General features: G+C 32.9%; 2 protein-coding genes and 1 long non-coding RNA gene across 7 annotated transcripts; 1 reads left to right on the forward strand and 2 right to left on the reverse strand.

Moving 5' to 3' along the window:
* Positions 1 to 1,159: 1,159 nt before the first annotated feature.
* LOC148600196 (uncharacterized) lies at positions 1,160 to 48,171 on the reverse strand. 4 transcript variants are annotated; one of them, XM_088559239.1, is made up of 34 exons: positions 48,041 to 48,171; positions 42,048 to 42,271; positions 41,710 to 41,787; positions 40,770 to 40,917; positions 39,575 to 39,686; positions 38,762 to 38,855; positions 38,033 to 38,110; positions 37,583 to 37,734; positions 35,594 to 35,628; positions 34,460 to 34,565; positions 33,811 to 33,978; positions 33,201 to 33,339; positions 30,038 to 30,151; positions 29,264 to 29,315; positions 28,535 to 28,923; positions 27,883 to 27,999; positions 27,323 to 27,374; positions 22,790 to 25,858; positions 21,304 to 21,425; positions 19,918 to 20,223; positions 17,128 to 17,335; positions 16,184 to 16,446; positions 13,505 to 13,715; positions 11,718 to 11,957; positions 10,515 to 10,652; positions 9,010 to 9,207; positions 8,241 to 8,498; positions 7,604 to 7,811; positions 7,017 to 7,183; positions 6,551 to 6,712; positions 6,178 to 6,234; positions 5,743 to 5,872; positions 4,679 to 4,788; positions 1,160 to 3,463 (listed from the first exon to the last, which is right to left on the reverse strand). In XM_088559239.1, the coding sequence occupies exons 1-34, from the start codon at positions 48,144 to 48,146 to the stop codon at positions 3,423 to 3,425; spliced, it is 8,052 nt and encodes a 2,683-aa protein (XP_088415365.1). In that variant the 5' UTR covers positions 48,147 to 48,171; the 3' UTR covers positions 1,160 to 3,422. The 4 variants fall into 4 exon arrangements, with proteins under 4 accessions (XP_088415365.1, XP_088415364.1, XP_088415366.1 ...); XM_088559238.1 differs by having other exon boundaries at positions 1,161 to 3,463; positions 39,575 to 39,689; XM_088559240.1 differs by lacking the exon at positions 42,048 to 42,271 and having other exon boundaries at positions 1,161 to 3,463; positions 39,575 to 39,689; positions 48,041 to 48,169.
* Positions 48,172 to 51,452: 3,281 nt separating this feature from the next.
* On the reverse strand, positions 51,453 to 55,348 carry LOC148600197 (uncharacterized). 2 transcript variants are annotated; one of them, XM_088559145.1, is made up of 3 exons: positions 55,269 to 55,348; positions 54,593 to 54,732; positions 51,453 to 53,532 (listed from the first exon to the last, which is right to left on the reverse strand). In XM_088559145.1, the coding sequence occupies exons 2-3, from the start codon at positions 54,659 to 54,661 to the stop codon at positions 51,916 to 51,918; spliced, it is 1,686 nt and encodes a 561-aa protein (XP_088415271.1). In that variant the 5' UTR covers positions 54,662 to 54,732; positions 55,269 to 55,348; the 3' UTR covers positions 51,453 to 51,915. The 2 variants fall into 2 exon arrangements, with proteins under 2 accessions (XP_088415271.1, XP_088415272.1); XM_088559146.1 differs by lacking the exon at positions 54,593 to 54,732 and having other exon boundaries at positions 55,269 to 55,337.
* Positions 55,349 to 58,131: 2,783 nt separating this feature from the next.
* Positions 58,132 to 59,009, forward strand: LOC148600198 (uncharacterized). Its single transcript, XR_015918150.1, has 2 exons — positions 58,132 to 58,290; positions 58,788 to 59,009. It is a non-coding gene; the product is annotated as an uncharacterized LOC148600198 (long non-coding RNA).
* The last annotated feature ends 13,080 nt before the right edge of the window (positions 59,010 to 72,089 follow it).

Raw genomic sequence — 72,089 nt, forward strand, 5'->3', positions numbered from 1 at the left:
TAGCAATAGTAGCAGTAAAAAGACTTATACTGCTAATACACTGTACAAAGACAGGATTGTTGAAAACCGTAAATCCGCTCCATCCTAGCTTTACAAAAGGCAATGATCGAGATTGTGCGTTCATGTTTTTAACCTCAAACCTCCACAATAACCCATAGCACCGCTTTATAGCTGGATCCGAAAAATGTTTTAACAAACCTTTTTGGCAATTATAAATGTTCATACTTACAGCTGTCACTGTCTTACCTCATTTGTTAGTCCTGTTGTGCTATCACTTCCAAGAGAATACTTGTAAATTCAAATGAACGCTGATTTTTCAACTCTTCTACATTTCCCATTCTCAGATGAAATCCAGACTCAATAACATTATACACCGTTGTCACTGTCACAGTGGAATACTTAGATACAAATACTTAGTACACGGTAGAGATTATAGATACTGTGTAGAAAAAAAAATCAAATCTTCTAAAAATACCTAACAAGATCATATCAAAATGCTGGAATTAATTATCTTTTACATATTCATCCAGTGTGTTATTCAACAGGCAGTCGCTATTCCAATACCTAACCAAATCCTTCATTCCTATGAGGCTGATTTTCAGGTGATATTCAAAGCAAGAAAATCGATTAGCCATATCCTTTGAAAATCCTAGTTTCCGCTATAATATGACGTTTTGTCGTTATTTAATGCAAGATTGCAAGATAATGACGTTTTATTCATTGCATTTACCATTTTAGAACTTGATATAAAGGACACTACAGACATTACTAAGTCATCCTGATATCTTGGCCTTATTTCAGTGACCGATGGAAAGGTAAAACTCGATACAATTTCGATGCATTTCCATTCCGTATCGTAAATTTTCCTTTCATTTGAGACATTCAGCACATCTGTGTAGAGTTGTCATATCACAACTGTTTGCAAGAGTTTATCGAAACTACGCGGACATAGTTTTACCGTGCTAGACGTCTTACAATTAGGCTTTGGGAAAAGACTAGAGTTATGTTGTTACAAGATGAAAGTCGTCACTATAGAAGATTTATGGTATTCGTCATCATTAACTCTTGGACCGTTACGGTGTATCCATCCGCCACATGAAAACTGATTTGTTCAACGTGTCATAATTTTCCTTTCCTCTTTCACCTACCCTGGGCATGACTTTCTATGAGCAACTCGGCAGGTGTTTCTAGAAAAGCAGAGGACGCTTACCCTACCTGGTCCATGCTCCCAGTTTTAAGTGGAGTCCGAGAAGCTCATTTACTTTTGTTACTTTATATGTATTATCTTAGTTATTTTATTTTATTTTTTTTTGTGTGTGTGTCTGTTTTCTATGTCTGTTTTCCATGTCTGGTCTTTGTCCTTGCATTACATTCTTTTGATTTCCGCTGGAATCTTGATTACTCTTTAAAGCTCTAAAATAATATCCATCAAACCATTTTACTTGATACAGTCAGTATTAAGTGTTAGTTCCTAGAACAATCAGGCAACGGGAAAAATTTGGAACTATGGAATATTAATAATCACTCGTATTATTTAACTATCTACAGCAATCAACACCATAAAAAACGATTTATTCACCTTGACATACTTAAAAGCTCGTAGAACCACTGTCATGGTAAAAACGTGATAAACACATGCAACACATAGGCTGCGTCTACTCAAGTATATGAAGAAAGTAATCCCGGAAACAGCATTGTTGTAACACGTGCTGGTCATTTATGTCATTATTCATTCCCGAGCGATACAATGGGACATAAAAATAGCAAGCCCGTGGTAAAACAATGACAAAATGGAGATTCCTTGATTTATTTCTTAACTACCCTTTCGAATACCTCTTCTCTTGATTTACCTTACAAAAATAGTATATACAACTACATTATTTAGTGTAATGTTACAGCAAACCTTTTGCTTCCGCGTTGTTGTATGTGAACCAGAAATCTAAGACTTAATTACAAGGAAAAGGACACAACATAAAATGAGAAATTATCAAAATAACACGTACAAAGAAATGAAAGTAATTGAGCAACAAGGACTGAATTATCAAATCTTTGATTTAAAACCAAAAAGCTGTGTTATTGACGATTTATACATAAAACATCATTTAAACACAAACAAACTTATAAATTCAAGAACAAAATTTGAATTCTGTTCATATGGCGTTGTTTAGAGGGATAACTACATATTCCTTTCGTCGTTTGTCTACCCCGGAGTTGACTTTTTATGAGCAACTCGGTGGGTGTTTCTAGAAAAGCAGAAGACACTTACCCTACCGATGTACCTGATCCATGCTCCCAGTTTTTAGTGGAGTCCGAGTTGCTCATTTGCTTTTGTTACTTCGTATGTATGATTTTAGTTTTACTTTATGTTCTTTGTTGTGTATGTCTGTTTTCCATGTCTGGTCTTTATCCCTGAATTGCATTATTTTGATTACCGCTATAACCTTGGTTCCCTTGCTTACTCTTTTACAGCAAAAATGTTTTCAAAGAAAGAGGAAAAGAAAAGGATCACGTTGAACAGATCAGTTTTCATGGCGCAGATGGATACACCGTAACGATCCACGAGTTCATGATGACGACCATAAAACTTCTGCAGTGACGACTTCATTTTTGTAGCAATATAACCCTGTTCCAGAGCCTATTTGTTAGAATTGTAGGGCAATACAAAAGTCTGCTTAGTTCCGGCAAGCTCTGGCATAATGTATGAGTTGTGATATGAACACTTCATAAGCAGGTGCTGAAGGCATGTTGCCACAGATGAAAGGAAAATTGACAATTCTGAATGAAAAGTCATCACCTTTGTTATCAAGTTTGGTCAATAGTTTTCATTTACCATCGATTTCTAAGTGTAGGTCAATATATGAGGCTGACTTCACAGTATGTGTAGTATCCTTTATCTGAAGTTCTTTGGGGGCAGATGTGATGTATCAAATCCTCAAAATTAGGATTATTTAAAAATAATACCTCATCTATATAGCGGAAACTGAGATCTGGCTAAATGATATTAAGGAATAGGTCAGCAAGTAGAGGAGCACAGTTTGTTCCCATTGAAATGCCAACCGTTTGCTGAAAAACGCGTCCACCACACTGGACAAATATGTTGTGGAATAAAACTTCAAACATTTTGTAAACATCTTCTCCTGTATATTTGGAAGATGATTCGAAATTATTTCTTACAAAGTATGAGGAATCTCTGCCAATTAATGAATTCAATTTTTTTTCTAGAAATTTATTAACCTGACATTTGTTTGAAGAATGTGACACTTCTTTTTAAATGCCATCTATGACATGATTTGTGTTAAGTTTTACTCAATGTGACACAAGCATTTAATTTAACACAAAAGTTATATGTCTTAATTGTCGTATTTTTAAGAACCACAGAGCTACAAGAAAGTCGGTTGTGTCCGTGGTCTTCATTTTCTTTTTTATGTCCATGAAATATCTCTTTCTGGTCTTTTAGGATAACCTAAAAATTATAACAACATATACACGTAGGCTTGATTTGAGTATGAATTAAAAGTATCAAATTTCATGATGTGACTACATACTGCATATATACGGCATAGCGTGTAATTTTGGCGTATTTTAGTGGTCTGTCTAGAAACGCCAAAATGAATTCCGCAAAATAATTACTCTGAGCTATGATACTTATTATGCCCTGAAATCGCCAAATTTTAATTTTTCTCCCACAAAAATAATCCGCTATCACATATATATATATATACATATATATTATCTGGATTTGAATCAATTCAGATATATATAAGTATGTGAACCTAAATATTGATGACGAATAATTAATATTTGCGTGATTGAGCACACCCAAATATTTAAATCATGGTCAAACAGGGTTATATGTTTGCTTAAAAAAATCATGAACTTTATTGTGACATGTTTATTATATTCTTAAACTTCAAAATATGTCTCTCTGATCCCAAAGAGTGGATGGTTTTGAATTAAGACGGGAAACATATGTTAAAGAAATAAAAAAAAAAAAAAACGCCGATCTAGTCAAATACGCCAAAAAGAGACACAGTAGCTCTAACTCTAAACTGCAGACGTTTATTGGAAAGACTATTATTTTCATATTTTCTATCTTTGTGGTGCTACCTGTTAAACCACCTTTTTTAATTGCAAATAATGAGAGATTCATAATCAAATCGAAGAGTTGTCATTGTCATGGTGAAAACAAACTTTCGGAAATATTCTTTGGTTACTGCCGATGTGTCATGGTCAGATCACGCGCATTTTGACACCGTTTTTTTTCAGAACGTGCAGGCAACTTAAAAAAATATACCAAATGAGAAACCTGATAAACAAAAACTATTGGATTTTACAGCATATTAGCAGTAAAAAATGACTCTTAACTGCAGCAACTACAGTAACTACATACAAACATTTAATTTAGCGAGTTTTTATTTGTTTCTCATACGAACAACTTTGAAAATTGTATTTTCTTAACTATGATGCACATGGTCGAACATGGTCCAAAAGTTACCTATGTGTCCAGTAGGTCAGGTGTAATAATAGAAAATGATGCATATGTTTTAAGAATGTATATGCATGGTACATTTGTAAAAATCCTTTTTATAATCTAATTACAGTAACGGATAATTTATTTACACAAAAATGAAACAGACATATTACAACACTACGACCACTACAAAATATTACTACTTACCTTTAGGCCATGGTGTGTTTGAAAGGTATTGACGTGATGGATCCTTTCTATCCAAACTGTTAAACAGGAAAATACTGTCATTCGCAAACATAGATCCTTGAGGTCTGTCACTGATATAAAATGGATGTGAAATAAGTTGATTTTCATTTTACAATCTTCATTCATAACAAATGATGCAAAACGTTTTAATGTGCAAATAAACCTAGAGAAAAAAACCTTAAATCTTACTTAAATTTTGACTTTTCTTTATACAATATTGCAGGTTTGCCCCCGTGCTGTAGAACAAGTTGTCCAAGTCAATTACGTTAATATCCGCATTTTTACTTTTTATGCTGACTAATAATTGGGAAAAGACAGTAACATGTGAAATTATTCTTAATTGACATAATACAATCAATTAAAATGTTTATAAAAGTTGTCTTTTAATAACAAAATTCCAACTAAAACATTGAGACAATTATTTAACAACAAAATAAGAATAGGAGGATACTTCAGGCGGAAATCAACATGTATTGAGATTTTGTACTATCAATTTAACACGTTGTGATAGTTACAATGTAATACTGGCAGACGTCATGTATCTGACCACGGTCATGAAATGTTGGCCATTCATGAGAATTTGTGTCGTTGTATTACTTTTCAGTTTAATTTTGTCATTCACCTATTAATGTGGATTTATTACTTTTGTTGTCGGGGGCTTTTCAGAGCTTACTTCAAACTGTGTTTTGACTTGTTGAAATTTTTTGTGATCTCTGAAGTATTTGTTATTTTATATTTATGTTATACGCTGGTGCATTTTTCACCATGTTCATATGGTCGTCCTGTTTGAATTTATATCGTAATAACTTACAACATCATAGTTAAGTTTTCAAGGGTTAAAAGAAAAAAAAACATTGATTTATTATGTTGTGGTATTCAAATTTTGCAGCTGGTCACATAAACCGATTTCAAATATTTGGTGGCAGTTAGCGTAGTTTTTTTATCGATTAATGTGAGAAGATGCATTTTCTAATCGTTTAACTCAACCTATTTTTGGTGAATGCTTAAATTGCATTAAAACATACCTTAGATCAGCTTCAGAGCTTAGCGGTGTAACTTTTTTTGGTTTCTTTATTAACAAACAAATACTAAGTACAACGACGGTAAGTAGTATTGGAAGTCCAATAGAAAGACCAAGTATCAGGAAAAAAATATCTAAAAGGTGAACTTTTAATTAGTTTTAAGAACAAAGAAAACAAATAGTTCACCAATATTTTATAAAACTTTAAGATATCCATATGAATTATTTTAAAAGCATGTGTTATCACTATAATTATTTCAAAAGATGTTACATCTTTATATCATTGTAACAGTTACATAAAGTAACATTGATATCAGAAACATTTTGTTATAATGTTCAATACTATCTGAAGTAAAAACAAATAGCTGAAAACAATTTAATTCAAAATGCAAATTGATATTTTAAGGTGAATGTTTTATGGCATTAGCAATGCAAGTACCTTTAGACAGTGTATCTTCAGTTCGTTGAGTAGTTATTTGGACGCCTGTTGTATTATCTATTGATGAAAATTTCAATCTTTGATTACTAGTATTTCAAAAGGATAACATTTTCACATTTACGTTGGAAAATTACATGATAATCATTTTTTACTGTATCGAGGAAATTTCATAGACAATCACTTTATATTTTTGTTTTTTCGTCTTTCTATCTTTCATATCCTTTGTCACAATCTTTTAAAAAATCCTAAATGTAATTGTCATTTCATGCTATCTATACGCAGTATATTTCTTCATGCATCAAACAGCTATGGCTTTTTTCAGGTTTGTATACTTTGTTAAAATATGATAATAAAGAACTCATGACATATTTACCTTGACACGTTTTATTTACTAGGACATATCCGTTATTACAACCTCCGCATCTATAACCCTGACCCTCTGTTATTGTTAAGGAAGGTGAAAGGCCAGTGCAGTACCGATGATTTCCACAGGGATAATCGTCGCATTCATTTACACTCTCTTCACAGTCGTCGCCTGTGACAACATGGTTGAGGAAAATGAAAGTGTATTTTATCATCTTGATTTTATTATTAAAACTTACTTAACTGGATTTAAATGATAATGATGAAAATAAATGTATGTTCAAACATGCTACGTGCTAAGAACGAAAAAAAAACATCAATTTCAAAACGCATTTCTAAAAAAATGATACTGAATTATTTAGAAAAAAAAAGATTCTGTATTTGAATGAGTGAGGCATCATCAATTATTCAATGACATTCGACGTCACAGCGTATGTTGTATTTGAATTAAAAATCCATATTGGAAGTAAGCATACCAGTGAAACCAATATTGCAGTTGCATGCAGCTATTTTGAAATATTCGTATGTCTGGTTCCGAATAGTGTTGTAATCACATGTTCCCTGGTTAGTACACCCACTGCACAACACAACATGTACTTCTATAGGTTCAGCTGTTAGATTGTGTTCATCTACCACGGTCACGCTATCAAAATAAAATTCGTGATATTTATTCTTGTGTGCTTTTTTCATGTAAGTGAATACATATTCTTTCCGGTATCGCCATTCTGACGTCAGAAAAATCAAAAGAGAGTTACTTCCCATAGCAAAAAAATATCCCTCAAAATGCCTTAATACCCTTGCGAATACATATTCCGTACTGGTAATAAACAAACAACAACCACAAAATAAGAAACACAAATGAATACATATACAGTAAACTCAAAAACATATCAATACTTTTAATTCCATATATTACTTACTTTTTTTTCTGTTTATTGGTCGATCAAGATATTTACAAAAGGGTTGCTTGAATATTTTTTTTTCTCATAATTTGTGAGAATATTCGGAATGAACTCATATGTAAAGACTTAAAGACCGGTCCCATCAACAATAAATTATTCACATAATTTGCTCAGGTACAAGACTTTCTGGTATCCATGTCAAAACAAACAATTCCCCATCACGCGACTTGTTCAAACCGGAGTTGGGTTCAGATATGAGGACAAACTCGACATTATCTGTTTGACTTGTCACATTGTAGGAAAGCGTCACAGGCATGTCCACTTCTGCTTGCACAGTTGTGTTTCCATTGATGATCGGTGCTTCATATCCTGTTATATTTACGATTGCATTAATTCATATGTTTATGCTGTCAGCCTTACCAATATAAATATAGCTTGGTTGTAGCCCTACGTCATAAAAATGTATACTAAAAGATATTTTTGACAACTGTCAATCTGATAATTAAAAATTTCAATACAGAATTGGAAATTATACAGGCAAGTGTCAGTGTATTTCGAGGAAACTTTAAATATAAAGTAGTATTTTTAGCATGTTAATAGATAAAACAATGAATTAAGCATCTATAACACGCTTAAATTAACTGAATGACAAGAAATTCTTCATAGGTGTTTGACTCATATGTCTTGAATAATCTCACGGCATGGTTTAATACAGGAAGCTAGGTTTGTATTTCCAATGTAAGGATTGAGTTTTGTTATATTTAAAACACACACCTCTGGCTAGGAGACACAACATACCTAGTGTAATAACGTCCTCCTGGTTCGATAGATCAGTCTGTAGTGTAGCCAAAGCAAACTGCTCATCCCCTGTTGCTATATAGTCGTACAAGCAAGGCTTATTTAATGAAGAATTACCACCACACGCAGTTATCTCTCGTTGCATAGTTGAAAGATCTATCTCATCCAAAAACACAGGAGTGAATTCAGGATCTCTGTAATCGTGTGTTGATTTTCCATTCGAGTATGTAAATAATGATGTTTCCGGAGTTACAGCCCCTGAACAATCGAAATGTTTTTGTTTATATAAATAACTGCAATTCGTACATGTTATGTTAATTCATCTTCTTACTATTTTCTATATTCTGGCGATATGTATTTTTACGATTTATCTAATAAAGAATGTGATCTTTATATGTATATCCGATCTTTAAAAGAAATAACATTTTTAACTGCTGTGCTGATCTTCCGGAAGTTTACAAACGTGATATTTCTATTATTGATAAAATGTTGATGATGAAATATTTTAACAAAATAATATGTCTCGTTACAAACATATATGGTTATGTGATAAAAGCAACCATGTCATACAAACACACATGTTTCGGTTACATAGGCAACCATGTCGTACAAAAATACATGTCTATGATACATATGCAACCATGCCATACAAAACTACATGTTTCGCTTACATGGGCAATCATGTCATAATTAAATATACATATATCTGCAATTATGTAATAATTTATTTTTTTTAATTATTGCAAGAGCTTTGCATCGTAAAACTCACATAAGTTTCCAAACGATTCATATAGGTCTCTTTCTGTTATGTTTGTGGGTATGGACGTTCTGTTTGGTAGTATCAAATCATTATTTGGATCCCCATCAAAGTTTCCCAGTAACCCTGATACCATGCCGTGGTAATCATCTGGCACCGTGATGCTGAAAATTAATTGTCTGTTTCCGACACTTATTTGTAATTCTATGTCTGTAAACAAAGAAAACAAAATGAAGGGATAAGAAAATAGCAATAGGAATATTGAAAATGCATCTATCATAAAATCATTAAAAAAACGTCGCTTCCATTGCAATTATGAAGTGTGTGTTTGTTGCTTTAGTTCATGCATGGTATAACATCAAAAAGAGTTGTTGAAGGCCTTTTCAACTATTTTACTTCGGATGCAAATTGCATGCAGGAAATGTTGGTCATTACTATTTACTATCTGTCGTTATATTACTTTTATTTTGATTTTGAAGAAATTGCATCTTTCTGTTTAATACGTTTGTTGTAATAGCCTTCTAGGGCTTACTTAAAGGTGTGATTACACTTTTTGAAGACCTGTTAGTGAGCTTTAAGGAGGTAGACTTAGAGTAAGGAACACAACCCTTGAAAATCATTGGAACGTTTGTATTCAGCATCTTACATCAATCTGATGGAAGCGTCAAAGTAACTTGGATTGATTTCATTCTGTTTCAAATGAAAGCTTAATAGGCATTGGTGGAATTAAATATGATAAAAACTTATCGCTAATTTCAAGAGGTGTGTCCCTTACCCTAGGTCTACCTCCTTAAAGTTCCACGCTGGTGTATTTGTTACGTTTCACCATATCCGTTCCATTTTCCGTAGAACTCCACAAATCACGAGTTTTCGCAAATTGAGGAGCTGATCATGACTTTATGAAAAATATTACGGACGTTTTCAATCAGAGATGTCAAAGCTTATACCAAGTTTCGGTTTATTTAAAAACCGGTTACCGTTAAAATACGCTAACACGATCGTAAGATTTGTAACAGACCGCTATGGTTCGGGTAACCAGTGAAAATTCTAATTGTTAAAACAACTGGGCTTTTTCGTGTCATCCCCGAATTGTTCATCTGTATGGAAGGTTCTGGAAATTCACCAAACTTGTAAATCTGCTACTCTTTTCAAAATTCTCTAATTATGCAAACAAGCAGTATCTTAGTGAAAATTTATATTTCACAAAAAGTTTCATCTACATTCCGACATAGATCGATTTCTTCTCTGTCTTTTAAAAGCAGTCGAAAATATCTACGTCACCAATGCTTCAGGATAAATTTAAATAGCTTTATAGTTGTTTTCTAAATGAATTTGAATATGTTTTAGGCAAACAAAAACCAAATGGAGATACATGATCAGCCACTCATTGCTTGATTCTTACACAGAATGGTACTTAATATTTGAAGTTAATATTAATATAGTCTAAGTTAACTTTCTTTCAAAATCGTAACTTCATTCTTGTCATTTTTTTGTTCAAAACGGACATACAGACATACCTGGCTCTGTAAACAAAATGGATAATGTAAGATTAGTAACCCTCCTTAAAATCAAGCTAGGAAGCATTTCCTGGAAATCGTCGGAAGTGTTATAAAATTGATCAGTGTAGTCGTCCCCGTTTGAACTGATTATCATGGCTGCAGTGGAAAATGTAATTGAATAAACTTGAAGTTCAAATCCATAAAGGAACCAGGAAGGTAATATGGTGACAGAAGTACATGTACTACATACAAATGCTTATCTTTGCTGATATACGCTTAGTGTATCTTTCAAACTACACTACATGCTGTTTTAGTGAAAAAAGATTGCTGAATCCTAAAAAGTAATATGTTTTTGTTTACAAGTTAATAAGACAAAAATATTACTTTAAATCCCAACATTATTTCTTGTATTATATGGATATGAATGCTAAATGCGTTTAAGCAACAATAAAATAGACCACAAAGATGTAAAGATTTTTCTTGATTCTCACGTGGACTAGAAACAATTATCAACATAAATGTGGTAATAATTGAAATACAATTTTATTTCCTTTCTCATTTTTACTAAGCATAGTGTTTTTTTTTTCTCTCTATAATTTGAATATTGAATACAGCTGTTAGTATCGAATTAAAATCATTCAAAATCATTTGAAACATTCAATATTTATCAAATAAATGTAATCTTTTTTGTAAGTGATTCACATTTAATATTTTTTTTTTCTCAGCCTGATTTTATTAAAGTAAACTTGAAATCTTGCAAAAATAACACTTTAAAAGTATTTCGAAATTTTAGGATCTTAAGAAGTTGTATCATGAAACACAATGTCCTTAAATTCCACTGCTAACGATTCAGTTTATTTTTTTTGCTAAAATAATGATGAATCATTTTGCTGGAGTTTCTACAAGGCGTTTTCTTGAGTCCCTGCAATGACTGTCTTATATACATTGTATAAAGTAAATATTTCGATAGAGTCCCAGTAATGAATGTCATCAATACATTTTGCCGAAGTCACTGTAGACATTCTGCTAGTTTCCCGACAATGAATGTTATGGATTCATTTTATTTGGAGTCACTGCAATGAGTGTCGTGATACATTTTCCTAGAATACCTGCAACGAGTGTCGTGTTTATAATGTTTTGTGATAGTTCCGAAACAAACATTTCAATGCAATATTATGTGTGAGGCATAAAACGAGAATTTCCGCAATAATACAAACTTACAATTATGACTGTTGGAAAGCTCAACTTGGAAAGTCGAGTTCGTGTGATCTTTTGCAACAAAAGCTGTAAAAACTGTAGCATTTCTAGGTGCATCATCAACATTCGGTCGACCCGTGCGACATTGAAGTTCAAATGTTACATTTGCATCGAAAATTCTTCCAAGTATAAACTCTCCCAATCCGTTGTATATATACCGGAAGTTGTCTAGGGTTGTAATGTGTGGGTCCCCCCACACAAAAGCTTAAACACAAAATCATTTAAAGCAATTTATTATATAGATAGCAGTGATTTACCGAATGTTCTCAGTGTCATTTTTTTTTATAATTCACACTGAACTAAATTCGGTAATTTCACTCTCGCGATTTCTTCCGCGTGACAACACGAATATCAATCCGCCGTTCACAAAACATTAAATTTATGTTGAAAATAACAATGAATAATGCAGGAAATCTATATAATAAATGGGATAATCAATTGGTTATCGTGAATAACCAAAATATGATCACTCATACCAAGAACACATTAAGATTTAACTCGTGCGCGGAACAATTCCACACACTCGTTTAATCTAGGCGTTCTTCGGCACTCATGAACATATTTTGGTCATTCACTCTTTCAATTAAATATCCTATTATTATTGTGACATGAATGTTTCTAAGAAGTTAACTAGACGAAAGAAATGTAGTGTAACAGTGTGCCCCCTTCTGGAACACGGGAACCGTTACTCAATCATGTTTAGGTGAATTTGTCTTTTATTTTATAAAATCCAATAAGTCATATCAAAAGGTTTCCAGCTTTCCAATTTTTGCCTTGATATGGCCTATTGTAATATGGGCTTTCCCTTTTGACTACTCGTTTTGATAAATATTTTTGAGTTTGTCTATCAGGTTATTAAATTTATTTATTGACACTCCAAATCATCCAGTTAAGTCATTATGACGGCCCAAGTTTTTTTTTTACGATGATTTTAAACTTTGACCCAGTAGTTTAGTTGTCAGTCCTTGATCTGTTCATAGGATATTTGCGTCATTTTCATGATATTCCAGAAAGAGCTGCAGGCATGTTGAAGTCATTGTTTTTTAATTGCAAAACTTTTGGCAATATGTGACTTCATGGATTTATAACTGCTTTGTTTTTTTTTTGTTTTTTGTTTTTGGTATTGTTTTGTTTTGTTTTTTGTGTTTTGTTTTGTTTTTTGTTTTGTTTTTGTTTTTGTTTTTGTTTTTTTTTTGCATTTATGCTTTGTTTGAACATGTTAAAGGTTACAATGGCTGCACTCTCTGAAGAATAATTTGGCGCAACAAATGTGCCAGTGTAAACTGTAAATGACTTCACCGTACATGTTAAGTGTCAGTTCCTAAAAGAATCATGGTTTGAAAAAAAAACCATCATTTATATAGAGTAATTGGACTATTTGCACTATCAGAGTCAAGGAAAACAGACAAGACTTTCCATATCAAGCTGCACCATTGAGTTACAATTTCATTGAAATGCACTGAAAATGAGCATTTCAAGGGCAGATAACTTTGTCAAAAACCATATTATTCTCAGATTCTATTGAACATTTTCTGAGTAAAGCCAGTGATGCAGATATCAAATACTGGTCCTTTCAAATAGAGAAAGCAACCTTGAGTGAAATTATATTGTTAGATAGGTTGGTTTTTGACATGCATGTTTCTGATTTTTCCCATTTTGTCTGATTCGTACAAATACTGACACTTAAAATCGATATTAGAAACACACGCAAGAGAAAATTACATAACATCATGAAAAATACTAATAATTACCTCGTCTACGACGTCTCCGGCGGGAACTAATTCCAGCTGGTCTCAGATACCTGTACAAATATGACAGTTGTGAATAAACGCAGTAAACCCTGGGTTCCATTGTGTCTCTGAGGAACTCCTGTGGCTGAAGGAACGGGTTCGCTGTTGATAGGCCGGTGACAAATGGGTAACCATTAATTATTGTCCCGAATCTTTTATGGTAGCAACAGACCTTCAAAAGTAAATAAAAGTATGATAAAAAAAATATGCAATAAACGAAATAATTTTGTTTTCAATTGCTATGTCACTTTTTTCGTTCTAAAGTAGTCTCACTTCAAAAATCATAAATAAAGGCCAAATGACGGCCTTAAAGAGCAAATTCATTTTTCAAACTTTCCAAAATATTGAGAGTGTATTAAGAGTAATCAAGGAAACCAAGGTTATAGCGGTAATCAAAAGAATGTAATCCAGGGACAAAGATCATACATGAAAAACAGCCATACACAACAAAGAACATAAACATGACTAAGTAACTAAAATCATACATATATTTTTGTACAAAATAACTAAAGCAAATGAGCAACTCAGACTCCACTAAAAACTGAGAGCATAGACCAGGTGCACTGGTAGGGTAAGCGTCCTCTGTTTTTATAGAAACGCCCTACGAGTTGATCATAAAAAGTCAAGTCCGGAGTAATCGAAAGAGGAAAGGAAAACTATGACACGTTGAACAAATCAGTTTTCATAGCGCTGATGGATACAACATAACGATCCACGAGTTTATGATGACGACCATAAAACTTCTGTAGTGATGACTTCAATTTTGTATCAATATAACCCTGTTCCCGAAGCCTATATTTTACAATTCTAGCGCGATATACAAAGTCTGAATAGTTTCGGCAAGCGCTGGCATAACGTATGAGTTGTGATTTGAACACTCCATACGCAAGTGATGAAGGGATGTTGCCACAAATGAAAGGAAAATTGACAATTCTGAATGAAATGCCATCACGTTAGTCGTAAAGTTTGGTCAATATTTTTACCGTCGAAGTGTAAGTCAAGATATGAGGCCGACTTCACAGTGTTTGTTGTATCCTTTATCTCAAGTTCTTTGGGGTAGATGGGATGCATCAAATCCCCGAAATTAGAATTGTTTAAAACAAATACGTCATCTATATAGCGGAAACTGAAATTAAAGGATCAAGCAAAACGATATTCTTTCTTTCGGATCAGATCAGCTATAAAGTCAGCCCCATAAGAATGAAAGAAAAGGTCAGCAAGTAGAGGAGCACAATTTGTTCCCTTTGGAATGCCAACCGTTTGTTGAAAAACGCGTGCAATACAATGGACAAATATGTTGTCGATTAAAAATTCCAGCATTTTGTAAACACCTTCTTCTGTATATTTGGAAGATATCTGGAATTATTAAGTATGAGGAATCTCTACCAAAAACTATGTATTTGTATCTAGGTGTACCATCTTTTTTGAAAAAACAACGATGTATAATGTTTTTAAGTCGGTATTTTAACTGAGTATGGGGAATAGAAAGCATACAGTGTTGAAAAAATCATAGGTGTTTATGCTATTATATTCTGATAATAGTCTTTCACTAATTGACTGATTTGTGCAGGCGGTGTTGCCATAGATGTCACAGTGGTACAAATTCGAGTTCCGCGAAGGAAATGACCAAACATTTGCACATGAAATTAATTTCTTACAGTTGATTTGTTGTTAATTAAAGTATTATTAGTATCTTATCAAAAATAAGGAGGACAATTCGAAAAAAAAATGTGAAGTAAACTTCTTTTAAAAATATAATGTGCGCAACCCTTTCTATGCTATTGTCGGTGAGTTAAAAATGGTGGTAATGGGAAATGTATGTACAGTAAGAAGTTTGGCAAACAGAGTTGTCACATTCTGAGACGCAAGTATAATATTGATTTGTTGTTAACTCGATCATCAATCCTACATAATGACACGTAGATGAGCTGTACCTGTCCTATCGTATATCAAGTACTACGTTACATCCCTAAATAAATCCTGCGAGTAGGAATGACCCCGTCAGCAAAAGCTATATTTTAAATATTGACTTGCTGGTCGAGTGGTCTAGGGTGCTGGGTTTTGTGCAGGCGGTGTTGCTATAGATTTTATAGCGGTACGAGTTCGAGTCCCGCGGAGGGAATTGTTCAAACCTTTCTATGCTTACATTATTTGCCCTGTTTCAATTTGATCAGATGGAACAGTGCAGCGAATAGAGTCGTCACATTCTGAGACATATATATAATATTAATTTGTTGTGTGTAGTAGTCTAGGGTGCTGGACTTTGCGCAGGCGGTGTTGCCAAAATTGTCACAGTGGTACGAGTTCGAGTCCCGCGCACAGAATGACCAAAAATTTGCATCGCAAATTTCACAGTTCTTATATGGTTGGGAATTTTCAGACCCTTCTATGTATATTTATATACATACACATCATTTTTTTTCCAGATGTTGTACGTGATCTTTTTTAATGGGTTTTACTTTCATGATTAATAAAGATTACAGCGTTCCATTATGTTTGTAAATATCTTCATTGGTGCCTACATATACATATCGAGTCTTTGGCTTAAAGAAAAATACGTTATGAAATGATGACACATTAATCTAAAAATTTTTCACTGAAAAAAATCAAAAGTTTCAAAACAGTTATGATAATACATACCCTGCTTATTCCAAATTGATAATTTGCATAGCACATCATTCTGTTGTCAAGTTCTAGACGTCTTATTCTGATAAATAATGGCCTAAATCTCAATAACGTCCTTTTATTGTATGTACATATGTGTCGCTGCAATTTTTGGGCCAAAAGGATAATTCGCCTGGTCGCTTGTTGTCTAGTAAACCAACTGAGACATTTTTGACTGAGAACATTGGTTGTTTTACAAATTGTTGCTGTTAGAGACATGAAATAAATGCCTTGGTCTCCTATAACACAAAACAAAATGAGTTAGGGGTCAGAGTATAAAATGGCGCGGTGAATAATGCAAACTGAAGGCCAGACATGTAAGTGTAAAATCTGCATTCGCTTTAAGGAATGTGCAACTTTACTTATACAAATACATTTCGTTTGTTATGTCGTCAGTAATGTAATATTTAAACTTTTTTTTATTAAATTTGACAATCCATAAATATGGCCGGAAAATTAATGTGAACAAAATGAAAAAAAGTATCTTTCATGAGATTCGGCGCCTGATATACATATTCGAATCGAGGACTGGATGACGTCATCGTTCAAAATTAGTTCAAACAGAATAATATATTTTGCCAAAAGAGAACAAACCTGCCTATAGGATAATGACAAAAAAAAACCTAATACAAAAATGATAGATTTATTTTAGCTACTGGTAGGTGTTATTTCTAGAAACCACACGCAAGGAGGTAGACTTAAGGTAAGTGACATAACTCCTGAAATCTGTGATATGTTTGTATCATATTCAATTTCAGCAAAGCCTATCAAGCTTTCATTTGAAACAGAATAAAATCAATCCAAGTTACTTTGATGACCACATTAGATTGATATAAAGGGCCTAAATGCAAACGTTCCAATGATTTGAAAGAGATGTGTCCCTTGCCGTATTGAATCAATAAAACAAACGAGGTGTTTACCGTTAAGGGTGTTCCCACGATTCCTTGCCATTCTGAAAGCATCTTTGGTAAACGAGTAGTTGCTTGATAAAAAATCGTCCTTGATTTTGTAACCAATAACAACATTTTGGTTTGACAGAGGATTAACAACATCAAAGTCCTTGTAATTAACAAAGGAGTAGGTACAACTACCATCTGTAGTTAGTACAATTTGGAAGGTGACTTCTTCCTGTGAAAAGAAAGTAATTATAAGACATTCCGCCCAATAAAATGGGCATATAACTGTTTGGATGATTCATTTACAAAGGCAAACATTTGTTAATTCAAAATTTATATGAATCAAACTTCACGTGAAATATGCTTATCATGAACTTTGTGTAAAAATTTGATTCCCATGAATTTGCACTTGCACACTTTCAAAACGTTCAGTAGCCAAATTCAGATGGGAATTATCGCAGATTCATGTCAAATTTCGAAAGAGAGCAATTGAAATTCATATGAACTGAAATGATTTCTGTGAGTTCAGTTTCATCTGACGAATACTATTCGTATATAACTTTACGTTCTGTACCAAAATCGATAAGAATTTATCCAATTGTTTTAAGGAGGTAGACCTAGGGTAAGGGACACAAATCTTACAAATCATTGGAACGCTTGTATTCAACATTTTACATCAATCTTATGTGAGCATCAAAGTAACTTGGATTGAATTTCACTCTGTTTCAAATGAAAGCTTGATAGGTTATGGTGAATTTGAATATGACAAGCATATCACTGATTTCAGGAGTTATGTCCCCTACCATAGGTCAACCTCCTTTGGTATATTGAAATTGGAATCTAATTTGCCACCTGATGTTTCAAAATTGGTATGATAACCGTTTGTGTTGTCAGTGCAAAACAAGTACATTGTTCAGAGCTTATTTTTCTGTCAAAAAATCATTTAATGTTTCAAAATAACAACATGAACAAGTTCGAGTAAGCCGTTTCAGTAGATGCGTCTACTAAATTGACAGAACACTCGACGTAAACGAAAATAGTTCGACGAAACTTGTCCTAACAGAACCTAATATGACAGAGCCTGAAGGAAGAGAGACATGATTTTTGATTATAAATCATTTATATTAACATAATATTTGTAACCTGTTTCTTAACATTAAATACATATATCATATACTGTGCAATATTTCCAATAAGCAGATTAACGCGATAGCAGGAGCGTATTAAGAAATTTTTAAGATTAAGGGAGTAGTACAGACAAATAGTAGGTCCATGCTATTATATGCTAGCTTGGTCTTTATTTTGCATAAAACAGCCATTTGAAATTTGTTCAACCAATTTGGTTCTATAATCCAAGGACACACGGGTCCGCCAATAATGGTAGTAATGGACGTTACATATTCAAAAACAGAAAATAATTAAATCTTTGCCTCTCACGTATTGCGTAGAGCGCTCGAATGATAAGGAGGAAGATTGTGTGCATGTCAAAACACTTTTTTAATCATTGATTATAAGAGTAAATTTCATATCTTGAAAAATTGTAACTAATTGGTTATGTGAAAGTATGGAATAAATCACACTATTATGAAGCAGATGATATGTTGACCCTTGTAAAGACCGCTTGCAGAATCTACATTGTCATTCAAAAGTAAAAAAAATTGTCACGTTTTAATAACAACCCAATTTTTTCAATTAAATAACAATCACAATCATACAAAAATTGTAAAATAATTTACAATTGCATTAAATTACTGTGGTAATTCAATTAACTTCTTTTTAAGTAGCACTCCAGCTAAGAATCATGCAACACGTGATACATGGTCGGAAAACCTACATATTTTTATTTTTGATATTTTGCTTAAAATGCTTTAGTAAAAAAAAAATAACATTTGGTTTTTCATATAACCTACGCTCATAGGAGATAAAAATTGTATAGAATGCACTGTAGAATTCAAACTTAAGGGAGATAACTCTGTAAATGACTCTCAAATACAGTAGAATTTATTGTATTTTCAATGTTGATTATCTCCTAAGAGCAGACATACTTGAATTAATAAGTACACATTTCATAATATAGGCCCATAAAACAACTTAATTACAAAAATAAAAATATGTAGCCTTTTTCGGGGTGTATCACTTTTTCAAATTTTTCATGATTCTTACAAAGACAGCTACTTAATTACTTTTGCTATATATTAAAAAAAATTAAAAACAAATTCAATACAACATTTATACAGACATCTGATAGTTACAATTTATAATCAGACCAATATCTAGAAAAAATTCAAATGTTATTATTACATTTGATCATCATATGTGCAAAAGTCTTTCAACAGACGTAAAAGACACTGGGTTACACAAATAACCCATTGCTAAATATCTGAAATATTCAAAGACTGACAGAAAAGTAACTTAGGTTGAACGAAATGGGGGACAATCAACAATAAAATGTTTGATCCCCTATCATAATCTCAGCGACACGTATTATTCGCAACTGAACGAAATGTAACTCGTTTTCAACCTAACGAATCAAAGGCCTATTTGAAAAGACGTCCCTTTTAATTCGATTTGATTTTTGATTATAAAGAAAATAGCTATACCCTTATGTGTGCATTATTTCTATTATAAGTCTAGTCATTACCTGTTAGCCGAACAACTAATCCCTGTCGGTACGTCCGTTCGTTTGTCAATTTAGTGGAATCTCTAGTACAACACAAAATTAATGTAGCTCAGTATCGCTTGATTCATAGGACGGACAAGAACATGAACGAAAGCTATATAGGTACTAAACATAATGCACGAATCTCTACTTACGTTGCTGTTAGTCAATCTGACTCTATACCAAGTTGCTACTAAAACCCATCTTGCTTCAAATCCAGTTTTACCGGTGAATATTTTCACTCGGTCTGAGACCTCCGCCAATACTAATCTGGATCGTGATGAATAATTATTTATATAATCCATTTGCGAATATGTATGATACCATAACCGACTCTTTCCGACGATGACAAGATCTGTCCAAAACGCTGCTATGATGTCCCGATTAGATAAGGCATTGAGTGGAATTGGATCAAAAGCCCTAAATCTGTTATCTAGACACAACAGTCCATTGGTAGAGATCTAAATATACAGTAAATTTCTAAACATTGCATATAAATGTGAAAAAGGGTAGAAAACCATAACTATGAATCATGAGTAATACATAAGGGAAAGTTCAGCCAGAAGAAAATATAGTCTTTACGCTAAATTTACATCAGAGAAACCACCAAATCACTTTTAAAACAAGGTGATCATTATGCGTCATGACAGTGATGTATCAATAAGTATTATTTTTGTTTAAAGGCATGGATTTCATGCTAGTTCCCATTATTTACGATTGAACGCTGAAAGAAATGGAATCCCAACCATAAGCTGATGTACAAAAGTGCCAATCATATGTATTGCAAATTACGATATGCTGTACACATGTTTCACGGAGTAACCTCTCATCATCAGCATCAGAATACATGTAACATATATACAAAGATCTAAATCCAAAAATTCTTTGTATACAAGAAGTACTCAAAGCTATTGGAATAGGAGACCACATCAGTCAAGCAGTTTTACCATGTGCAATATCATGATTAAAGCCTCAGTGTTTTAAGTATTTTGTAATTTATGTATCTAATACTGGAAAACTTGACAAATATGATAAATAAAATTTGATATATTTTGGGGTGATAGTCCGACTACTGAAATGGTGAATAAACTGGTTCCTGATCGCAATACTCAGTAGTTCCGGTAACCAGGATAACTGACACGTTAACTTTCTCGACATGGTTAGTTTGATTAATTAATACATCAACAAAAGCAGTAAAAATATTATACCAATAATCGATATGTCTTTAAGTAGATCAATTCTTTTACATTGATTTTCCAAAAAAAAAGGTTTTTTTTTTTCATCAACACGAAAACGTGAATCTCATTATACTTTTTCGTTGAGTATATTTGAAATTCACAAAAAATATTAACAAGTGAAATCATCGTGAAATTCAAAAGCAAATTTATCTGACCGACCCAACAAGAAAGTTCATTTTGTGTTCTGGATTTTAATGATTTGGCACACATTATAAGCTTAACTTATTTATTATAAAGTAGCCCCGCCCCCTCTTTATTCCTTTTTTTTTAAATCTAAACATAGATATAATAAACGCTGATTACAGTTATGTAGTGAAATACATATCCATCTGTAGGTAGTCCAGTGTAAACATATATACGAAGTGATGTTTTATCGTCTCCCATCAGTAAATTGTCTCCAAAGGCAAATCCGAAGTAAATAAAATCTGAAACGAATATATTTGTATCTTGAAAAATGACATAAAACATTTAGTGAGGAAGTACGTTAATCCGAGGATACCAATTTACGTGCAGTAAATAAGAAACACAAGATCGTGGATTCTTGAATTCGTGGTTTTGATGTTTTCAGTGTACATAGAGTATCAATGAAAATCTCCATTTATGTGTGAACAAAATTTGGTAGTTCGGCCTATCCACGAGAACCACAAAAATTGGTACGTAACGAACAACATGTACTTTGGCAGTATTTTTTTTTTTAAATTATACTTTAATACATAAAATGTCTAAAAAGCCTTAGATCTTTCGACCAGATTAAGCAGGTGATACACAGTATTCAAATAAGAAAATGATTTTAATTACATTCACAGATCCTAGAACAGTTCAATCATGTACTTGTTTTTACTAAACCCTCTATTGGAATTTGTTATACAGAGTGTATACAAAGCAAAACGGTTTTTTTTTTGGCAAAAGGGCAACATTTGTACAGCGTAAAATCTGAAAAAATGATAACAAAACATTTTCATTAAAAAAAAATCAAGTTTTCAATGATCATAACAAATAATGTTTAGTTACTTCTTATAAGTTAATATCTACCCGGACGATAAAACGTGTAACAGAGACTGTCATCTTAGAAAGTTTTTAGTCATATGGAAAATTCAAACGAGGGGAAATCCGATGTCAAAACAATGCCGGGAACACCATAAGGCCAAAAGAAGGGAAACAATCTCACATCAAAGTATTGACAAACAATTCAATTAAATCGTTTTGTAATCATGCGCTTTCATGACACGTACGTTTCTGTTAGTTGTGGTTAATACTGATGTAATAGATAAACGATTTATGTGGGTAGTTCTTTACGTTGAAAACAAACACTCTATACCGGTCAATAAATGCATGTTAATGTCTGTAATTTTTAAAACGAGGACTTAGTCTTTTTGAAATACATCAGGGTTCGAGCTTTCGTTAAATTCTCTTAGCCTAATGTAATCGGTGTAATTGCACAAATAACGGCACAGTGAATGCGTTGAGAAATAAAACACACACACACAAAACTGCAATGGGCACCAGAAGTTATGTAAAAGGAGGTAATAAATAAAAGCACAATGCACAAAGTCATTTCTACAAGGAGCTCAAATGAATATTCCCAATACATTTTTCGTTTAACAATTACATGTGCCGTTCATGACAAGGAATATAGAGGCTATATATTCTCGACAAAAAAAAGTATTTTAAACTATGAGACTTCAAAACAAAATATAAACCAAACACAAGACATTCAAGTTCCCTTTTTTTTTACATTAATTTAAAAAAATTAATTAAAAGAAAATAAAAATATATCTACAACACTTACCGAACGTCAAAGATACAGATGTAGATGTTGTGGGTTCAGTTGTTGCGTCCGTTGTAGTGGGCTCAGTTTTTGCTTCCGTCGTAGTTGGTCCATTTGTAGCTTCTGTTGCAGTGGATATAGTTGTTGCTTCAGTTGTAGTGGGTAAAGTTGTTGTTTCCGTTGGTTCAGTTTTAACAACCGTTGTAGTTGGTTCCGTTGTTACAACTGTAGTAATAGTTGATTCATTGGTTACAACGGTAGTAGTTGGTTTAGTGGTAACATCAGTTGTCGTTGTTTCAGAGATAACAACGTTAGTCGTTGGTTCAGTGGTTACAACAGTGGTAGTTGGTTCATTGGTAACATCAGTGGTTGTTGGTTCAGTTGTTATAACAGTAGTAGTTGCTTCAGTGGTTGCCTCTGCGGTTGTTGCTTTAGTTGTTATAACGGCAGTAGTTGGTTCAGTTGTTACAACAGTAGTAGTTGGTTCAGTGGTTACCTCTGTGGTTGTTGGTTCAGTTGTTATAACGGTAGTAGTTCGTTCAGTGGTTACCTCTGTGGTTGTTGCTTCAGTTGTTATAACAGCAGTAGTTGGTTCAGTTGTTACAACAGTAGTAGTTGGTTCAGTGGTTACCTCTGTGGTTGTTGGTTCAGTTGTTATAACGGTAGTAGTTCGTTCAGTGGTTACCTCTGTGGTTGTTGGTTCAGTTGTTATAACGGTAGTAGTTGGTTCTGTTGTTACAACAGTGGTTGTTGGTTCAGTGGTTACTACAGTAGAAGCTAGTTCAGTGGTTACAAAAGTGGTAGATGGTTCAGTTGTTACAACAGTGGTTGTTGGTTCAGTCGTTAAAACAGCGATACATGGCTCAGTTGTAACAACGGTAGTAGTTGCTTCAGTGGTTGCCTCTGTGGTTGTTGGTTCAGTTGTTATAACGGTAATAGTTCGTTCAGTGGTTACCTCTGTGGTTGTTGGTTCAGTTGTTATAACGGTAGTAGTTGGTTCAGTTGTTACAACTGCGGTTGTTGGTTCAGTGGTTACTACAGTAGAAGCTAGTTCAGTGGTTACAAAAGTGGTAGATGGTTCAGTTGTTACAACAGTAGTAGTTGGTTCAGTGGTTGCCTCTGTGGTTGTTGGTTCAGTTGTTATAACAGTAGTAGTTGCTTCAGTGGTTGCCTCTGTGGTTGTTGCTTCAGTAGTTATAACGGCAGTAGTTGGTTCAGTTGTTATAACAGTAGTAGTTGCTTCAGTGGTTGCCTCTGCGGTTGTTGCTTCAGTTGTTATAACAGCAGTAGTTGGTTCAGTTGTTACAACAGTAGTAGTTGGTTCAGTGGTTACCTCTGTGGTTGTTGGTTCAGTTGTTATAACGGTAGTAGTTCGTTCAGTGGTTACCTCTGTGGTTGTTGGTTCAGTTGTTATAACGGTAGTAGTTGGTTCTGTTGTTACAACAGTGGTTGTTGGTTCAGTGGTTACTACAGTAGAAGCTAGTTCAGTGGTTACAAAAGTGGTAGATGGTTCAGTTGTTACAACAGTGGTTGTTGGTTCAGTCGTTAAAACAGCGATACATGGCTCAGTTGTAACAACGGTAGTAGTTGCTTCAGTGGTTGCCTCTGTGGTTGTTGGTTCAGTTGTTATAACGGTAATAGTTCGTTCAGTGGTTACCTCTGTGGTTGTTGGTTCAGGTGTTATAACGGTAGTAGTTGGTTCAGTTGTTACAACTGCGGTTGTTGGTTCAGTGGTTACTACAGTAGAAGCTAGTTCAGTGGTTACAAAAGTGGTAGATGGTTCAGTTGTTACAACAGTAGTAGTTGGTTCAGTGGTTGCCTCTGTGGTTGTTGGTTCAGTTGTTATAACAGTAGTAGTTGCTTCAGTGGTTGCCTCTGTGGTTGTTGCTTCAGTAGTTATAACGGCAGTAGTTGGTTCAGTTGTTATAACAGTAGTAGTTGCTTCAGTGGTTGCCTCTGCGGTTGTTGCTTCAGTTGTTATAACGGCAGTAGTTGGTTCAGTTGTTACAACAGTAGTAGTTGGTTCAGTGGTTACCTCTGTGGTTGTTGGTTCAGTTGTTATAACGGTAGTAGTTCGTTCAGTGGTTACCTCTGTGGTTGTTGCTTCAGTTGTTATAACGGTAGTAGTTGGTTCAGTTGTTACAACAGTAGTAGTTGGTTCAGTGGTTACCTCTGTGGTTGTTGGTTCAGTTGTTATAACGGTAGTAGTTCGTTCAGTGGTTACCTCTGTGGTTGTTGGTTCAGTTGTTATAACGGTAGTAGTTGGTTCTGTTGTTACAACAGTGGTTGTTGGTTCAGTGGTTACTACAGTAGAAGCTAGTTCAGTGGTTACAAAAGTGGTAGATGGTTCAGTTGTTACAACAGTAGTAGTTGGTTCAGTAGTTACAACTGTGGTTGTTGGTTCAGTGATTACAAAAGTGGTAGATGGTTCAGTTGTTACAACAGTAGTAGTTAGTTCAGTTGTTACAACAGTAGTAGATGGTTCAGTGGTTGCAACAGTAGTAGTTGGTTCAGTTGTTACAACAGTGGTAGTTGGTTCAGTTGTTACAACATTAGTAGATGGTTCAGTGGTTGCAACAGTAGTAGTTGGTTCAGTGGTTACAACTGTGGTTGTTGGTACAGTTGTTACAACAGTGGTAGTTGGTTCAGTTGTTACAACAGCAGTAGATGGTTCTGTTGTAACATCAGTAGTAGTTGGTTCAGTGGTTACAACAGTAGTAGTTGGTTCAGTGTTAACATCAGTAGTCGTTGGTTCAGTGGTTACAACGGTAGTAGTTGGTTCAGTGGTTACAACGATAGTTGTTGGTGTTGTTGTTTCAGCGGTAGTAGTTGGTTCAGTGGTTACATCAGATGTTGATAGTTGTGTTGTGGCGTAAGTACTTACCGATTTAGTGGTTTCTTCAATGTCCTGTGTAGTCGTAAAGGCTATTGAAGATGTAGTTGTTGTAAGCGATTTGCAACTTGCACAGCAGTAGGTTAATCGCACGGCTTGATTATCGTCGCAAACACTAGGAAAATTATCTCGCATATCAGCGCATGATGCCCCACTTGTGAAAACTTTACCTGGCTGGTCTCCATGTAAACATGCTTCTGTTGAAAAAAAAGATTATTTCGTAAGGAGGTAGACAATGGGTAAGGGGCATAACTCTTGAAATCAGTAATATGTTGGTATCATATTCAATATTACCTAAGCCTTACAAGCCTTCATTTGAAACAGAATGAAAACAATCTAAGTTACTTTGATGCTTACATGATATTGATGTAAAGAGCCTACATGCAAATGTTCAAATGATTTCAGAGAATTGTGTCCCTTACCTTAGGTCTACCTCATTAAGCAGACGCACAAATAATGACTTCTTTAGACACGGTTGTGGAATACATAAGGCAAATATAAACCTAGATAGAATCAAACATCTTTAATTAAAATATAAAATTTAAAGATATCTAAAGCAAAATGTATGCATGTCTCTTGCGAACAGACAAAGTTAATATATTTATCGGGCTAATGTGGTGACGCAAACACTCTCACTGTACAACAGTACAACAAATGTACATATCAAAGAAATTGTACATGAATTAATTATGATTGCGTATTTCATATATATTTTATTGAAAAAAAAATAATCACCAGTATTCACTGCGTATATGAACGGTTGCTCGCAAAGGTTTTCCTGCCTTATCAGCTACACTATTTATTTACTAACATTTGTCTGTTACCACGATAAGAATCAGCAGTAATCATCATAGGCACTTATTGATACTCACCACCAGCATTTAGTCATTCAGCACCAATACTAGTTGATACAAATCATCCATTTATCTCACAACAACACTACTGATACTCAAAATGCATTCTTCAGTCCTTCTGCAGCTTTCAATGAAACTCATCATATTCAGCCTTTGGTCCTTCAGGATCACTCGTTGTTACTCACCATCAGCACTGGGGCTTCAGGATCACTGAATGATATTTTCGTTATCAGACTGTAGTCCTTCAGGATCACTCGTTTACACTCATCATCAGCCTGTGAAACTTCAGGATCACTCGTTGATAAACTTCATCAGCCTGTGGCGCATCAGGAGATTCAAGATCATTCGTTGATACCATCAGCCTGTCGTGATTCAGAAACACTCGTAGATACTCACAATCAGTCTGTCGCGCTTCAGAATCATTTGTTGGTACTCACTATTTAGTCTGCCGTGCTTCACGATGACTCGTTGATACTCATCATCAGCCTGTGAAGCCTTATGATCATTTGTTGATACTCACCATCAACCTGTGATGCTTCAGGATCACTCGTTGGTAATCACCATCAGCCTGTGGTGCTTCAGAATCATTCCTTGATACTCACCATTAGATTTTGTTGCATCAGGATTATTTCTTGATACCCACCATCAATCTTGAGTACTTCTTGGTCAATCGTTGATACTCACCATCAGTCTTGAGTACTTCTTGGTCAATCGTTGATACTCACCATCAGTCTTGAGTACTTCTTGGTCAATCGTTGATACTCACCATCAGTCTTGAGTACTTCTTGGTCAATCGTTGATACTCACCATCAGCCTCTGGGGCTTCAGGATCACTCGTACAGACTCCATTGATACACCACTAAAATTATATAATTGTAAATGTTGTCTTTGATAAAGGCAACAGCTGTTCGAGGACTAAATCCTGACATAAAAAAAATTTAGCACTGATTTGCATATTGTGTAAAAATCAAGGCAGGAAGGAAATGATTGTCCAAAGAAACATTAATCTGATTGTATAAAAACATTGATATTTTCAAACTTAATGACACATCACGGAAAAAAATCGAAAAAATGTTTTTAAATTATATTTGGCAGAACTGTACATGCACTTTAATTGTAATCTGCTTTATTTTATTTTTAGAACCCTTTTTTCGATAACATAATATCATATCATGTTTTAATGATTAGTCTTGTTAAATAAATAATATCATCAGAATGCTTAATGTTATGACTTTACTTTAAGTTGTTTTTTTATTTGAGAAGTTGCCTTTAAACCGTGAAACCAACCAGACGGTTCCGAGTGCAGACCTAGAAGGACCTTGTTTTTATATAAGACTGGCTATTCTAATTTCATATTTTACTCTTACCTTTCGGTTTCCACAAAGAGTCTTGTCATCTGCTTGGAAAGAATTACATAGTGATGTATTTGGTTTTAAGCAGTACATCATACCACAAATAGTTGAAAAATCTGCGTCAAAGAGACTCTAAAAACGAAATGTATATTAATATGTCGGACGAAAAATAAATGTTTAAATTGTGAAAATAAAACCAAACATTTGAACAATAGGACATGTTGATTACAATACTATCATAAAGAATATGCCCTTACTGTTAATAATTAAGTATATTAAGTATCTGTCTTTGTAAGAATCGTGCAAAATCTGAAAGAAGGCTACATATTTTTATTGTTGTAATTAAGTTGTTTTATGGGTCTATACTATGAAATGTGTAATTATTCATTCAAATTAAAAATACAGTAGATTCTATTGTATTTGAGCGCCATTTACAGAGTTATCTCCCTTAATTTTGAAATCTACAGTGCATTCTTTATTTTTTTTTCTCCTAAGAACACGGGTTATATGAAAAAACACATGTTTGTTTCTGTTTACTATGACATTTCAAACAAAATATCAAAAATAAAAATATTTAGGCTTTTTACCCACGAATCACATTTTGCATGATCCTTAGCTGGAGTCCTACTTAAATTACTGATATTTATATTTATATTATTTACTATACCCTGCATAAGCGTGAATCTGGGCTTTCCTGATTTCTTCTGCATTGCGAATCAACATCCGTCACCGGACTTATTGTTGTGGAACCAATGTCATCTATGTTTCTCGTACTGATGACTCCAGTCGTACTTAGACCAGGACTGGGTTCTATTATATCAACTGTTGAACCAGTATATGATATCGTTGATCCTTGTATTTTGGGGCTAGTGTTTGGGTCTGTCTGTCCAATGGTAGTCGTTTCAGTTATTTGCGTTGGCTGTGGACAAGATTGACAGCACTTAGATGATACATAGTCTTCATTACAGTAAGATTCACTGACGGCAATCAGCTGTGAACAGTTCTTGTCGATGTTACTATAAACTCGACCGACGTCATCTCCATACAAACAGTTTTCTAGATAGACAACATGTACAAGATTCAATTAAAATGTAAAATGAAGGACGATATGTCAATAAATAAAAACATTTCTTTATGATATAACCGGCTTTGAGTATTTATTTTATTGAAAATGTAAATAAATGACGGTGCACTGAAATGACAAAACTGATATTTACGAATTTTCAAAAAAAAGTTTTGTAGTTTCTTGAAGTCAATATGTGAAGACCTACAATATACACTGTTTTAGTAAGTTTTTGTGTTTGTTTTTTTTAATGCTTTGTTTTACTTGTTTTTACTTTTTCTCCTTGCCCTTCGTTTTACTTAAAATTCTATATGAAAATAGCACATGTATTACCATTTCCTGGCGGGGCATTTATATCATATGTACATATTCCACTAATACACCACTGAAATAAAATCAAAGTTATATTAGTGTTTATTACATCTATAAACAAGAACTTAAGTATTAGGTATTAATATATGACCATACACAATATATGATGGATGGAAGAGAAAACTAAAATTTTAACAAAAAAGGCAAAGACCGCAATCCGATTCTTATGGAGGAAAGATACACATCGGATATGAAAGGGGTACTTTATAACAACTAGAAGCAATACAAAAAATGTCAAACTTCAAAATACCTAACGAAAACTTTAATCAAAACTATTCCAAACAGAAACTTTTTCAAGAAGCCCAACGAAATTTTAAAAAACAAACAAATTACAATCAAAAACTTGAAGACAATTAAAAGATTCTCACATTAAACCGTAATTTTTTTTCTTCAAAAACACCATTCGGAAATAACTTTTTATATTTTGTAAAACACACCAGGTAGATCTTGTTATTATAAGTGATGAGGTTTAGATTGTAGGAGGATCCTTGTACGTTGTAATAAACATTGGTTGTTGTGTTAAATATCTTCTTTTGTTCCAAAAACAAGATTTTATCGTGCTCCGCTTAAACCCGCGATTGTTTGATATCAGAGACAAAATGTATGTTCACATTGTTACATCATAGTTCTTTCACTGGAAGTAGTTTTCAGTATTAAAACAATAGGTTTATATATATAATTTTACATCTACGCGATGGTGTCCACAAGTGTTGACACGTCTGTTTGGTTCATTACCTTTTTATTTCCACAATGAGTGCCGTCTCCAGCTATATTTGTATAACAACTTCCACTCCCGTCATCACAATAAAGAACATTACATATTGACGTGAAATCTCCGTCGTATTGACCCTGCAACATTGTGATATCTTAAGGTGGTAGACCTGGGGTAAGGGACATAACTCTTGTAATCAAGGATATGTTTGTATCATATTCAATTTAACCAAAGCCTATCAAGCTTTTACTTGAAACAGAATGAAATAAATCTATGTTACTCTGATGCTTACATGAGACTGATGAAAAATGCTGAATACCAATGTTTCAATGATTTTAGGAGCTGTATCCCTTACCTTAGGTCTACAACCTTAACTAATTTTAATAACGTTGAATATGTTATTAAACTATTCAGGCTAATATAAAGCATGGGAAATCAAGGAAACAAGGGGTCTATTCTTCAACTTGTCATTACAATTATCGTGTAATTAATTCCAATGAGTCATTAAAACCTAATTGAGTGATTAGTAAATCAAATGATTAAATTTTGTTGTTTAACTTAATTAAATTATTGCATTTTTTATAATCATTGTATTAAATTTTAATTGCATGATTAAAATGCAAGTGCATCCCATAATGCACTTTAAAAATGAACTTTTGGCACTTCCTGTTATTTTAATACAACCAAATATTGATAATGATACTTTTAAATATTATATTTTTTCTGTAACAAAAGCAAGTTATAAAGTAAAATATAGTTAACAACATACCAAGACTCATTTCTGAATGGCTTTTTATAAACTTCCACTTTTTTCATGGTCTTGCATTCAAGACAATAATATTTCATATTGTGGTAGCAAAGTGAATGTAATTGAGATTACAATCACTTTAACTAACTAAAAGTAAAGTAAAACTTTTAACTTTTCAAACTTTTTTAACATTGTTCCAAGGTCAATGGGTGATAACTCTTTACCCGGGTGCAACTAAAAATAATGTTGACCCTGATTCACAAACCATGGACGTGAGTTTTATGAACAACTCAGCGGGTTAAAAATAATTAATATACGAGAAAACCAGAGGACGCTTACCCTACCGGTGCATCTGGTTTATGCTCCCAGTTTTTAGAGTCCGAGTTGCTCGTTTGCTTTAATCACTTTGTATGTATGATTTTAGTTACTTTATGATCTTTGTTGTGCATTTGTGTTTTCCATATCTGGTATTTGTCCTTGGATTACATTCTTTTGATTACAGCTTTATCCTTGATTCCCTTGATTACTCTTTATCTAGGTGATTTTGTTGTGAAGTTTTAATTCAGGTCAAGTGGATGAATTAAATTTAATGACATGATTAGCATTTTAATGATTCATTAAAATTAATGACAAGTTGAGCAACAAGTTAATTATATAATTAATTTTAATCAATTGATTAAGGTATTATAATTACTAATTTAACAACAGACCCCAGGACTCGAACAGTAATCAAAAGATAACAGGGATAACGACTAGACATGGAAAATAGACACACACAACAGATATCCTGAAATAACCAAATATAACATGTAAAAATATTTAAGTAAATGATCGACCCAGTTTCAACTATAAAACTGGGGGCCTTCACAAGGTGAACCGGTAAGGCAAAAAGCTCAAGTGTTCAGTGAATCAATCAATTTTGTCTTATGCACCCTTTACATGACACTTGCAGCGATACATGTACTCAACACCTTCCCCAGAAAACTGTCGTCGACATTTTTTCACAACAGCATTTGTTCGTACGTTGGTACCTTCAAAATATTGTGCACTAAAACGTTGTAATGTATCTACTGTGCACATATTTGAGACATCACCAAAATGTATTATAACACCCTTACACATGTTTGAGACATCACCAAATTTCATAGTTACACACTTACACATGTTTGAGACATCACCGAAATGTATTGTAAATCCCATACACATATTTGAGACATCACCACAATTGTATAGTTACGCCCGTACACATTTTGAGACACAACTAAAAATGTATTAGAACTGACGTACACATATTTGAGACATCATCAAAAATGTATTATATCTCCAGTACACATATTTGAGACATCGCCACAATTGTATTGCTACACCCATATACATGTTTGAAACATCACCAAAAATGTATTTTACCCCCTTATATGTCTTTGAGACCTTACCAAATTTGTATTGTTACACCCGTACATATGTTTGATACATCACCAAAATTGTATTTTTACACCCGTGCACATGTTTGGGACATCATCAAAAGTGTACAATGGCTCTCGTATATATATTTGAGACATCACCAAAATTGTATTGTTTCATTCGTGCATATGTTTAGGACATCACCATAAATGTATTAAAACTGTCGTAAACATATTTGAGACATTACTAGAATTGTACGGTTACACCCGTAGACATGTTTGGGACACCACCAAATATGTATTGTAACTCCAATACACATATTTTAACATCAAACTTGAATTGCAACACCCTTAGACATATTTGGGACATATCCAAACTTTTACTGTAACACCAGTACACACATTTGAGACATCACCAAAAATGTATTGTAACTCCCGTACACATATTCGAGACATCAAAAGTGTATTGTAACACCAGTACACATATTTGAGACGTCGTCAAATTTGTAATGTACTACTCGTACATTTTTTGATACTTTGCGACTACCGTTCATGTCCTGTAGACATCTTCCTTACATATCTTGATAATTAAATTTGAAATGTATCAAATTTAACTATTGGTTGGTCCTCTTTCAGCAATGCAGAACGAAGTTAAGTTTTAATAACGAACAAATTTTCAATATTTGGTTTGTCATACATTCGAACTTAAATAATAAGAAATTTTTTCTAATGTTTAAACAAATTGTACCCAATAACCCGTTTTGTGGGCCAGCTGCAACCAGCCATGTGATGTGAGGGTTTCAAGGTCCATGGGTGGCCTCGAGATAACTTTTTTCTCCCGGTTGGGTTGATAGCTTTTTGACATATTCACCTTATCCATGTCTAATCATTTGTTTAACCTCTCCAAATTAAGTAGTAGTGTATTTATGTTAGACATATTGTGTCACTCTAAATGTACTTTTAGTTCCTATAAACAACTCCAAAAACGTGTCGTAACATTCTGATTTGTATGCCTCATTAGATATTTGATACACATACCTTACACATTCTGGAGACATCGCCATAGATATTTTTACATTGTTGGTCGGCGCTATAAAGCTGGCCCGGAAGAATTTGATCGTATGGTGACAGTGCATTAGGGTCATAACTTGTGCCAAAACTTGTCATACAGTTATCTCTAGGTGGAAAAATGAAACAAAACCGTAAAAATCAAGTACCACACAAATTAGATTCTTTGAATTTTGACTAAAAATGTGATATTTTTCATTACATCCTATCGACCAAAATGTATGGCTGAACAAATATCGTCTTTGGTCATTTATGGCATTTTGAACCGTATTGTATGTGTCATTTTGGTTATTTTGAGTTCTTTGTTGTGTTTGTCTGTTTTCCATCTCTGGTCTTTGTCCCTGGATTACATTCGTTTGATTACCGCTAGAACTTTGTTCCCTTGATTACTCTTTGATTATCACTAGAACTTTGTTCCCTTGATTACTCTTTAACGTTGATTATTATATTCCCTCAGCAAAAGCTTTAGAAAAAATGTAAATCCAAATTTTTCATGTCCATATTCAAACAGAATAAACTATATTGTTTTATTCTAAAAAGAAACAACAAATAAGAATAGTAAAATTTAAGAATTACTTACGCGGACAAAGAATCAATATATGTCGTAAAGTAGTCAGTAGAGCACTGAGAGAATTTCCAGGGATTAGAAGCCGTTGTCGGATTCGTTTGAGGACTGCTTGATGATGCCATGATATAGTGGTCAGAAAACGAACATGAATTTCCAGTACCATCATGCTGAGCGCTTAAGCTGAAGTAAAAAGAGCACAAAAAGAAAGATAAACTACTATTTAAAGATATTCATAAATTATACTATATGGAGTACAAAACATGCCATGAAACATATTGTTTTCTTTTCGTTATGCTGATTGCGTATTTAAAATATAGTGTTAAGACACATTCAAAGTAACGTTAAATAAGCGTCGCATCTCTACTTTAGATCATGACACACGTATATACCGTTAACTAAGATATGAATGTGTCATAAGCTCTTTATAAGATAATTGTATTGTATTCTCCAAACCATAAAGGTTATACTTGACAGGTGCTCCAAAATTTGCAAATATCATGACTCAAATATCTTATAGATGTATATTAAACACTTATTGTTTAATCTATATGTATGCATAAACTTTGTCAGAGGGAAAAAAGATATAAGATGTTCTAAAATATACAGATTATATTAGCCAAAAAACGTTAAATGTATTTGTATAAGAATGGTTGTAACTTACCCATGACCGAGTTCATGTGATGCTACTGTGATTGTTATATAATTATCGTCTTCCTCGACTACCGATTGGCTCAAACTACCACACATTGTACCTTGATATGCTAGTCCTTTTTATATACAACAGCAGATATTAATATATAAATCGTAAGATGTTATTATTACACAACTTAAGAACGACCTAGAGTTCCTTATAATATATTTAGATCAAAATATAACTTATTGTATATACATTATAAGTATTTGTTTAAACTATATATCGTCTACCCTATATCGCACACCCTTTATCACACTTCTAGACCTGTGTTGCATACCCTATATCACACCCCTGTTCCTATAACCCATACTCTATATCGCAGCCCTTTACAGACCATACCTGGAGTATGGTTAAAATATATGATATAATGAACATGACACGTCAAAATCTGTGTCACACGCAGTGTCAACATTCGACCTATATCGCCACTGGCCCTTGGGTGGGATGATATAGGAGTCTCGGGTTGATAGTGCATGTGATACATATTTTGAAATATAATATTCAGTATTTTTATTTTATACTTCACTAGTATAAATACTGAAATTGGAAGTAAACTTATTTCTCTATTCTATAGACAAATTAATACTTTAACCAAATAGGAAAACAAAATTGCAGATATGATATACAAAACAATAAAGACGTGTCATGAAAAAGGTACAGTGAAACCTGACTTAGTCTTGAATAAAGCAAAAACCTTTCTAAATAAAACATATTTAAAATATTAAGCGTAATTTGTTTTTAAACAAAACACAATTGAACTCTGAATAAAACAAAAATCTTTCTTAAAAAGACACAACCGAACTCTGAATAAAGTAAAAACCTTTCATAATAAGACACCACCGTTCCCTGGATAGACAGAACACATTTCTAAACAAAATACAAATAAACCCTAAATAAAGCAATAAACATCTCTTAACAAAACTCAACCGAATTCGGAATAAAGGGAAAACCATTTTAAACATGACACTTGTTGAAGTCCTTTATATCATTTTAAATCTTTTTAACTTTTATCTGTCAAAACTAGACACATTTTACAATCTAGAAATTGTACGATTTCGACATGTTTCACATTTTTTTGTATCATGATAAGTATGTACTCACCCGCATTGTCGATCTGTCCACTTACGAAGTTATACCTGTATAAAAAATCGAGTTAGTGAAAGAGTAATCAAGGCAACCAACGTTCTAGTGGTAATCGAAAGAATGTAATCTAGAGGCAAAGATCAGACATGGAAAACAGACATAAACAACAAAGTTAAAAAAAATAACTAAAACTTTTAACGGTTTTGCTCTTACAAAAATGCTGCTTCTTCTAATTTAATTATGTTTTGTCATTCGGAACAATGAAAGTAGCGGGCGCTAACATGCGTAGGTTCTATATTAACTCATTCATTTGATTATTTTCATACGTAATTTTTTTTTTCTAAATACATTGCAGAACATTTATTTAAGTAGCTCTCTAGCTTAGAATCATGCAAAATGTGATTCATGGGTGAAAAGCATACAAAGTTTTATTTTTTGATATTTTATTTAAATTGCCGTAGTGAAATTAACATCCTTTTTTTTTATAGAAAACCTGTTCTTAGGAGATAAACATTATATAGAATGCACTGAAAATTTCAAAATAAAGGGAAATATTTCTGTAAATGACACTCAAATACAGTAGAAACTATTGCATTTTCAATGTTGATTATCTCCTAAGAGCAGACAGATTGTAATGCATAATTACACATTTCATAATATAAAACCATAAACAACTTAATTTCAAAAACAAAAATATGTAGCGCTTTTTTGGGTGTATCACATTTTTCAGATTTTGCATGATTCTTACAAGGACAGCTGCTTAAAGATATACCAAAAATATTTTATTGCTTTTGTTACAAAAATAATTTTGTAATACAAAATAATTTGTACTCATAAATCATCTTTGTTATAACATCACGAAAGCTCAGATTGGCCCAGTGCGCAGCCGGATACTCATTCCATATCGGACACCGTGCGAAATTAGTTCTATATCGACTGATCTGTCACATATGTCATGTTGCTTAGTTTAAAACTGCATAATGGAGAACTACTATGTTTAGGACAAACTAACGTATCAAGCGCGAATAAAATAAATATACATGATTTTCTCACACTGTTGGCTAATAAATTGACTGAAATGACAATACCTACAAATTATATTTATTCAGATTGACAAATAATGACCGAGTCAACACTCTCTATCGTTATGGAAGACAAAATGTATTTTTCACACACAGAAAAAAAGCGTTGATTAAGATATTTTGTGTTTGTTTTAGTCACAGTATGACTGTAAATGGTCATATCAGTCATTATTTTGTCACCAGGATAGCGCCTTTTACCTAAAAATAAAGTAGTTAGATAAAGTCGTAGGTAAAGCGCAATTTAATGTCAGGCCAATAAGCAATATTTTGCTTTACTGAGCAGGAACCTATCGTGTTGATATTTTGATTGTTATGTATAATATAAGTATATGGCCTTTTAAATGGCATAACCTATGAACTTGACCTTAATTGTAAAAAAAATGTAGTAAAAGGGAGGCGATCCTGATGTATTTTTTAACAAACATTTTGAGTCTATGTCAGTTTTTTTTTTTGTAAATACATATGTTACGTCAACTGATAGTTAAAAAATAAATCACGGATACTACATTTTATCATTGTTTTACTACGGACTGGCCATTCATGTTGCATTGTTTAACAACGTGTTAAATAATAGGATAATGAATTGGAAAGAATGAATAACCGTGCGGAACTTTTTTTCCCGAACGAGTTAAATCTTCGAGAATTCTGTATTACAAACTCGTGCGAACGAGTTTGAAAATGCATTTCAGTGCATAAAAAAAAGATTATCCTATTAATTACATAGGTGTTTTCAACTTGAACTTTAATTCTAAGATTGACTTTAAAGTTGTGACATTTTGGCGGGAGAAAATCCTAGAGTGAAATTACCCAATTTATTTCACAGTGTAAATTTTCAAGATTTTTTTACACTGGTAATATTTGATAAACACTACTATCTATGCAGTAGTACCTTTCTTATTGACGCAAGCATAACATTTCTACCTACCGTGAAAACAACATGGCATGATCGTGCTGAATAGTGACATTGTTGTTTATAAATTCAGCAAACTTATCTAAAAGATCATCGGAATCTATAGAATTAGGGGTAGTTGATGTATCCTTTGGTAATAATTCAGCAAATGCTGCATCTGACGTTGTCTACAATACAGAATGTTAACACTAAAGAGGACCTGTCTTTACAAGGTTCAGGCTGTCATGTTTATAATATCAATATGGATTTTTTTATTAATTGTAAGCAATTTCCAAATCAAACATTAGTTCTCATATGCCACGATAGACTGTTTCTGACTAAGACTAAACTGAAGGCTATGGTTAAGTTGGGCCAAACACATTTATTTGAAAACTTTGTATCTTCAAATAGTTGAACAATTTTTGCAATGATACTTAAACAGTTTTGTTTAAAATCTTTTGATCATAAGAACATGCTTTATGATACCTGACAAACAATAATTCCAGCGAAGACTATAGATATTGTGTAAGCCGAAGTCTGTAAATTTTTATACATTCCGTCCATCTGCAATGAAAAAAAAAACATTTTTTGTTTACGATAATTCTACGGAGCATCAGATATTGTTTGTAAAACCGTCTTTTAAAGGATATAAAATTAAAATAACAAACGCCGTTTTCAGAACGAGTCAATAAAAGACAACAAAAACCATCAAAATAAATAAAATTGAAAAAAAAAAACACAAAATAAAATATTCTTTTTAGGTATTGTTTAATAAAATATGACGCAGCTGTTCTTTTATTCAACCAGTTTGTGATTAAGTTTCAGAAAATGTTGTAAAATCTTTAAGAATGTCCTTCTAAAACACTCAAGTAGAAAACAATGACGGGTCGGTGTGCTTTTATGTTTGTGAGTTATAAGCATTTTTTGGAAATGTATTTCGCTTGATTTTCCACAGGTGTTGTCTTAGTAGGTTTTATCTATGAAAGATCCGAAGAAATAACAAAGCTGTCATAAAAACTTCTCAGATTACAGTTTAAGGTGTGTTAAATGAAATTATGAAAAAAAAGAGTGGGGTCAACGGCCAAAACATATTTATGCATTGTACATGTAAAATATGAAATCAGAGGAGTCGGAGAAAATTTGACCGAAATGGCTGAACTTGAGCAGCAAATATCCTTAAGTTTGTGACAAAACTTTATGATCGAGGATACTTACACCTGTTATTATAAAGGCATAGAATTGTTTGATATTATTGATGGCTTCTGTTTCTTTGTCAGATGCTGAACTACTCGTACTTCTACTATACCAGCTACATAAAATTACATAGAAATATTGGAAAATTATATTGAAACACAATTGTCAAATTAAACGAATCAAATATCACAACATTTGCTTTAAAGAAAAAAAAAACGCTATACCCTCTTGAAATTCAATGAAATCTCTTGGACAGATTCATACTTGGTAGAAACAAATGACGTAAATAATACTTGACGAAAAAGTTCTTACGAACGTGTTATACGAAGTTAGGTTTTTTAATACACGTTTTTGTATCATCAGAAGAATATTTGTTATTTCCAATTACAGAATAACAGGTTTAAATCTTGTCTTTTCAGCGCAAGCCAATGTACACAGCAAAGTTTTCCTTACAATACATTTACGTGAAGTGAGCTTCTACTGGAATTCACGAGAAATTCACGTGATGTTAATGTAAAATATTTTCATGTATTTCACGTATATTTAATCATGTGTGAACAAATTTGACATAACTTTAACGTCAACTTATTAAGTAATTAACTTTTTGCAGTTTTTTTTAGTACTCTACATTAACTTCCAAATCAATTTTTTTCGGGGGGGAGGGGTAAATGCCAAGTATAATTTTTGAATCATTATTATAAAACTTTGCATTCCCCTCACGAATGTTTTATTTTTGCATAGAAATAGTCTCAAATTTGCAAACTTTAATAAAAGTAATCAAGGGAACCAAGGTAATAGCTGTAATCAAAAGCGGTAATCAAAAAATAACCTTACTTTGCATAAGCTGAGTAGTCGACTACTATCAACATTTCTATAGCATAAGCCCCGGATGCTCTCTTCTGTCTGGAGTTTTCAGATTTTTTCATGTGTAATTTTATTTGCTTTTCTTCTGACAAGAAACAAAGAGTATTATTTCTATTTTTATAAATTATACATTGGGCACGTTCATAGATATGCGATTTTTTACACATTAGTACCGAAGTACAGCCTGGAGTTTAGCCCGATATTAGTCCAATGCATTTTAGTGTAGTAAAACCTAGGTAAATGGGATTTGTAAAGACATGTGTCTAGACAATCAAACTCCTAGAAATTTACTGCTACGGGTGATAATTAATATTTTTATTCCAAAAATTTTCACTTGTTATTGTATCATTTATAAAACTCATGTTTACATGTAATACCACGGTTATGTTGCTTACCCTACCAATGCACCTGGTCCATGCTCCAAGTTTTTAGTGGAATCCAAGTTGCTCAAATACCTTTATTATTTTGTATGTTTTATTGTAGTTACTTTATTATTTGTTTTACCCGGGATTACATTCTTTTGATTTCGGCTAGAAATTCACGGTTATTTCTATGTACGCACTCAACTAGATTATATCTAGATTTGAATATTCTGATGATGTATTCTTATCCGTAGATCTAATTATAATTTTGTTAATTTTAGTTATAGTTTAATTATAATCCTGAATAATGTTTTTATGAGTATTGTGTATGTTTTTTAAGTAGCTGTCTTCGTAAGAATCATGCAAAATCTGAAAAATGTTTATACACCCCAAAAAAGGCTACATATTTTCATTTTTGTAATTAAGTTGTTTTATGGGTCTATACTAAGAAATTTGTAATTATTCATTCAAATTTGCCTGCTCTTAGGGGATAATAGACATTGAATATACAGTAGATTCTATTGTATTTGAGCGCCATTTACAGAGTTGTCTCCTTTAATTTTGAAATCTACAGTGCATTCTATATAATTTTTATCTTCTAAGAGCACGGGTTATATGAAAAACCACATGTTTATTTCTGTTTACTATGACATTTCAAACAAAATATCAAAAATTAAAATATGTAGGCTTTTTACCCATGAATCACATTTTGCATGATTCTTAGCTGGAGTGCTACTTAAGTACTAACAAATATTTCCCTGTACTTATAGAGTCTCAGAATCATATATAATTAAACCACTTACTCTTCATAGATGAATCAGCAAAATTGATTTGTGGAGTATCTTTTTTTATAATACTGAATGTATTCCATCCCGGCTTTAATCTGCCTCTGGTAGCATTTACTATATTCTGAACAGTGTATGTATATGAGTTAGACTGAACAACTCCATACTACAAAGAAAAATATTTGTATGTTTAATTTCTTAGCAGAAGGGTTTTCAGAGCTAAATTAGAGAAGTATTTATACTTTTTGGTATTTAACTATTTTGAATTTATGATACACACTGGTGCATTTTTGTGTTTTACCATATCCATTTTTTTTTTTTGTCTTTTAAAAACAGTTATTTTGTAATGGGAAAATATATCAGGACAAATTGTAACAGTTATTTGTATTTGTTCTGTTTAATACTATTGTTATCTATTTTGTTCAATTCCTTTGTCGTGTACAAATAGAAAAACCGAAACAAATATAACAATGTTTCTTATTTTCTTACTTTCCATTAACAGTGAATCCAGTCAAAATGCAAATCAGTATATACTTAATGACTCGCTATATTGATAATATAAGTTATTCACTTAGTTTTATCATCGAGTTTATACATGTTTAAGGAGGTAGACCTAGGGTAAGGGACATAACTCGTGAAATCAGTGATATGAAATATGTTTGTATCATATTCAATTTTACCCAAGCCTCTCAAGAGTTTTTTTTTATTTTTTGAAGCAGAATAAAATCAATCCAAGTTAATTTGATGCTCGTATATAATGGATGTAACATGCTGTATACAAACGTTCCAATGACTTTTTAGAGTTGTGTCCCTAACCCTAAGTCTACCTCCTTATACTTGCTACACAATATACATAGTGTTTACCACACTGATTTATATACATTATTGTCTGAAATAACTTGCATAGACATCGTTTATAGATAACAAATTGTTTTAAATCATGCACACAGATACATACCAGACTATGTGATTTATTTCCATCTTTATGTAAGACAAACACTGCTCCCTGTTTTGGGTCTTGATAGAAAACTGTCTCCTGAAAAGTCGTAGTTAATAATTTTACTAAAACGAAATTCTTAGCGGGAGTAGGACAAGATAGTTTTGATGATTGACATGAATTGATAGTTTATTTAAATCAGATACTCTATTTTTGTTTTCAATTGATATTAAAAGAAACCACATTACACATTAACACAAAAGACAACAAAGGCAATGGTGATTAGAATAACTTTCGTTAATATAATAAAATGAATGTAATTTGTTAAAATAGAATAACACATGGTTCGGGATTCGTACATCAAATCTAGTTTTAAACTCGCTAATGACTCCATCTTTTGAAACATAAGTCGGTATGTTAGCTGTTATATATTGATTCTTCTGCAGGTTCAGTCGAATCTTCGATGGTGATGCATACAAGTCAAGGTCAAATGTATCAAGATCAAATGTATCAAGTTTTGAAGCCTCGTCAATTGATCGCTTTCTTAGATGACTAAATGTAACAAAACCGTATGATTCCTCAACTGAAAAGAAATACATACAAAAAGTGCATATCAGTGTTCACAAATGCCCTTCCTTTCCATGTAAGGGTAATGGAGGGAACCAAGGTTCTAGCTGAAATCAAATGAAATCAATCCAGGGACAAAGACTAAGCATGGAAAACAGACACACACAACAAAGAACATTAAGTAACTAAAATAATATATACAAAATAACACAAGCAAATGAGCAACTTGGTCTCCACAAAAAACTGGGAGTATATATATATATATATATTCGCTACAGAAGGTTTCGATAGTAACGTAAAAATAGGTCAAATTAGTTAAGTTCATTTGGGTTATTATGAGTCAATTTCCCAGTTTACACGTCCCACTTGCGAAGCAAGATATGCTGACTCATCCGGGGCACTCCATGTTTCTCCAGTGTTTGTTGGCATTTTATGTTTCTAGTGGTTTAGAATTTTGTGTGATGTCTTGTTTTCCTCACGTTCATTTTTTATTAGTTTTAAATCTATTCATTGCACATGCGCATAAGGTTTCTGTTTTTACGTTCATAACCATTTACTGCTGTTTTGGTGTATCTAAATTGCTCTATTATTTACGCTTCGTTTATTTCACGATATTTTATTCTACCTTCTTCGTAACTTATTCCTCTTTTTTCTAAATGAATGCATTTACACAATTAAGAGCAGAATCTTATGATCATTGATTCATGCATTAGGTTTTGATTGGAAATCCGTCAGAAGGCCTAATAGAAAATGTATTCGAAAATAAAGGTGCAAATCAAAGAGGCAAATTGGAGATATCCACTCATAAATTTTGTTAACGTCTTAAAAGCATGTTATGTAAAACATATGTACTTATCACATATACACCTCTTTTCACATTTTAAGTAGCAGTCTTTATAAAAATCAGACAGGAGGTGATTCATGCATGTCAAAAACCCACCGAATTCAATTTTATTTGTTATTCAGAATCCGTTACAGACCACATTACCAGTCACAATTTTTCATTTGGGTGTTGCGCTTTTGAGATAAAATTTATATTGATGTTACATGATATTAGCACCTTGCAAGAGTTATTGTTTTTGATGTTATTAGATTTGGTTGATTTTAGTAGGAGATAAATGTATGATTTTCTCATAAGTACAGATCTGAACATGGAAAGGACAACTGTTACGTAAAAATGTAGCATATGTAGATCGAAAAAGCAGTGCTTGTACGGTGGGTTTTTCTTCACCATGAATCACTTTCATATTGGCAGTATCTGAATTTTATATGGACTGGTACTTAAGTACAATTACCAGCATAATATAACTAAATGAAAATAGTAACTTCGTCATTTATGTTCTATAAATTTTAATAGACTACATCAAAAGTTATAAATTGCACCTGGCTACATTTTTATGCGAATAATACATCAAATTTTAAGTTAATGTTCTATTACTTGCATTTCATTTACAATGTCTTACTGCACCATTGAATAAGAAGAAATTTCAATATTTAATTAGAAACATGTTACATACAAGATGTATAACAAAATAATTACATACAAAACAGTATAAACAGTTCAAACTCAAATAAAACACGGGTGTTTGGTGAAAGTTTTAAAAGTCTTCAGAAGGACACATTGTACCTGTGACAGGTAGAGGTCGGTAGTTATATTTCAAAAGTTCACACAATATCGTTCAATTAGGTCATTATTTAATCCATCAGGTCTGTGCTAAGTCAAGTCAAGCACATTACAATAGTTTCAAACTTTCCGGTTATTACTCTGATATTCCATTCGCAATACAAACTTTACTTTTTACTTTTTGTTTTTAATGTTGTCTAAATTAAATCAGTTCCGTAATTTTGTTCTTAAGGATCATATAAATGACCCATGATTTTTTAAATGACAAAATATTTTAATCTATTGATGGACAATATATCTTTGTCACGGTATGCACAGAGATAAATCTGAAAAAAATCAGTTTTCTGTCGCAAATGCTAAATATGCGTACGAAATGAAAGACTTTATTCAGAATTAAGGAAAAGATAAGACATCAACCTGTTTGTAGTGTCTTCAATCGCGAATGGATGGAATGAAATGAGTCACTAAATCTTGGATTGTGTAGTGATTAAACATTGATGAAGCACAAAACTAAATAATAGAACGTTCCTTTTTGTTTGAGAAAGTATAAGAAAAATATGCAACATATGAGTGACGAATCGAAATCGGCAAATAGATACATCAATGATACTCATTCTGATGAAACATTTATAAAACGTTTAGCATCATGTCTTTATATATTGTTCTTTAACCGAAACTAAAAGTTAGGGCTCATTATTTTTCCTCATCTATCCATCCATTCCGCATTTTTATTGATAAAAATAAATTTTAACAACTTAAATGTAAAATTCTGCTAATGTGTAAATATTCAAAGTAAAAAGCCCTCTTTTTAAAAGTATCAATAGACAAATAGTTCATGCAATGGGACATCATTGTTGTCTCAAAGACACAAAAATAGTTCGGGTAGTACTTCTTTGAGCATCTTGACTCTTGACGCAACTCTACTTTTTCTGGTAGGATTTAGAATTATTTTTCATAAAAAATATTGGTGTGGTCAATGACAAAATACGGGTACTTCTTTTTTTGTATTATACATTATATAAGTGCATAAAATTTATATACAATGTATATAATATTTACATCTTTTTATGTTCAATATTTCAATATTTTATCAAAATTGCACCGTGCAATGGGTACTTTTTGCTCAGTGTGGCAGGTACGGTCCTGTTTAATAGTTTTAATGAATATAAAGTGTGGTAAAAAAATAAATAAGTACTCCTTCTTCCGAAAATTTTTAATGGAGATAGTTCTTTTGAATTGAAAAAGTAATACATTAAATGTCTACGTGATAAAATCTGATATATTTTAAACGTATTAAATGTTCGCCCTTACGCAGTTAATTTATATAGTGGATATTTGCGTTCTTAAATTGTAACAGAGAAGACATTGTCTTTACATGAAAAAATCAATTAGATACACTCGCCCTTGATATCATTTGATCATATTTCGACACTGTTGTTTTCAAACTTCCGTTTCCTTTACAATGTTGTGTTGTTGATGAATGACATGAATGAGCAACTAACGAATTCATTGTTTAATTAGCGCTTATATCGTTTCATCTGTTATTATCTTTCGATATAAACTAAATTTCTTATAATTCGTTCTACCGGTAGATTCTCGTAAACATTTAATAATAATACAAGATGAATAAGTCATATATTGGTTTTCCAGAAACAGTCAATGAATACATTGTTTTCCATACACATTTACTTAGTTGTTTTTTTTCCTGTGTTGTGATTATTTTTGTGGTAAATAAAGGAAAGACTATATAAAGTATTTATTATTTATGAGGACGCTTACCATACCGGTGCACCTGATCCATGCTCCCAGTGTATTTGGAGTCCGAGTTGCTCATTTGCTTTTGTTACTTTGTATGTGTGATTTTAGTTACTTTATGTTCTTTGTTGTGTATGTCTGTTTTCCATGTCTGGTCTTTGTTCCTGGATTACATCCTTTTGATTACCGCTATAAACTTGGTTGCCTTGATTACTCTTTTGTTTTGTTTTGTTTTGTTTTGTTTTGTTTTATTAGTTGTTGTTGGTTTTGTTTTTCCTGCATTCAGTTTATGTTTGTGTTTCCATTGATTCTGAATTATTATCTGTTTGATATTTTTGGGTTTTTTGTCAGTTAATAAATCAATATTTTGTTATTACATATGAAGATTTTCAATCAAACACATTTGAAATTAAACAGTTTCTGCCGTTTTGGGTTCAAAATTTATTTCTATATGTGTTGAATTCAGTTTCAGTGGGTGTGTATGATTATTGTAAAAATTACTAAAGAATTACTTTAATAATGAACACAGAAGTAACTGAAGGTAATTGAGTAACCCTGATTCGGACACAAACTGTGAATATGAACCAGGAACTTTGGAAGAGTATTTAAAGGAACTAAGAATTTCGAAGAAATCAAAATAATGTAACCTAGGGACAATGAAAACTGACACACACAACAAAGAACATAAACAAACAAAATAATACGAACACACGACAAAAGTAAATGAGCAACTCGGACTCCACTTAAAACTGGAAGCATTGAAGAGGTGCCCCGGTAGGTCTTCTTGAAACGTAGAAAGGGTGGGAAATTTTAATGTAAAACCAAGTGAAACTGCGATAATGGTGAATTTGTACAGCATAATATAAGGAATCAAGAAATGTGAGTGTACATGTTAGAAAATGATTCTTCAAGTGTGATGTGAATTCAAAAATGTAAACTTGTTACTTACAAAGACTGAAATAATAATGGTATGTATTACATTTCTTTCCTGATATTGTTTACGATCTTTGCTTGCTTTGGAACAAGTGCATTTAATATGAGAAATAGTTCAGTCATTAAGATGCTTTCTTTAATGTAAAGGATTGTATTCTCAAGTGTGTCATAGTATGAAATAATCTACTTTCTACATGTACAGTGAACGAATTTACATATAAATTATTAAAACGACAGAAGTTGTAAATTCCTCTCTCGTGTTATCGTTGATTAATATATAAGAAATCAAAAGTCGACAAAAACAACGATGCTTACGGCGAGAATTTCTTTGTTAACTCCTTATGGTGTGTTTTTCATTTTTCTATACCCGTCTGTTTTTTACACTTCAATTAGTGTTGTAGTTTATAGAAGAAAGACAAATAGACATAATGCAACTCGATTGTAACTTAATTTATAAATGTCATATTTCTGCTTTGAAAAATATAATGCTTCAATTTTAAAAATCTTAATATAATTACATCAGCTATGTCAAATGCATAAAACGAGTCAACATATATCTTAATTTCTCAAAAACCTTATTAAAGGTAACCCCTGGGTTGATGGCAGTCCTGGTGGACCGAAGACGTCGAGGACATCCACCAGCCCAGGGGTCACATGTGTATGACTAGATTTAATTCATAATAGTTTACATAAAATTATTTCACTGCTAGATTTGGCTGCTTATTTCAATATATTTTATTTGGAATAATTCTTTCAGATTTTTTTATATTGATTGTCTTATGTGTTTTGGTTCTAATGCTGCTTTTGAGAGAGTAATCAAGGTTATAGCGGTAATCAAAAGAATATAATCCAGGGACAGAGACCAGACATGGAAAACAGACATACACAGCAAAGAACTTAGAGTAACTAAATTCATACATACAAAGTAACAAAAGTAAATGAGCAACTCGGACGCCACTAAAAACTGGGAGCATGGACCAGATGAACCGGTAGGGTAAGTGTCCTCTGCTTTTCTTGAAACACCCGCCGAGTGGCTCATAAAAAGTCAAGTCCGGGGTAGACGAAAGAGGAAAGGAAAACTATGACACGTTGAACAAATCAACAAACTGGATTGGCTATAATATGAGTGGTTATTAAAAATTTTATGAATTTTACATAAAAATAATACTTGCTACATTCGTTGTCATGAAATATACGGTAGTGCCCGATTCTCCTTTTTTTCCAAAGTGAATAAGACGTTTGATTGAGAAATTAGCAAACGCAGCAAATGTTAAACTAAAACTTAAAAATAACAGCACGAAAAAATTTCCACGTTTAAGTATATCAAACCATCAATAATCATAAGCATTCGAAATAACGTATATTTTTTAAACCTGTTTATCAAAACAATCAACCCCTTCATGACTATAAGTTATATCAACATACCAATTACGTTTTATCTGCAAAATGAAGCGCATAAGTGTATATTCCTACCTTCATCTGGTTTGATATTGATATCTAATGTCACCAAACAATACAAGGGGTGGATGAACAAACACACCATTAAAATTAGAACTCTAAAAAAATTGATATCATCCATTCTGTTGTTAAGGTTTCGTGTATAATGGTTTTATCTTTTTTGAATTAAGACATTTATTTATTTCTAATCATTTTGTTCGTAATGGTTCTATAACTTTGTTTACCAAAATAGTAGACTAATACTTAAGTTAAATAACAATTCGAACCATGACTTCCATTTCGTATCAAAATTTGCATATCTATCAATTTAAAATAATAATAATAATAATGAAAATGTACCCGGATGAGGCCAGCGGGTGTGAATGGCTAAGATGGAGAGATTAAAGAACAAATCACACCTTTATTGTATAAAATAAATGGTCCATACATCTACATCATACACCCAAAATTTTGTCATAAACATATATTCGGTTGTTGACTTTTATCAAGGTTTTTTTCCGAAAAAAAAGAAGAAATCAACGTGACTTTAAAGTTATTTGGCGTGACATGACAAAATGATACATTATGTATATGTACTTTAATTTTTCACAAAAAAACATAAAATTTGGGTTAGAACAGGTGTTCTTGATTTGATAGAGTCAAATTAGATAAGAGACGTAAACATGTTTAGGTCCTCGCAAAAAACAAATATACAAAAGCAAACGAAAGATGTTACCTATTAACACCAATCTTAAGCTCGATATTCCGATAACCAGTAACATTCCAATGCAATGTCAATTTATTTTTTTAAAACAAAAAGTTATAACGGGACATTTTTTTAGCATGGATATACATTGTTTACATATAAAATTTGTTTCGAGTTTCAAACGGTGACAAAAGTAAATGAGCAACTCGGACTCCACTAAAAACTGGGAGCATGGACCAGGTGCACCGGTATGGGAATTTTTTTTTACGTTGGAAACCACATTTCGTGGTTTAATACAGCCCACGAAAACAACAATGTGTACCCCACAAACAATCATACTTTGACAGTGTTTCATTTTTAACTATATATTTTGCTTGTTCTATTGATTTTGATCTCAATATCTGTTTTTTTTATAAAAGTTTACAATTTGTTAACATTGTCTTTCGAAATTCGCTTTAGACGCTGCAGCCAGCCCTCTAAGAAAATGCAATAATCTTGCCAAGTCGGGAATAAGTGAATGATTTTACACGACGTTATCCGATTGTGAAACAGCGTCTAATTTGACAAATGCCGACAACTTCGAAAGACCTGTCTGTGTTAGAAAGGTAGAACATTTTAAGGTATTTTAGTTTTTGATGAAAGAAAACAACAAACTCCGGAGTATACAAGACGTTTATAGGATACTTAATTCGATGATAACTACGGTAAAGTGGCTTTTTTCTGTTGTTATTTCTGATAATTACTGAGTTATGTAATTATTATCAACAGAATAGACGGTATCTATGTAGTTTTGACACTTTACAGAAATACAAGGTATACATGATCGGGTCTTATCAATCTGCTTTTGAGCTGTTCGCGATCCTTCCTCAGATTGTATTATTATGTTCTTTGAAGAAAATATTCACTACAATTTAATTTTTGCGTGACCGGTCTTACCGCGAAAATAGTGAAAATGAAACTGCCGCGAACATTTTATGGTTTTCAGAAGTGTTATAGTGTCTTTTCTCGAACATAAACCTACATTGTGCGCACATGTTAGGTGTAGTATCTTAGGAAAGTAGCATGCAAACAATGTACATCGTAGATTTTTATGCTGCCGACTACTTTGTAAATACTCATCATATATTTTATAGTTTTTAAATTCCGTCAAAATTCGAAATAGGTAGATTTCAATATTTAATTTGAAAATGTATTTTTTTTCATTTCGCTGGGTTTTTATATCTTTTATTAATCTATTTAGACACATTACAATGTCAAACACGTATAGGTTGGTAAATTTTAATAAAGATGCTAAATGCATTAGATCAAAGAATTTTCAGTATATAACAAGATATCAAAAGTGGTGGCAATTTAAGAAACATACGCAGTAATAGGTCTATAAACCTACAATTCACAAGATCATAATCGACATCAATCGTTATTATAACCTGTACAGCCATTCCAAAGTTAATACAGTTTGTGCACTTGACCTTGACAATTTAATTAAATATCTCCACACTCCTATCAAAACATTCGTCAGACAAATATCATAAGAAAGATTATAGGCTTTGAAAAGAAACCGGTTCAATGACCTTGAAAAAAATATTGTTGCCAGATAATCGTTGGGCTACTATTTTCGATACACACATTTTAAATGACTTTATTTTATCTCAATGTTCTTTAAAAAAAATAATAAATTTTAAGATGTCAACACTATTTACTTGTTTGGTTTATCAGATTATCAGATTGATCAATTAATTGATTGATTAATTGAATTGAATCGATCATTGCATCTATGATTGATTTGCATATATTGATTATATCATTGATTGTTTGATTTGGGTCCTTTGAACTGACAGATAAATGTAGCCAAATTAAGTATCAGTCCCTGTAAGAATCAGGCAGTAGGTGAAACATGGTATGAAAAGAACGTCATTTTGATAGTGTAGTTTGACTCTTTTCACCATCAGAATCAAGACAAACAGACAATATGTTCCATATCATGCTGGACCATTGAGTTACAATTTCATTAAAATGCACTGGAAATAAACATTTCAAGGGCAGATAACTCTATCAAAAACCTCATTTTTAGAACATTCTATTAAAAAATTTCTGAGCAAAGCCAGTGATGTAGATATCAAATGATGGTCTTTTCAAATAGAGTAAGTATCATTGAGTGATATTACATTGTCAGTTCGGTGGGGTTTTGAGATGTTTCTGATTTTTTTTCCATTTTCCCTGATTCTTACAAACACTTACACTGAAAGCATTAACCTAAGCAACGAAATGCCAAAGTCTGATCTCAAAGAATTATAAATAACTGCTTCTGTCTATAACCAACAGAGTTATAAATGTCTTTCTCATATACAAACCGCCTACAAACCGCCTGTAATGACGTTTCTTAAAAAGATTTTAAAAAAATAGACTATAATGCCTAATTTTTCGCCTTTCTGTTTTTATTTGTGATTTGATACAGCATTACACGTATCAAAGTGTTAAAGAATAATCAAGAGAACCAAGCTTATAGCGGTAATCAAAAGAATGCAATCAAGGGACAAAGACCAGACATGGAAAACAGACATACAAAACAAAGAACATAAAGTAACTGAAATCATACATTCACAGTAACAAAAGCAAATGAGCAACTCGGACGCCACTAGAAACTGGGAGCATGGACCAGGTGCACCGGTAGGGTAAGCGTCCTCTGCTTTTCTAGAAACACCCGCCGAGTTGCTCATAAAAAGTCAAGTCGAAGTAGACAAATTACCATTTATTGTTTTTATTAAATATATTTCTTACAATAAAAATAGAAGTATATGGTGATTTTATCTTGCCTCTAGTGTAAGGATCGCATGATGGGTCAGAATCATATAGAGATATTTCTCTATGTGATTCTGCTCCCTCATGCCGTATTTACTCTCTTATTCCAATTTTTGGGGTAAGAATTGATATAGCGTAGTAAAGATAAATATTATTCACTGTTAAAATGATAATGTTATTGTCTCCTGGACACTTTCCCATTTTTATATAGAAAACAAATGAAAACACTACTATATATGCTATAAATAATAAAAGGAGTAAAACAACAAGTATCCTAATTTCTTCATATTATCAACTTTATAAAATCACTTAGTTCGAAAAATCACTTTTAACTCGAGACAATTCATTGACTCTTGTTTCTCCCTTTTTGCCCTTTTGGTATCACATCGGCGCTTTTGTTATCATTTTACATTATTTTGTATAGATGTGCGTCTCCAGAAAAAGAATTACACACCAAGATTTGATTGTTTTTAAAGTGAATTGCAGATGGATTTTTCATCCCGTCTTCCTCAGTGAGGATAATTTTTTCTTCTTTGCCATCTTTCGATAAAATAACTATATTGTTTGATTCAAAGCAAGTGACGTAGATAAAACCGTCACTGTCAATTGTAACCTGGTGAGGTTTGTGATCTGTCTTAAATTCCACAGACCAAATTTCATTACCATACAATGAGCAACATTTTACACAGTTGTCTGCTTCATTTGAAGACATTAAATTGTTCCTGTTTTTTATAACGTATGAGAAACCCGATGTTGGTAACGTTACTTTCTGTAACCGTTTCCCGTCTAAATTGAAAATTTGAATAACATTTGAATGTTCAATTGGCACAAAAAACATTCCGTCACTATGACATATTCCGTAACATTTTCCGCCAGTATCTATTTGCTTAAGTATGCTTTCAGTAGACGGATCGAGAATACAGATATATCCCAATGACCATATAGTAACTGCTATTTCACAATCACTTATGACAGTTATATCTGATGGTTGCCCTGGTAACATAATGCATTTCTTGAATGAACCGTTCTTTTTATGCACAATAAGCATAGTGTTATGGTAGTCCGCGAAAACAAGCCATTTATCGAGGACAACACATCCTGTGATAACAGCCCCTGGGTCACATTTTACCTTAATGAACGTTTGTCTTTCTAATTTAATGTCATGAACACTTCTAGATGCATTCTGTTGAATTTTATATTGTTCTTTTTTAACAACTATTTGCCCTAACGATCGAAATGTATTCGATAGTGCCTGATTACTTAGTACAGATTCAAATGATATTTTCACATTTTCTAAGGAATCAAGGTAGTTTTTACTTCGTGCCATTGCATCCTTTATTTTTCTGGTTCCAAAGAAAATTTGCATTTCCCCAGCATGCTTTACCATGTTTGGAATATTATCTTTCATTTCTTTAAGTTCCATTTCTTTCCTGCTGAGAGTAGCCAGTGCTACTTTGTTATTGTTTATAATTTCATCAATGTCCTCAGATAGCTTTGTCTTCAGACTCTTTTCTAGTGATTCTAAATACGTATTTATTTCTTGCTTTACTTGTCTTATCATTCGAACTATAACACGCTCTTCCTTTCTCGCATCTTCATTGTTCTCCTGTATCAATCCTTTTATTTCATTTAGAGCGTGAATGTGACCATTTATTTCTTCCTCAACACATAACGTCGAGGGCTTCATACCTCTGACGTATGATTTGAGTAACTGCACATCGGAGCAGTCCTTATGACTTTCACGTGAACAAACACTACAACAGACAAATGAATGGTCATTGCAGAAAAAATCGCACTCCTGGTGATGTACTGGACAGACGTTGTTACTGCACAAAGCATAATTTGGAATGAGCAAAAAGTCATCTGAGGCGATTATTTTGTGAGTAACACCTTTGAACTTTTTTATATGATTTTTCCCACAATCAGAGCATAGAAGTTTTTCACAATCTGTGCACCATGAAGTGGCACTTGTCTTTTTATGGTCACTACAGAAAAGTTTGTCCATGCTCATTGTGCGAACAACCTGAAATGTAAGAGTGTTGAATAAAATACTTTTTATTTCATTTAAAGAGTAATCAAGGGAACCAAGGTTATAGAGATAATCAATAGAATGTAATCCAGGGACAAAGACCAGACATGGAAAACAGACATACACAACAAAGAACATAAAGTAACTAAAAGATACATACAAAGTAACAAAAGCGAATGAACAATTCGGACGCCACTAAAAACTGGGAGCGTGGACCAGGTGCACCGGTAGGGTAAGCGTCCTCTGCTTTTCTAGAAACACCCGCCGAGTTGGTCATAACAAGTGAAGTCGGGGTAGACGAAAGAAGAAAGAAAAAACTATGACATGTTGAACAAATCAGTGTTCATGGCATAGATGGAAACACCACAACGATCCACGAATTCATGATGACGACCGTAAAACTTTCGTAGTGATGACTTCAATCTTGTTGTAACATAACCCTGTTCCGGAAGAATATTTGTTAGAATTCTAGCGCGATACAAAAAGTCTGCGTGGTGTCTCGGCAAGCTTTGGTATAACGTATGAGTTATGATATGAACACTCCATACGCAGGTGCTGAAGGGATGTTGCCACAGATATAAGGAAAGTTGACAATTTTGAATGAAAAGTCTTCACGTTCTTCTTAAAGTTTCATCAACAGTTTTCATTTACTATCGATTTCTAAGTGTAGGTCAAAATATGAGGCTGACTTCACAGTGTCTCTAGTATCCTTTAACCCAAGTTCCCTTGAGGTAGTTCCAATGTATCAAATCCCCAAAATCAGGATTAAACAAATATGAGTAGTTAGTTGATGTATAGAAAACAAACAAAAACAACAGACCGGATTTTTTGCTGATTGTAAACAACTAATTTTTTTCATATTATTGTCTATTATTTTAAAATTGCAGGAATAAAAATTAATGATATTCGTTTTTGTTATTGTTTGTTTGTTTGTAGTTTGTTGTCTTTTGTTTTTGTTTTTGTTTTTTTGTTTTTTTGTTTTTTGTTTTGTTTTGTTTTTCTTTTAAATTATTCCAATAGTAAACATTGCTTACATCGAACAGGTTCCTATTACCTTGTTTTGTGAGATGCCTTGTTCACTTCTAGACATGACAACTTTTCGAAAACGTTCAACAATGTGCATTAGAGGGAGAATTTAGGCAATGCAAACTGGTAGATATCTATCTTCTCATATAGATTTTTCTATATATACTTCTGATAAAGAAAAAGATGAACCTAACTGTTAAATGTTGTCCAAATATGTTAACATTATAACCACATTAGATTGTTCATAGGGAATCGGCGTACTTCATAAATATAGATAGTTGGTTTTTTTTCGACGCAGTCGGTAAGTTTCGCTTTTTACCCTTTGACCTTAAAGACGCTCTTCCATAGAAACGTAAGTCACCTGATCGAAATTCTGTTTCCCGATTTGCCAAATACTGATAACTTAGTGATGTTAAAAAAAATTGCATCGGGCATTGAAATTGCAAGTCGTGTTATTTCATGAAATGTAGAAAATTATAAGTAAAAAGAACAAATTTTACTGCGTCGGCTATCTTTTTAAAAATAGTACTTGTTTATATTTGTGTGCTGATAAATGGTCTCCCTTCGTCAACCACAGTTATTTAATATTTTTTTCCAGTCAAGCTCGAGAGGATGATTGAATTTTATTAAAATGTTATTTAACAAACAAAAAACAAAAAAAAGTATTTAGCGCTCATTCATGTACAAAAAGCTATGCTACTTACATGTAGGTCTTAAAACGAAGGGGTCCCAAAATAGTTATCACAATACTTGTAACCTAGTACAAAAATAACATGTAAATAATTTAAGTATGTTAATCATACAATTTGCTATTTAAAACGATTAACTTAAATGTTACAATTAATCGGAGATTACATTATTTTGGTATTTAAAAGTTTAACCCTATACAACCTTCATCATCAAAGCGTATAAAATATTATCACGGAATAAATGGACATGTATGATACGTAGTCGAAGTATAAGTTATGATCTACTGTTGTAAACTGTTTACATAACATGTGCCTAAAACAATTATAATATGACGTGCTTCAAAACTCTTTAGACCACAACCATTGTAAAAATTGATAAACACATGACCAACATTGCGTGCAGTTCATAGACTGCGTCTCTTTAGTGATTGTATGATCTATAAATCCCGTGTAAATTTATTTTCCATTATGCGTTCTTTTTTTACAACCGGTTGAAATGTTATTCAGGATTCCAAATATGTTGAAGATGTTGAACGCGTAAGAAGATTTTGCGCTAAAAATTAAAAAAGGGATGTCAGACCAAATTTGTTAAGGATAATATGGTAGCACCCATGCTATCACACTCCCCTTAAAATAAAAAGTGCGCCTAATTAGGTAAAACGATCAAACGACATAGACTAATAAAAAATAATTATTGGCTGTGTTGAAATGTATTTAAATTCCCAAAAGAAATACTCACTCATGTTCACATTCTCCTCATAGAATGAGACTTCACCCATAGCAACATGCGGCGAGGGAAAAAGACCAGAAGTCAAAATAGGGGGAAATGCACGTTTTAACGTCTTTTAGGTCTTTATGTCAATACACCCTATCAACACGCACCGTTAGCAAAGGAAAATCTCTGTCTATCATATGCACAGCTTGAAATCATATTAAAGCATCAGCTGAAGTCGGCAAACGGGAAAAACAACGTTATCATAATATGTAATAAGCATTGAATATATAAGCGATTCTATATACTTGAATTCTCATTTTTACTCTTACAAGAAGCTCCGGTCATAATATTTTTATAGGATCTGGTTCATAATTTATTCCTATTTTCGAAGAATAACAGTTCTTTACATATAGTGGGAAAACGTTACACAATATCTTTACAATAGTCTTTTTTTTCAACTTAGTCGTAAAACTCTCTGCTAACTTTACACGAACCTGTATCAAAAAATGAAGACGGTCCACTGCTGGCCAGTGAGTTTCCGTAAGCACTTTTATCGCCTGTATATCCTTTTTCATCAAACCTTTAAACAGTATAGCCATAAATTTAGACGTATGACTGTAAGGATGTTTTTTTTTAGATTAAATATAAATATAAGTTTGTAAAGTAATAAATTTAGTAAAAATATCTGATGATATTATCATACAATAGGACGCTTACCCTACCGGTGCACCTGGTCCGTGCTTCCAGTTTTTAGTGGAGTCCGAGTTGTTCATTTGCTTTTGTTATTTTGTATGTATGATTTTAGTTACTTTATGTTCTTTGTTGTGTATGTCTGTTTCCATATCTGGTCTTTGTCTCTGGATTACATTCCTTTGATTACGCTATAATCATGGTTCCCTTGATTACTCTTTCGATTACCACTGTAACCTTGGTTCCCTTGATTACTCTTTTTATTAGTTGTAAAAGTAGCATGGTACTTTTGTCGTGTGATATTGCATTATGTGTACATAAAATTTGTTGACGAAAGATAATAATTACACCGGATGCCTTTAAAAGATGGACAAAAATCAGATCGCATATCTTCTTCGCAGATGTGATAAATTTGGAATATTTTATATTATGCTTTCCTGTGTCTTTCACCAATTACTCACCAATTTCTTGGTTATCAAAAAAAGAAAGCAGACGAAATGCCGATATTGGAAGGCTTTTTTCAAAAATGGAATCAAATATTGAAAATTCATGTGGTTATGGACTGCTTTGATCAATCTTTTGTCACCCACTTTGAACACAGTTTAATTGTTCATCAAATAGCCCACAGAATGTACTTCTAAACCCACAGCTTGCGACGAAATTAACAATAAATGCGGGTAAGGAAAATGAAAACGCCAACATTAATTTTGCGAAATATTTACACCAATTTAAGAACTTTGTGTACCACTATACATAAGCCAAAATTAGAAACGCCTTTAAATTTTACACAAGCCAAAATAACATACCATACAGTAATTCCAATTGTTTATGTCACTTTTAATTTGATTGGTCAAAGTCATCAAAATCAAAACGTTTATTTTTGTATAAACGCATCTTGCGTATTAATACCTTCAGAGACAGTGCAATTATCATTGATGCCAAAGGAGGCGAAAACGTAGTTTTTGTTGCATAAAATTGGAATTAAAAGTAATAAAAGTTATTTTTACAGAGTTTATCGATATGTAAACGCGACCGAATCACTAACAAGCATGACTTAAAGTCCTTCGGAGGTCAGTGGTAGTTCACATGTATTAATCACTTCATTAGTAAAAAAACAGACTGCTACAAAGGAATGAAATGTCGCGCAAATATGTTTTCATGATTATGGCAGTAAATAAACATTGGACTCGCGTGAACTCTCGTTATAGAACGATTTCACTGCCTTATAAATAATCGTGTCCTGCTGATTAGCATCTTATGTCTTATAATTATCTGAAAAAGCCTCGTCTTATTTTGAGGCAGCTGTAATTCCGCACTCTGTATGTACTTCTAAGATATGCATCTAACCATTTCATACTGAAGCAGTTTCTATTGTTTGGTAAGAAAAGTCATGTTGAACATGTTACCTGACATGGTAAATCCGTGTACTTTTCCAGTCGATTAAATAAAAATTATACGCATATGCTCAGTAAAGACATACCACGAAAGGAATAAACACACCACCGAGTTTCTAGTGTAATTCATGAATTCGACTTTAAACAAAATATAAATATGATAAAGTATACGATTATACTTATATTTTTAGTCTTTTCCTGCTTGTCTGTGGATGCAATGTATTATTATAAATCGAAGGTAAGATAATAAGAAGCTATTTTTTCTGTTAGTCCACGTCAAATATAGACGCACACATGGTCACCTTATCTTTGAAAAAGTCCCACCAGCCATTTTTGTTTGAAATATATGGAAATATCTAATTTTTTTTATTACAATTAGAGCGAATGTTGTTTCATTCGGTGTAAAAAAAATCATGGTAAATCTAACTTAGTATTATTGGCTTGCTTCAAAATTTTGTTTGCTAGAATGTCTAAAAAGGTAAATCAAGGAACCAAGATTCGAGCAGAAATTAAAAGAACATGTTCCAAGTGTAAAGAGTAGTCCGGGAAAACAGACACACGTGGCAAAGAACATGAAATAACTAAAATAACTAAAATAACAGGTGCAAAGAAACAGAATTAAATGAGCTGCCCGTACTTCACCAAAAACTGGGAGAAATTCACTTCCGGAAATAACCTGAAGTTCCCTTCCGGAAATAACCTGTTAATAACAATTTTCTATGTGTGTCATTTCAGTTCACAGCTCGTGGCCGTGTATCACCTATAGGAAGACGGCCATCATTTAAGCTTTATCACAGGATTCTACATCGTCTTAAACGTTACCCATATTATTATACTTACTACAGGAGTAAATTTTATGGATAAACAGACAAATGACCAGTTAGGGCGACAATACATCGATCTCAACAGCACACTGTGAAGGAATGTTTGATATAAAAGAAGACAGATAGCTTTAAATTTTATCATTTATCTTTTTTGTTTCAGTAGTTAAACACTTTGTCATCAATGCCCTGTAAAGTATAAAAACATACCTTCATGTACTCAAGCGTTGAAAAATAATTTATATTTATATTAGAAGTAAGTCCTCGGAAGGAGTTGTTTATCAGCAGAAGATACATACGCTATCGATGTAGCATGTACATACCATCTGCTCTTAGATGAACGTGGGTTTCTAATGATTACCCTCACTTTGTTGGGTATATATAGTTACCATGGTGTCTTTCCGTTCGTCCACAACTATTAAGTTATTGTTTTCTCTGCCACATTTGGTATTTTGATAGAACTTTTATACAAGTATACGAGAGTTCAGACTAGACCGGCTTTAACTGTCTGTTCAACGACTGTGTTATATTATGGCCATAAGACTTGAATATGGGTTATCCATTAAAGAGTACGCTAATATAATTAAGACGCATATATTAGAAATATGATATTTGTCGTCGATTACGCACGCGATTTAAAGCAAAAAGTTGTCCCCCTTTTTATTCATTGCGCTCGTGAGTATAACTTTCGATACCAATGCTATTTATGTAATAATTGAATTAATACAGATATTTTATATAAATTGTTTAGATGATAACAAAACCAAGTCCATCATTAAGTGGCAGATCAAGAAATTTAGGTAAGGGGGCCCCACAAAAAATGGCAAGGTCACCGGTGAGGATCACGAAATAATCCAAGTTTGCTAGGGAGTTTGGGGGCAAGTCCTCCCCCCCCCAAATATGATAATAATAATAAAATATTAAACCTCAAATCCTGCAAATCCTGCATTCAAAGGTTATATTGAACAATTTCGGGGATTTGATTCATCGCATCCACCCCCAAATAACTTGAGATAAAGGATACTACAGACACCGCGAGATCAGCCTGATATCTTGACTTACATTTAGTAATAGATGGTAAAGGAAAACTATTGACCAAACTACGACAAAACGTGATGACTTTTCATTCAGAATTGTCAACTTTCCTTTCATCTGTGGCAATATCCCTTTAGACCCTGCGTATGGAGTGTTAATATCACAACTCATACGTTATGCCAGAGCTTGCCGAAACTGCGTAGACTTTTTGTATCGCGCTAGAATTCTAACATATATGGATCGTTATAGTGTATCCATCTGCAACTTGTCATAGTTTTCCTTTCCACTTTCGTTTATCCCGGACTTGACTTTTTATGAGCAATTCGGCGGGAGTTTCTGAAAAGCAGAGGACACTTACCCTACCGGTACACCTGGTTCATGATCCCAGTTTTTAATGGAGGCCGAGTTGCTCATTTGCTTTTGTTACTCTGTATGTATGATTTTAGTTACTTTATGTTCTTTGTTGTATATGTCTGTTTTCCATGTCTGGTGTTTGTCCCTGGATTACATTTTTTGATTACCACTATAACCTTGGTTCCCTTGATTACTCCTTCCATGTCTGGTCTTTGTCCCTGGATTACATTCTTTTGTTTACCACTATAACCTTGATTCACTTGATTACTCTTCAACAAATTTTAAAAATTGCAAATTTCTAAGGGGGGCGCCCCTGGATCCGCCACTGATCATTCTTAAAGATGTTAAACATTTTTTCGCATTTGCAAAAACTCTTAAATAAGTATCTAATTTATTTTTCTTATAAAATACTGCAAAACTTATAAGTAGAAAGACTTATTTTCCATACTTAAATCGAGAACACTCGGTTTGAACCATTGTTTTGTTCCTCCTGTACACAACACAATCAAACATGTTCAATACGAAGATCTTTCCGAAGGACAAAATACATGTAATAGACATTTTAAATCTTTCGTAGTATCTTCCGCTTGGATTTTGATGAAAAACTAAAGATTTTATTTTCATGACACATTAATATCACAGTTAACCAAAGAAAGATCGTTTTATTGCTGTTATTCCAAAATCTTGCATAAGCTATCTTCCATCCTGTGTGCCGTGAAATTTTGTCTCAAATATTAAAGTTTTTCTTCTTACGGCATGAGTTTCATTATTCATATTTGAATTTCGGTGTTTCTAGAAAATCAGAGGACGCTTACCCTACCAGTGCACTTGGTCCATGCTTCCAGTTTTTAGTTGAGTCAGAGTTGCTAATTTGCATTTGTTACTTTGTATGTATGATCTTAGTTACTTTATGTTCTGTGTTGTATGTCTGTTTTCCATGTCTGGTCATTGTCCCTGGATTGCATTCTTTTGATTACCTTGGTTCCCTTCATTACTCTTTCAAAACAGTATAATCATCTTGATAATCTACAACTGTACACCTTGACATGCCACTCAAATGCAAAAAAAATCATTCATAAATTCCTCATGCAAACGAAATGCAAGTTTACTCAGCCCTTTCCGTTATATAAAAGATATTTCCACTGAATAATCCTCGAATAGGTTGAAATATACATTTTATTTTACCAAATGCAAAGGAAATAAAGAATACGAAGAGAGTGTCAAATTTTCAAAAAAATAAATTTTCTTCTCAAAAAAACATTTGAAGAAGTGTATTAAATTAATACTGTGACTAACACAAAGACTGATATATTACGACTGTCAAAAATTATATTAAAAGCGATCTTCGGTCACTGACTGAATATACGTTCAGTTATGACGTCACGAACGTAACGTTGTTTTGAAGTTGCATGAATGTCGTCTGCTTCGAATAAAAAAACGTTGTTTTCCTTGCTTAAAGACAAATCACACTAACCAGTTCTGACGTTAGAAATTTCGTGAAATTTTAATGGAATGGTCTCAAGCATAAGGGAATTGAAATAAGCTTATAAAAATATAGGTCTCAGTGTTTTTAACAAAGATATAGCAGTTCAAAAAAGTTTTTTGTCATTTTCCGAATTCAATTCAGACGTCTCTGATCTTGCCAATGGTTTTACGAATGACACATGCCATACACCAGTAGATTGGAAATTGTCTCTATTTTATTCATGAAACATGAAAAACAAAATACATTGAATTTTGTTCGCCTAAAAAAAAACTTTTATTGTTTCCCGCCAAACGAAAAACTAACATTTGAACCACATTCACAGTAATTTGAAATATTTCTCACGTTAAGATTTTTACTTGCGGTATGAAAAGGTATCCATTAGCTGATGTTATAAACCCTATAAAAAGTGGGGGTCACATATCAAATAAGAAAGTTAATCACATTTGTGTACCATTTCTGCATAATTTTGTTTAGTTATTGAACGTTTCTTACTCCAAATGTTGAGTTGGATGACGCTACGTCATAGTCAGCGACGGAATGTCTTAAGAAGAAATAGAATATTAAAACGGCAATACACAAACTTGACTGTGAAGAAATAAGCGGAAGACAAAAGGAATTACGACTGGAGAGAGACGATTGGGCAAAAGGCGATATATACATAGAACTATTCTGGTTGCATGACCGTGTCTCTTCGCGTGAACATGTTGTAATTCGTATTCATATTTTAAATTACATGTAGATTCTTTTTTTTTGCAAATTGGCGACAATTAATCATATGCATGAGATCTTTATTCCGTTTTACCTCAATAAATGTACTGGCAAATTATGTTTCATTTGCAATAATACGGGACTATCTTTAATATTCCTCATTTAAACATCTTGTCGGGATTAGGAAAACTAGCTCAAATTCTGCAAGAAAAGAACATTGTTGCATATCTCCCATCCGATCTTCGCTAAAATGTTTGATAATCAAATTGGCTTAACTCCCTCTAAAACTATCGGACAATGCTGATGATCATTTCTTTCAATGTCTAAGTATTAGTAACATTTGGTATAAGTTTCCTCGGAATCCGTTGTGAAATTGTAGTTGTGAGTTTGTGTAGGACATACGGACATACGGATGGATGCCTGGCATTTACGGAAGGTTTTCAAAAGCGGCCCTTGAACGACGATATGATAGTTTGCGCCATACAATGCGCATAAACAATAGTGTATTTTGTCTTTAAAACGTTATGATTTATTTTTTTAAGATTGTGTTTTTAGCATATAATATTAATAACTGTGCACTTACTTGACAAAAACTTTATATACGAATTTGGCTCGAACCGGCAGAAATGCTTGGTACAGCCTTGCATTTCCCGCGGTTCTAAACCTCATCCGTATATCAGTTTTATGTCAAATAACTGCACTGCTATTGTCCTTGTTCTACCTGGTTCTACATGTAAGTATATGGTTTTATAACTATGAAGGGTAATAAAAAAATACCGAGCTGATCAAATTCAGGCAGTATTAATAAAATAGTCAAACGGAAAGTCCATATTTCCCACTTTTACATTTACTCAGCGCTTTACACAAACATCATTTAGATGTAGACAAAATACGCCGCCAAGTCAGTGCTTCAAAATATAAACACTCCGCGTGACTTTGAATTGAAGATTAACCATTATGAAAGATAACTTCCTGATTAACGGACCCGTCGTTTGTTTTCTAAAGCTTACACAGACTACAAACTTCACCAAATAGCACTAAGGATGCCTTGCAAAAACCTATCTCGGCACATGCGAGCACGCAGGGTTTTTTTATAACAATTTTTTCTGTCGTATGTGACTTGCTCTTTCTTTGTGATATTGCCCCTTGCTTTGATTTTGTTATTTGACTCCTTAGTATTCTTATGTTCTCATCTAAAAAGTTCGTATTTAAAAAAAATCATTCCATGATATATTGGGGTGTAATTTGTGAAACAAATGCAACAAACATTTATTTTAATTATAGCTGTTACTCAAATGTTCAGCTGGTAAAATTTTATTTAAAGAAATGTAAAAAAATAAAAACAGATTAGTTTCACAATTTAGGGTGCATGATTAGTTTCTCTTCAGATAAAAAGTACATGTAATTCAAAACAACCAGTGTTATTTGTTCTCAAACTCATACGACAATAGACAATCATGACAATGCTAAATCAGGAGGAATACTAGTGAATGTAAAGAACATAAGATAACCACAATAATATGCACAAAGAAGCAAACACAAATGTGCAACTTAGACTCCAAACAAACTGGGAATACTGACCAGGTGCACCGGTAGGGCAAGCGCCCTGTGCATTCTATAAACACCCAAAAATGTAACGCCCGGGTAAGACGAAAGAGTAAAGAAAATTACGAAAACGCCATTAACACACCTTTGGGATAGCCGGACAAATATCACTATTCCATAATAATAATGTAAGTAATGACACTAAATATTTAACGAATGACTGTTATAATTTTTCATAGACCAAAAAAATATAACAGTCATTCCTTATAAATTAATTTTAGTACAAAAAAAAAGGTTGCTGATGTCGCAGTCATATACACAATTTTGTCTTTGAGATGATGGACATTTTTTTATCCAATCAGAAAGTGTGATACTTCTAAAATTAAATTATTGCCTACTAAATTCAACCAATGTACTTTTCTAGCTGATTAAGTCGCAGCCATATACAGTAATAAACAGGTTGAAAGGGAGAACTACTTCAGATAAAAACATGAATAAGGCACGTTGTGTAATTTTGCTAATATTGTTAGCTACGTTTTTTGTGAATGTTCACTCATGGCGGACTATACTTACAAAGGTATGTTCATGTTTATTTTAGGGTAAAAAAAAAGAACATATGTATTGAGAACAATGATTTTATTTTATGATTGCAAGAACAAAATTGCGGATATGTGTATTAAAATTGTGTAGAATGAAAGGCAGTTTAGTTTCAACATGCATTTTAAGACTGGCATTTCAGTTTTAACATGTTCTTAGACTGGTATTTCAGTTCAAACGTGTTCTAAGACTGGTATTTATGTTCTAAATGTGTTCTTACCATAAGTATTTAAGTTTTAACATTTGCTAAGACTGATATATTAGTACGTGTATTAAAACATATTGTGTTTTGAGTTATTTCCCATTCCACACACTTTTAAGTCACACATTTCTCGCACTATAAACAACGGTTTTTTTCCTTAGCCTTCTGAGTTTCTTAATAGTAAACTTTGGATCCAATGCATGTAATTTAATGAAGATTTGTTTCCTTTTCTATGTAATAATCTTAAAGTATTATATATACATTTTGTACTCAATTTGTTTTTCATTTTGAAGAAACGCCATCAAACTGGTCAAATTTGGCAGACAAGGAAGGGGTCAGTTGGACGTTTCAAACGATGGGCTTATGATTACGATTTTAGGGCCAAATCTCAACCTTTCAACATACGATTGCGAACACTAAACTAACGAGGCATCTAAAGAAGATAAGAACTTCAAACCAAAAGTTCTATATTCAAGTTATCGATTAGATTAAACACAAGAAATAAATATTGCACATCTTATACAAGTTATTTTTTATCAATTGGATAGTGAAACAGTCTTGATCCAAGAGGTTGTTTGATTTTAAAATGTCCATGGTGACAAATCTATCATAATCATTTTGGTTTTTTTAAATCTTTTCATCCATTTAAAAAAAACAGTATGAAGTAGAGCAATGCATAATAAAAGTTTGATTTATATTTTTTATAATAAAACTGTCGCACTACTTATTGCAGATCAAGGCTGACGAAAATGGAGAAATATCTATGACAGATATATGACATGTGTCATATTTGAATCGGACAATCCGTGTGTATCAATTTTGGCTAGCGCAGAAGAACACCCGGAGTGCTTCGACAACATTAATTCATAATTCAAGTCTACCTATCCTTGTCTAGTAGCTTTTTCATAGCTCCGGAAAGCTATCTAGTATCTACAACCAAATCATACCATACCGTCAAATAGCACGAGTACCAATGTAAAATGCAAAGTACTAATTCAAGAATTTAATTAGTAAACTTTTACACATGCATACATTTTTAATTGATTTTAACAGATATTTATGCATTTAAATATACATTACTGCTTTTATCGAAATATTTGTCTTTGTCAATATTGACTTTACGTATACGAATAACCGTATTTCGACTCCGCTTACTTTCGACCGTTTAAGCTACAACTGACGTTCCCAATCTTCAAATTCCACGCATCTTGATTTGATTGAATTATGTTGTAATTTTCAGAATGTCAGAGTGTAAGCCATTCAGGATGTTCGATGGTCATGTCCAGCAATTTCTGTAAGATTTTCAGACTGTTTTTTTTCCATTTTTAAGCATTAATATTTTTCGCTCAGTGACACCCACTTTAATTTTTATAATTTCATTAAACATACCTTATATGTTATTTAAGAAGTAAGTTTTTTATGAAATTATTGTTATTTCTTCAGTTTCTCCGTAGGTAAAACTTACAAAAACAAAAAGAACTGTAGAAAATCTAGAGAAATCCTTTTCCCACCAAATGCTTATTTCCAAAAAAAAACATGCAAACTGACCCATCTATTTTTCATCTTAAATTCTCGCATGAAAGATCTCAAAAGATTTCAAAATTCTTTAAAAATCCTAGTTTTCTTATATAGAGCAGCGAACATCCTTAACTATCTTCATCTATCTCACTCGGTTTGGGTTGTAATGAGTCATGGTGTGCTAATTGTGTCCATCTTTTTTTTTCATTTTATCCCCAATTGATCTTGCAAGATGTTAATTCTTGGCAGTCTTTTCTTCTTCGTCCCCTGGGGATTAAACTGAAGTTCTTGTCTTTTAATTTATCCTGGTTTCTTTCTAAGTTGGTGCTCTATCAATGCTCACTTTCTTTTCTGTATCTGAAGTGGAGGTGGTAGCTGAATCGTATTTCATCCAGAAATCCTGATTACGGTTTGTTTTAAGATCTTAGGTATTTTACGAAGGCGTCGATTACTAAAGGATCGGATGGTTTTGTCTGACGTTTCTGGTGTTTTAAAAGTTTTGAAAACTTATAATAAGACATAATGAATAATAAGATTTTTACTTTGATATTTCTGGTGATCTTCCTAGGCTTTCCAATCTTTTTAATAAGGTTGACGGCAGATGCATTGCTGATTCTGACTTTGATCTCGTTTCAAGTTCCGCCAGTTAACTTGGCTGCAAATGCAAGTGATAAGGATGACATCTTCCATATCTATCTTTACGGTTGGTAGGATCTGCTATGTTAATGAAAACCAATTCGCATTGGTTTTCCTCTGTTTATCATGAGCCCTATTTCCGCAGCTGTTCATTGACCAGAATTCTTGTGTTTATCATCGTATTTCCACCAGTTACTAATAGTTTATAACATTATTTTATCTATTGTCAATTAATAAATTTATCGGAAATCGTTAAACTGTATCAGTTGGTACCAGTATTGCATTCAATATTCGTGAGAGGGTGTACGCTAAAACATGGAGGGTATAAAAATATAGTGCATCTTCTTTTTACCTCTTTACAAACAAATGATTTGTCAAAAGATATGGCTTATATAAAAGAGCAAACATAATGCTATAGGATAACAAACTTTTTGTTAAGAAAACCTAATATTATAAAATAAAAATGTTCCACTAAAAGGTTGGTTTGATGAGTGCGAAACGAAAGTGAAAGTAGAGAAAATTGTTATTTATGGTTCAAGACTACTATTCTGTCCAATCTTTGAGGAATATTAATGCGATACTGTGACCAAATGACTCTCTGTGCACAGCAATGGAAACACATAAGAGACCACAGACGTATAATAATAATAATCTAAACACTAAGAAACTAAAATTACAGAAACACAAACAACATTTCAGGCAGTTTCTGCGTCTTGCAATAAAACTGGCACTCTACTCACTTAATGTCAAGATCGGCGAGAGAGGAAAAATATCTGTATCTTTGCACATTATTATTCTGCTTAGAAATATAAGTTTACACCTATATTACCACATGAATTAGATTCAAGTACTCTGTCTATGAATCAGGTAAAATGTTTGTAAGGTATGGCGCATGAAGGAAAAAAACGCAGAGATTTCTTTGCATTTTCCAAGTATGTCTGCCTCATAACCTCCATTAATCAGTAATATCCTTCAAAGTGTTTGTTAAGTTTGCCTTCTAAGATATTGATTCAGATTTAGTTGAAACAGTACTACGGAAAAATAGCGTAACACTTTTCTTTATATAAGCCGTAAAAATATATCTACGTCACAGATATTTCAGATAAATTTGAATAGCTTTTCAGTTTAGGCATAAAAAATAAATTCAAAAAAATGACGTGCCACCCATTGCCTGATTTTTATACAGAATGGTACTTAAATAACCGTAATTATTTAAAGGTATTCTCAAACTATCAAATGTCTTATTCCATGTGGAGGTTGAAGTTGAAGACTTCAAAGGTGACACATCTATCACTTTATTTTAAATCATTTCATTTTTTAGGAGAACAGTGTGCAGTAAAGCAATGCATAGTGGTCTTCCATAATTTCTTTTAAAATGATTTAGACAACGGAAACTTGTGCCTTATTACTCCCTGATCACTTTTCATTGAAGATTATTTGTTTTATTCCCCACCTTTTTTGTCCAAATTGAATCTCATAAGCTGAAATTTCCATTTCATCAAAACAATTACATTTACAAACCTATTCACAAATAGTCTATAGAAAGTTATTCTTTTATAATTAAAAGTCTGTTGTCAGTTTCCAATGTTTGTAATAATGTCAATCATCTCAAAGACCAAATTTTGTATACGACTCTGTCTTCATCAATATTTATCAATGGGTTACACGTTGAATGTTGATACTACAATAATATATAAGGAATTATGAGGTTATATTTTTGGTATATATGAGAAAAACCGCAATGCCCATGGTTAACACTTGAATATAACCTGCTACGCAGCAATTAAGTCTGCACAACGTGATTGAAGTAATTTCTTTACAGAACGAATCAGATATAATAGTGATACCATATATTTAATGAAAAGCGACTCATTTCTAATTCTAGTGAACCAGTTGTGAATTATTTCATAGCTGTCCGCCTAAGAATCATGCAATTTTCACTGAGTGATTTATTGATGTCAGATATTTTATCCAAATTAACTTTAAATCAGTTGGATATATCAGAAAAACAACGAATAAAATGAATAAATGAAAAATATTTTCACCGTTACGTTTCACAAACTGCTAAAAATTTGATGACATTTTCTGACTATTTTCTGTAAATATTTATCAGAGTGTGTATCAGTGTAAAAACGAGTACTGTGAAGTATTAGTGTTCGTCAGATACAAATTTTTGTGGTTTTCGTGGGTTCGGAAAACTTGGTATCCAACGAAAAGGAAATTTCCCATTCATTTGTATGATGGAGTTGTAAAATCCACGAATTTGAGAATCTACGAATGACATTTTTTCCCTTAGGCGTGAAAAGCGATACCCACGAAGAAACGTTCCTTCACAGTATTTGATTTTAATAACGCTCTGTGACTAGTAGTTAATATAAATAAACCAAATGTCTTCATTCTTCATTTCAATTGACCTTCTCTTGTTTTATAGATTATGTCTCAATAAACAGAGGTAGCGTTCAGCTTGCAGCGGACTATATATTCAGAATAATCTGTTTAAACCGAATCACTTTTGAATATCTTGATATAGACCGGCAAGCTTTAAAATACCGTTTTTTATGAAGAGGTACTTAAAACAATGTCTAATGTTTTTTTTTTTATTATGCAGGGTCGTGTTTAGACAGATTTCAGTGTATAAAACTCCTACGTTAAGCCTTCATTTGTATTGTCATGCGTGATAAAAGATTAAAATGTTCTGCATACCTACAGTACATGTTAATTTCCACTTAATTTGATAACAAACATGTGAACATGTGCAGTAATAATACTAAAACGCTGGAAGTATATACAAGGATCAATAAACTAGGAAAAAACAAACGAAACAAGAAAAGAAGACTTTTCCCTTCAATTTTTATACTTGAAGGGATGATACTTCATCTAATTTAACTTGGCATATTTGGGTTAAATACATTAATACTCATATCTGTTCAAAGTCATAAATCAATTTGGGGTAAAGTCTTTTCATGTTTAAAATAATTGTGGGAGTTGGATCTTCCCATGTATTTGATTCAAATTCTGCTGATGAAAATTTGTTAATGAAACAAGTGTACAAAAATTTGCAATATTTATACGATTGGTATTTTTGAAATTCATATGACCAGATCTGCCAAAATAAATCTACAGGTAATACCCCTTTTCTTTGAAAACTTCTTATTTATTTACTCAAAGCAACGAGGATTGGTCTTCTGTCGCGAAGAACAGCACTACAAGTGACTTGACTAGGATATAGAGTAAAAATGGAACATAGATTCTAGAGGAAATCAAAAGAATGTAATCCATGGACAAAGACCAGACACAACACAGAACATAACGTAAATAATACACACAAAGTAACAAAAGTAAATGAGCAACTCGGACTCCACTAAAAACTGGGAGCATGGACCAGGTGCACAGGTAGGATAAGCGTCCTCTGCTGTTATAGAAATACCCACCGAGTTGCTCATTAAAAGTCAAGTCCAGGGTAGATGAAGGGGAAAGAAAAACTATGACACGTTGAAAGAATCAGTTTTCATTGTGCAGATGAATACACCGTTACGATCCATGAATTGATGATGACGACCATAAAACATCTGTAGTGATGACTAATCTTGTAGCAACATAACCCTGTTCCATATGTTTAATTGTAACAAATCTAGCGCGATACAAAAATTGTGTGTGTTAATGGCAAGGAATCTCTCCCAAGAGCTACATATTTGTATCGAGGAAATGAATTGACTGAATTTTGAGATAACAATAAGTTATGTGCAAATTAAAGAAGGTTACTATCAATTATCAATTCAAGGAATTGTTTTGACAACGAAAGAATATCCATCAAACTTAAACACGAACACCAAGTATCATGGACTGCTTGTTTGTTGTTCATGATAATTTGTCGAATTCTGAGAGTATACACAGTATTGTTCATTTCATTTTCAATATAGGTTACAAGCTAAGTAAAAATTAGACTTAAGCCTCTTATTAGATAAAGTCACCTCGAAATGATATTTTCTCCAACTGTTTAAGTAATAGGTTGCATACATGTATGAAATTACCACGCTAATGTTATACCGAGCACTAGCTCAGAACATCCAAAGAGACATCCACTTAGAAAGAGTAATCAAGGGAACCAAGGTTATAGTGGTAATCAAAAGAATGTAATCCAGGGACAAAGACCAGACATGGATAACAGACATACACAACAAAGAACATAAAGTAACTAAAATCATACATACAAAGTAACAATACAAATGAGCAACTCGGACTCCACTAAAAACTGGGAGCATGGACAAGGTGCACCAGTAGGGTAAACGTCCTCTGCGTTTTTAGAAACCCCCGCCGAGTTGCTCATAAAATGTCAAGTCCGGGTAACGGTTAATCCAGGTATTTTGAAAGAGGTTTCCATGCTTTTTGGTTCATTTTTCCTACATTTTCCGACAAATTACGTTTTGCGACTCGCTGAACCTCTTGGATGTGCAGCTAATGAACACATCTTATGAAACATTTTTCCCTTAAATATGTCAAATGTGAACAAGTGGCGTCATTAACTATTAAGATATTTTTGCTCTGTGAATTTACATCCCTTTAATAGTATTACATGGTAATCTGTAAACTTATTATATGGTGTCGGCAGTAGTCTGCACGTATGCATTTATACTTAACGTATCTGTATTTTATCAACTGCAGTAAAAGTGTAGCTCTCTGAAATTAATGTTAATCTTGCTCTTTTGCAGTGCTTTTTTTCAATTGCTTAACAGGAAGTGGATAGGTACGGTTTGCATATCCAAAACTAAATTTATATCAATAAATGTATGAACAGGGTCCTCAATGCAGACTAAATTGATCATCTGGGTATTGATCGTTACGACATTAGTTTTATGGTTAAAGCACATGCATGCACCAATAATGCAGCCTTCGTCATCAAACTTTAGAATTGAAATAAAATAAAAAATGGATGTGTAGAATTCCTCTGATTTGATTATTTCTGACAAATTTGCCATTATATGTATATTGAGTTATAAATAAGTCGTCTAGTACAATGCTGATTGTAAATTGATTTTCCTATTTCCGGGGCAATTAATGAGCAACTGGATGGCGGTGAGTATTTCTACGAAAGCAGGAGATGCTCGCCCTACCGATATACCTGGTTCTTGCCTCAA

This window comes from Perna viridis, chromosome 13 (genome assembly GCF_037379345.1).
Source record: "Perna viridis isolate PV_CMFRI_1.1 ecotype Kerala chromosome 13, ASM3737934v1, whole genome shotgun sequence".
Taxonomy (NCBI): domain Eukaryota; kingdom Metazoa; phylum Mollusca; class Bivalvia; order Mytilida; family Mytilidae; genus Perna; species Perna viridis.

Bases quoted from the DNA above. Each gene is read 5' to 3' on its own strand.
- LOC148600197 (XM_088559145.1), bottom strand. From the start codon at position 54,661: ATGCACATTGTTGAACGTTTTCGAAAAGTTGTCATGTCTAGAAGTGAA. The intron at 53,533-54,592 runs GTAATAGGAACC...CTTACATTTCAG, and splicing joins AAGGCATCTCACAAAACAAG to GTTGTTCGCACAATGAGCAT.
- LOC148600196 (XM_088559238.1), bottom strand. From the start codon at position 48,146: ATGGATGATATCAATTTTTTTAGAGTTCTAATTTTAATGGTGTGTTTG. The intron at 21,426-22,789 runs GTAAGTGTTGTA...TATTCGTTTCAG, and splicing joins ATCTGTATCTTTGACGTTCG to ATTTTATTTACTTCGGATTT. The intron at 7,812-8,240 runs GTATGTTGTGTC...TAAATATAACAG, and splicing joins GGAGGACGTTATTACACTAG to GATATGAAGCACCGATCATC.